A 72,089-nucleotide genomic window follows, 5' to 3' on the forward strand; every position below is an offset into this window, starting at 1 on the left:
CGACCTGCTCTACCTCCTGAGCCACAGCCGCCCACTTTGCTACTACAGGCTATTATAGAAGCATACGATACGTTTTTCAGAAAACCGTTAGAGATATCAGGTCTTATGGGTTAATCAAATAATGCTTTGTTTTCTCATCTCTGTCCCTTCCAGCTCCAACCTCGTTATGTTTCTCACTGGTGATGGGGTTGGTTGATAAATAAATATGTAAATGATATTCGCTGCTCGGCTCCGACAGTCACCTCCTCACAGATAACAGCGCCGGAGAGATAAACAAACTAATAATAATGACGTCTATTAATTATTCCAAAACAAAAAGAAAGGTTGCTGACATTATGAACAATCTCTATTCGTAACAGCTGACACGTTGCCTAATGGGCTGACAATGGGTGAGTCTCTCTGACAAGAACAGCAGTGGAAAAGGAAAAACAAATAAAAGGGTGTTTTATTTTTGTTTCATTTTTTGACAGGCACGGTTCAGGCACACAGTCAGGCCATCAGTGAATGTCCTGGATCTGTCTATGCGTGGGGAGGGATGGACAGACAGACAGACAGACAGACAGACAGACAGACAGACAGACAGACAGACAGACAGACAAGACAGATCCGTGTCTAGACAGCTAGACTCCTGCAGAGCCGTGCCATATAAGATAGGTATAGACTACACACCTCGCTCCTCCTATGAGCCCCCCATCACCGCTGCAAGACAGAGAAATAACATGTAGAAACGCACACGCGCACACAACTCACACATGCCCGTACACACACACACACAACACCGAAACGTGCTTTAGCTTTTTCCCCTCTGTGAGGCTCATCTCCCCTGCACTCGCACTTCAAACAACAAGGCACAGGCGGGCTCACTTCCTTAAGAACATAAAAGACACACTCACACATACACACACACACACACACACACACACACACACACACACACACACACACACACACACACACACACACACACACACACACACACACAAAGCCGCTGTCAGAGAGAAGAGAGAGCCCCTGCGCCCATGCAGCGCCCGCCCCGCGGCCCCGTGGGACCGGCGCCAGGCACCTAGCTCCCTGCACTTTAAATATAATGGCATATCACTTTAGCCCCGCAGCAGCACAGCACAGCACAGCACAGCCACCTACCTAGCAGCCAGTCAGCCAGCGGCTCTCTCTCTCTACACACACACACATATAGGTCTCCTGGGCGCGCTACATCAACCCAGGCAGGGCCAAACACACGCCAGGTGGCTTTATAGGCCTCAATCAATTAGGGGACAGAAAGGTTGGTAAAAAAGAAGGAAGGAAGGTATAGAGGGGAAAGAGAGGGAGAGAGAGAGAGAGAGAGAGGCAAGCAGAGTGAGAGCGAGAGAGAGAGAGAGAGGGGGGTGGGGGGGGTTGGGTTGGGTTGGGTTAGAGCACAGAGTGAACGGGTGTCTTACTCCCTGGGCGGGTGTCTGCTGCAAAGCCCCCTGGGTATAAAGGAAAACCGCTCCCTACTCCAGCAGCAGCAGCAGCTGGGGAGAGGCAAATTCATCAGAATGAGAGAGAGAGAGAGAGAGAGAGAGAGAGAGAGAGAGAGAGAGAGAGGGTATAGTGACAGAGATGAAGAAAAAGATAGATCATCAACAGAGAGAGAGAGAGAGAGAGAGAGAGAGAGAGAGAGAGAGAGAGAGAGAGAGAGAAAGAAGAGAGAGAGAGAGCGAGCAAGAGCGAGAGAGCGAGAGAGAGAGAAAGGAAAATGGAAGGCAAACTTCGACACAGGGGACTTTAAACACTGCATTTCTTCTCTGTCCTTTTGTTCTCCTTGTCTATTTATGGTCTCAAACACACACACACACACACACACACTCTCTCTCTCACAAGGTCCCATGCGCGCACACTCACACAGTCTCACTCAACCGTGCACTGTTATAGTTCGCGCAGACAGACACACATTGTAAACAAGCTTGTGTGCGAGACATGCACGCATGTGAGCGCACACACACACACACACACACACACACACACACACACACACACACACACACACACACACACACACACACACACTCTCTCCACATCTTAGCCCTTCTCTCTCTCTCTCTCTCCCTGGGGTGCTCCACACAGCTATGGCATTAATCAGACCTCACACTGGTGGTGGACAGAAGGGGAATCAATTTCCCTTTCTGCCGACCACGCTCCTGTCCTCTCCTCTCCCCTCTCCTCCTCCTCCCCACACAGACACCCCCCTCCCTTTACAGTTTACACACGCACACACGCGCACACACACACGCACGCACACACGCACGCACGCACGCACGCACACACAATAACATCAGAATGTTTCAGTGATCTCCTCGGAGACCCTGCATTCAGAAATACGAATTGGCGAGGCATGGAGGGACATATAAGCGAGGGGTTGGGGGGGGGAAGGTGGTGGTGTGTGTGAAGGTGTTGGTCAACACTCGACCACTTTCAAGCTATGTTGGCGCATGTCATCGTACTTGAAAATGTAATGAAAAAATTATCTGTATATATATACAGTAGGCCTATAGCGGAAATACAGAGTCAAAATTATACACGTTTCAGACATTGCGTGACAAAGTATAAAAAGGTATTATTAATTATCACATTTCACATAACTGGACTTAGTTAAATGTAATAGCCAGCACAGTTCAGAATACAGGAGCATTTGCTCAGGAACCTCCATTAGAACTTATATATTGTACTGCATTTTCTTTGTAATTTTATATTCTTCAAATGGTGGTCGGTAGGTAGAGGTAGCCTGAGAAAACAGACGGTAATGAATGCCCTACTTCGTCATAGTACAGTGTCACACAAAAGTAGCCTGCTATTTAGCTATTTTTTTTAAGTGAAAGTGAACAAAGGTTCTTTTGAGACGGGAAACGAGTGACTCAGGCGGTGTCGCCTGGAGCAAGGAAAGGTCTGCAAAAAAAAGCTTGGTGGGAACCCCTTTTGGTGTTTTACCCCCTCAGGCCGGGAACCCATTTTGGGGTTCTGTACAGTACGTAGGTTTTTCTGAAAACTTTAGGATTTAGAGGCGTTTTAAAAATCGGCCTTAGGCCTAAATGGGTTAATAAATATCAACGCATTGAAAAGTGTCAACAAGAGCTTGTGACTAATACATTAAATAATATCTTATATTGACACACATGTCCTTTTGGAAACACTTTTGGACATACCGTATGAGGCAGTGACGATATGCTATAGCTATGGCTTTCTAAGATAAATGTTGGGTAAAGGGGGGAACTTGGATCCAGATATCAGAGAAAGGGGAAAAAACATTTTGAGAAAATCCACTGATCCACTGATCTAGGGGGGGTTAAGCTTATTGTACCTTTCAAATGGCATGCAGAAGTCTGGCAGCAAAGAATAAGGTGTCCCCTTAAGGAAAAAGATATAAATTGTATCCCTTTTAAAGTGTCTTCTCTTAACTATATCCACAAGCCACTCAGCTTGGTGCACGACACCTGTGTGATTAGTATGAATTATATATAAGGGAGTTGAGAGATGTCGAGCCTCTTGAGTCAAACGGTCTCACTCTCTCTCACGCACGCGCACACACACACACACACACACACACACACACACACACTCTGCATCAGCACTTATCTCATTACGGCGAGGTGTCACGAGGGCTCCGACTGTATCCAGCGTGACGTGACCTACAGGGACCCTTGGTTAGCTAACTACCACACAGTAATTCCGGAGAAGTGGGTCGGCCTTCAGATGAGAAATTAGAAAGTTAACGTATTAGTGCCTCGTCTCTCTCGACGGGGTCGGACGGAACGAGGGACGGCCACGCCAACGTGTGTGTCACGGGGACATGAGGCACTTAAGTTGCTCAGCCTCCTCACCAGGCGACAAGCGTTCACGACATGCAGCTAATAAGGAAGTTGTTAAAACGCTGCAGGTCTCATGGATGGCCTGGAAGGTATTGCTATTTCCACTCTGGTTGCAGGAATCTTTTCATGCAATAAAATCTGAAAAGATGGGTATGGGTATCGGTATTATTATTTTATTATTATTACTTATCTATTTGGCTATTCAAAAAGAAGATCTACAAGCTCACAGCGCGCTACTTTGTGCTGTGAGCTTGTCGACCTATTTTCTTTTTTAATTATTATTATTTTGTATAAAAAAAAACTGCATGGTGGATGATGGCTTCCCCAGTTCAAATATGATTATTTTCGGGGTTCGCGGCCTGAAGCCACAGTAAAGCCTGGTATTTAGATTAGATTATAGAGCATTTCATAGACATAGCACTCTATAGTGTATACTCATACCGTAGTTTCACTGTACAGATACTGTATTCTACTGTTACATGTTAGGTTTGGCCTGGGTCGTGGCTCAGCGGTCCAGGTAATCCAGTCTGGCAGTGTGCTAGACTCACGATCCAGACGGCCTTTACTGCATGTCACCCCCCCCCCCCATCTCTCTCCCCATTTCCTGTCAGCCTGTCCCTCCACAAAAAATAAAACATAATAAATAAATAAAAAGTAAAAAAACATATGTTAGGTTCTTAGCTTGCTTATGATGTATTTGAGGTATTACCATGTGTTTGTTCTTGCTTACTGCAAGTCGCTCTGGATTTAGAGAGTCTGCTACCTAAATTGCAATTCTGCCCTGGACCATCTACTCCAGCCAATAGGAGCTTAGAATGTGTCCAGTCTCCAAGGAGACTGGACACATACTAAACTCCTATTGGCTGTTTTGGCTTTCCAATGTGCTCGGCTGCTCTCTGCAGCTTCATGCCACAAAACCCATGCCAAGCTCCTAAGTGCCATTATGTTGTAGCTAATTCATTGTTCATCATTGCCTTTTGTTTAGGATCAAGCAATGTTTGCTTTATGTGTTGTTTCAAGGGTGCCATGTAAAGGAGTACAGTAATATAGCTATATTATTAAACAATTTGTCATGAATAATTGTTAAAAAAAAATGAACATAATAGCCAAAATGACCTTGAAGGTTGACAACTAGCAAGTGGGAGTGGCTTTGGTGCATCTGTAATAGGGATGGGGCAATAATTGTTATCGTTTATCGTGATAAAAACGCTCACAATATATATCACAGAGATTTTAATTAATTGTGGATTTGTCCTCAATTCACATTTCACATTTGCCGAGCTGCATATCCAGTACCACTTAAACCCTCTAGAATTGGTCAAACGTACCTGCAAAGACGTATTTGATACAGCAGTGTTTTCATTGTTGTACAGTAGATCTATCATCTGCTATAGTTTTGTCAAACTTTACGCCTCAGAATAGAGGGTATGCGTTTGACATCATCGTCATACCCGGAAGTTATGCGGGAACACCTACTGAGTGGCAAAAAACTACTTTCTGGCCTTGCAGGCCTAGCCTCGGTCCCAGGCTTACTCATCTGAGAAGAGAAAAGCCTGGATTTCTGACAAAATCCCACAACTTCCGCCCAAAGCAAATGATAGTGTCTACGCCCAGCGTTTTGCAGCCCATACATCCAAACAGACAAGCACTATATCAGATTGTATTAAACGTGTTGTTAGACGTTAAACTCACGTTGCCACTCGATTTGCCATGCACATTATGCATGCGCATACGTTCTATATGCAGGCCTGCACATAACCCGTACGCCAGTGCACGTATGCATCGTCAAAAGGTTTTGTGCGCGACACATCAAAGGCATGCCAAGTGCATTTGCATACCAACAGCTGAGACAGGAATCTAGAGATTCCTCCTCCTGACATAACATTCCTGCAGGAGCTCAGCTGCACACAGCCAGCTGAGCCAGGCACCCAACATGCCTAATGTCCTGTTACTCCTGTAAGTAGTAGGCTACTTACAAAAAACTAGTGTTGACCAACCATTACAAGTGGCTCTTATCTGTTTCGATTGTATAAACAAGCTGAAAGGGAAAGTTATTTTGATTCCACTAACAGACGTTAGTGGAATCTCGGAATTTCGATATGAAAACCATGCATCTGTCACTTATAACAATGGACACACTTTGGGTTTGGATTGGAATTACTTCAGCATGGAACAGCTGCAGCATTAGGTGAGTAATTCATTGTATCATTTTGCACCTGTGTTGGAAGTAGTGGTAGTGGGTGAGCTGCTAACAAACGTCCACCTGCTGCTAAACAGTTACAAATACTGTCTGTCTCTGTGTAGCTTTGCAGCTTTGCATCTGCCCGTGTGAACGCAGCATAGAAGAACCCCCCGCTGTGCACACCAAGCTACATCTACTGGTGCTCGGAAGGACTAGCCCAAGATAATAATGTGCACCCCTGTCTATATGGATTGCTCTATGAGCTCAAGTGTCACGGTACGGTTATTTTCATTTCATTATTTGTTTTAGACTGTTAGCTATCACATGGAAAAGTTTGGGGACCCCGGAGCCATGGGGGGAAAATCTTTATCCAGGATGAAGGGCAGATGAGGACGACATATCGCCTTCTCACCCTCAGCTATCACACAAACGCTGCTTGAAAGCATCGTTAAACATACCCAGCAGCCGTCATTAATTAGCAGTATGTCCAATGAATAGCAAATGCAGCTTTTTTTTTTTTTTTTGACACTAATGTGTCGGGCCCTGTGATCCACTTAGTACTGCTGCTGCTTAATTACCAAAGATGAAATAACAGCAGTATATGCGCTTGGGCTGGCACACGCCACAAACAACCGCTCATCAAGTTTTCATGCATGCTGGAGTGGTGTTGCGAAGAAGACGGAAACATAATTTCCTGTTCTTCTTCTCCCCCCTGATCTCCGCTTCTCCCCCCCCCCGGCGGCGGTCCCCTGCGACTCTCTCTCGTTTCCCCAGCAGATGTAATTGTTGTGTTTCGGCGCGCTACACTTTGCACACGCTGCGAGCATCAGAAAAAGAGGAGGACGAAGGAGGAGGAAGGATTACAGAGGGGGCTGTAATCGAAGGAAGAAGAAAAGGAACACAACGTTTGCTTTTGTCTGGGTGGAAAACCTTGCATGTCCCTGAAAAACGGTAACTTTTTTCCGCTGTGTGTGTGTGTGTGTGTGTGTGTGTGTGTGTGTGTGTGTGTGTGTGAGGGGGCTTTATTATTGATGAGGGCAGTCGGGAAATGGGGGAGAGAGAGATGTGGAGTGACAGGCATCAAAGGCCGTCTGAATTGGGACTCGAATCCGCAACGCTCTGTCAGGCTACATTAGGTTCCACTACGCCAGCATTCCAGGCCCTGTTAGTACCTTCATTATTGGTTCAATCGGCTATTTTCTTTTTAAAGCCCACAGACAAACTTGACCACTTTCCCTTTAAATAACCCATTAAGACCTGAGTTTGATTCTACAAATGCCTTTGGTAATTCAAAATGATTCAACATTCAACAAAAGTGCAACACAGCGTGGCACAAACTGTGCGCTTTCCCGGACACTCTCATCCAGAGCGACTCACATGGTAAACACATGGCCTAAATCAAAGTTAGAGAGGCAGTGTAGTGCCTCGGTATAAACTGGTACACCAACCTAGCATCAGTCCAAACAATAAACTATATCAAAATAATAATCTACACAGTGCACATTCAAACTATAGAATTATCATAAATGAATGAATTACAATTGAACCTTAAATTGAGTCTGCATGGTCATCGAGACTAGAGGTCAAGTGCTACGGCCTAAGGTGGAGTCTGAAGAGGTGAGTCTGCAAGAGTATGTGTGTGTTTGTGTGTATATTTGGAGCAACGTCATCATCGACATCGATGGACTGCCATAAGCAAGCTTGTGCTGTAGATCAGTGGTTCCCGAAGTGGGGTCCAGGGACCCCCAGGGGCCCTTGAGGGAGTTCCAGGGGGTCCCCAGCTAAATGATAGTTTGGAACCAAATGGACCCTTATGTAAATTAACATGCAATCCCATAGTTGGAACGGTGTGGCGCTGCTATAGGAACCGGACCAATGTTTAAAGGCATCAACCATTATATAGTATATGTTGGGGTACGCATATATACAGTACATACGGACTTGGATATGACGCCACCTAGCGTCGACGTACGTAAATATAAGGACTTGGATATGACGCCACCTAGCGTCGACGTACGTAAATATAAGGACTTGGATATGACGCCACCTAGCGTTGACGTACGTAAATATAAGGACTTGGATATGACGGCACCTAGCGTCGAAGTACGTAAATATACGGTCTTGGATATGACGCCACCTAGCGTCGAAGTACGTAAATATACGGACTTGGGATATGGCGCCACCTAGCGCCGAAGTACGTAAATATACGGACTTGGGATATGGCGCCACCTAGCGTCGACGTACATATATATACGGACTTGGGAAAAAAGAGTTCAATGGGGGTCTGTAGACTAATATGCATGTCAAACTGGGGGTCCTTGAAATTAAACGGGTTGAGAATCACTGCTAGAGCCGTAAAAATGTTCTCTTATGGGGGGTCCCTGGCATATATTTTCAAACGGGGGTCCCGACTCCCGCGGGCTAATTAGTGTCAATTTGGGGGTCCTTGACATAAAAAAGTTTGGGAACTATAGCTGTAGATATAGGCACGGGCATTGACTTACAAAAAAAAAAAAAAGTTGAAGATACAGAGACAACCGTGCCTGGTGACATGTTTCCGCTATAGGCGAACATGAAGCTGAGCGGCAGCGGAGAGGGTTGCGAGTGCAGATGCTATGCTTGGCTAAAGGGGCAGAGGGTCCTTGGCTAAAGGCTATACGCGTATCTAAGGGGAGCTGAGCTGCGATGTGGACACCCGGCGCCACGGCTTTGATCTCTCCATCTGCTCCGCTGCACGGCTTCCTGTCCACTCTGGGCAGCCTGCATCCTGTTGGCATGAAACGGGCCATGGCGTTTAACCCAGTACGTCCTATACTGTAGCTGAGGCCCGTTCTACACAATGCCTCATAGAGCATAACATTTAGCTGAGGCCCGTTCTACACAATGCCTCATAGAGCATAACGTTTTGCGGAAAAAAACGCATGTCGGTGGTTCTCGAAGTTTTTCATGTCAAGGACCCCCAGCGTATTTGGCCGCGGACCCCCATCTCAAAATTTGAAGTGAAGAAACAATATAGGCCTACAGTATACAAAGATTTGCACACATTGCACAATAGCAGATCTATACAAGCCCATAGCACAGCACAAACTGACGCGCTATAAACGTATACAATATGTTTAACGTGGTTACACAGATGCTTTCCCCGGTTTTAATGGGTTAAGCACATCCGTGTGTGCGTGTGTCTGTGTGTGGGTGCGTCCGTGCATGCGTGCGTGCGTGCGGCCATGCATGCTTCTGTGTCTAACTCACGGAGGTGATGCCAAGCCATCTGCCCAAGGGCAGATCAAATATGTCGGCTGGCCTTTACAAATAGATGTGTATAGAAAGCTAAATCCACTCGCAGTCCGGTAGCACTAGCCACGCACTGCAGGGCCTCAGCATGGACTGTATGCTAATGAGAGTCTATATAGAAACAGGAGCTCCGGTCAAAATGTGTGCCCTGAGGCTATAGGCTTACTATAGTTTACGTTCTTCTTATACATTATGTTGCTGTCAGCGTGGAAAAGGGTATTTTGCAGTCTTCTGCAAATAAGGTTTAAATGTAATCTAGAGTGTTGTTAATGTTAATTCTAGACAGATCCAGGTCCATGTGTTGACCTGGCAACGGAACGTTTGTATAGTTTCAATGTACATACTATATGTTCTTGGTTTATGAGCCTAGATCAATGAGGCACTAGAGTCTAGACTATCTCTATTCTGCTATGCAATTATGTTGTTCTAATGAAACTTGAAAATGTGAAACGTCTCTCTCTGCATCACGGGACCCCCTGAGGGTCACCACCCACAGGTTAAGAACAAGTTACTCCACTGTATATTTCATACAGGGCTCTAATGAGGACACACATGCCTTCTGCTGTGTGCTGCGAATTTGCATTTTCAGCCTCTTAAGTGGAACTCCTATGCAGAGCAACTTACAGTAGAGTGAGCAACAGACGGCCTCCAGTGCAGGGGACTAAATTAACGCCTGCCAGGCACAGAATGACGGTAAATCTAGTCTACTACATTTAGGAGAGTAGATGATGGCGACCAACCACTGCTCTGGCCCCATGGTAAAGACATGAATGGATTTCACGTTTGCTTTCACTTCTGTCTGCTATGATGGATATACAGCGTGCTATTGCGTCAGCTTCAAACAGTGTGATTTTTTTGATCGATGCAAAAGAATAGCAATGAAATAGCAATTGTTTTAGCAATTACATTGCAGACAGACATTGACTGAATTATAGTATGATTATTATTATTTTCACTTCACCCCTCAGTTGAAAATAGCCTGTCTGGACAAAAAATGGAGAGACAAAGAAGCAAAGCGATTTTTCCAAATCCAATGACACGGAAGTCAATGGTGAATGAGATTGTGCGATCCCGTGATCTCCCGTTTCCCTGTATGACATCAATGGTGAGTGACTCATATGTTAATGAAGTGCGCCATCCAAAACAAACAATGGCGGAGAATCCGTGTGGGGGCAGTGGAGCAGATCAAAGACTGTAATGACTGACCACCACTGACCTTTCTTGACCATGCGCGCGGCCACGGTGAACTGCGTGGAGTCGTTGGCCGCTCCCTTTCCCCTGGACTTCCAGGACTCCTCTCGGGCCACGATGAGCTGCTTCCGGTCCTGGATGGTCATCTGGGCCTCGATGTGCTGGCTCTCCTCCACGTCCTCCGCTAGTATCCTCTGCTGAGGTGAGGAGGAGCAGAGGAAGAAGGCGCTGTCGTTAGACAAAAACTCTCTGGAAGAGTCGGCACAACACTTCCAAAGTGCAGGGCCACGATCACAGGTCTCCACAGTAGCCAAGCAGGGCATTAAACACCACGTCTTTCCTGACAACAAACACAAAAGCATTCCCTTCCCAACATTCAGAGGATCCTGTGTCTGTCTGTCTGTCTGTCTGTCTGTCTGTCGCACATAATGACTGTGAAATCCCATTAGCTCAAAGCATTGAACCACTTAACCACAAAACAAATGGTATGTTTATTTAGAAAGTAGCTAACCTGCAAGCTCACATGCAAGCTCGTAGAATTGTTATTTTAACTGAATGTTCGTCTATTTCCGCCAAATGTTTGCCTATGACATGCCTAGAATAGGCATACTAGTGTCCGGTTCACGCATACAAAATGTATTATTTGTTCTATTTTATTTTTTCCTTTTCTTGCCATACAACATGGTTAAGGGGGAAAAAACTGTTCAGTGGTTTTCTGGCATGCATATAGTCTTCAGGCTTAGCTTCGTGTAGCCAGACAAATCTGCCTTTGCATTGCAAATCTCCCCGGTCACCATGCAGGCCCCCCCATGTGTCCCCACTGAGACGCGCTTATAGGCCGGGCAAAAAGTTCCCCCCAGAGCGCAAAATGACATTGCGATTTCTATCATGCGATGAATCTGGTGCGATGAAAAGATAATAATAAACTGAAGAAAAATGGAAGTGAAAAGTCTGCCTGGCTTATGCTGGATTATTTATGGGAACAGAGTTTTTTGAATATCTCAGATTCTTCTTCCAAGCTGCGTTTTTGATCAAAACAAGCCTGATTTGCGGCTCATTTCTATAGATGATATGATTGCCGATTACAAAATGTATGTTTTGGGTGAATTAAAACATTCACAGGACTTGTTACATAGCGATTTTGCACTTCCTGTTTCTCCGTTACTGAGGGAAACTGCTTTGAAAACAAGATGGTCCTCCACAGAGATGAATAGTTGGCATTCTAGGAGTATGAATTCAGCCACCAGATGGCGGTTGCACGTTACTCACTTGTATGACAAAGTAGGTAAAAAACATGGCGATACAAGGTTTCTGCCCGACAGCAATAACTAGAAATGCACTCTCTCAAGATGCCAACTTGCGCCTTGCACATAAGTAGGCCATGTATGGCCTATATAGGCCTACTTGTGCACAAGCAGAGCGTGCCATGAGGTACACTCACCTCATACATTAACACATAAACACAAAGCTGTGCATAGGAGGCCCCTCAAATAAATAAATAATAATAATAATAACAAAAATGATTCAATATTTTTCCGGAGGGCACTTGCCTGGAATGCCATTTGGGATGAGGTTACATCAATAACAGCTTACTGAGGATAGAGGGAACCTGTCACATTCATTTTTTTCCCCTTTTTTACTCTGTCCCAACTCTGTCCCCCCAGTGCCTCCCTAGTGTCCCCCCAGTGCCTCCCCAGTGTCCCCCCAGTGCCTCCCCAGTGTCCCCCTCCCAGTCCCCCCCCCTGGTCACATTTGTACTGTACTTTCCAGCTTATAGTACCACTGCTACAAGCACCTCCAAAATGGAAACTTGACATATAAATGTCAAGATAATGTCAAGATGTCCTAATAACAGAGTTATATAAAATAAGTGTACCATGGCCGCAAGAATCTGCAAACTTCACTTAGCTGCCAAAAGTTTGAAATTACTTTTGGAAGAGCCACAGGGGAGGAAAACTACCATTTGAAAATGAGCTTTAAATGAAAGGGAAAAAAAGTGTCTCCGGCCAGAGATATTGGAGAGGAGATTGGTCCATTATAAAAGTAATTTGAAGTGAAGCTGCATTTAGCTTTCAACGATGATAGGGTATCATCAAGCACAAGAAATGATTTACCCTCATCTAATGACGTCCCATAATGACCCCTGATTTCCTTCATATGTTCGAAATCCAACCTGTGGAAATGTCCTTTAACCACTATACCAGGTCTTCAACATTCCTCAGGCCAAGGACCCCTGAGAGAGATGAAGCAGGAACATAATAATAACAGAAAAATAACTAGAAAAAAGTGCCCTTCTGGGCACAGGTCTCCACCAGGAGGTGTGTGTGTGATGTTTGGAAAAATGTTTTGGAGTAATATAAACATGTTTTTTTGTTTGTTTGTTTCTTGCAACAATTTTCTTCATTTTGTTGAGGAAATGCAGAGCCAGATCACAGATCACATCTCTGAGGATAGAATTCTAGATGTGCAGCATTTTGTACAAAACGGGCTACTCCTGCAAACTTTGGAAGGCAATCTTAGCTAATCATGCAGTGTAGAATCTGAGAAATCCAACAGGCTCGTCTTGATCACATGACTACAGAGATCATGAGTACCGATTTGCGTGAGATTAGGATGAAATCTGTGCGACTAACATAAACAATGTGTTTTGCAGAAGTCTGCCTCATGGTGGCGCTATAACCGGCAGATGTGGAGGGATGCAGGGACAATGTTTTTCCATGGCCTCTAGGGAGTGCACATACATAAGTATATCTGTATACAGATCGATGCAGTTATAGGTAAAAACAGGAATTAGCCTGTTATAGCACCACCGTGAGGCTGATTTGGGAAAGAAAATAGTGGCATGTCATCCTCGGCCTAGTGGAAATGTGTGTGTATAATTTCATGGAAATTGGATAACTGTGTTTGTGATTTTGTTCGAAACGGACCAATCATGTGAGCTTTGGAAGCCAATCTTATAGCCAATCAGGATGGAAGATGGGAAATCGTGCAGAAATGTGTTTTGCCTAAATTGGCCTCCTGGTGGCGCTATAACAGGCCGTTGAGGAATATTTGGGGCAGAGGTTCGTCGTTGGTATCCAGGGAGTGTGTGTGTGCAGAGATTAGCTGATAACGGACCGAAGGACGGACGGACACACGGACGGAGTGCAAAACATACTCTCTCCCCATGCCTTCGGCCTGGTGGAGACAATAAATATATTAATATATTAGTGTGTGTAGTCTGGTTGCCCTAATAATAATAATGCAGATTAAACTCTTTCCATAATTTCATAGATAGCTTCATAGACTTTTTTTTATGTTTTATGCCACAATTTTGCAACCCATTTTTTCACCCAGTGTCAATTATCTAATGTAATCCTGGGCGCTACACTTCCTCTGCCAACCTGGGGGGGCAGCGGACTGACCTCCTGCTTCCTTCTGAGGAGTCCAAGCTGTTTCCCCAGCCGGACGTAGCGTGTGGACGGAACACGTTATTCCGACCAGTTCCTTTCCCCTCCATCAGGCTGGCCAGGGGGGAGGTAGTTTAGAGACCAGGATTACTGCATGTTTTTGTGAGGGTACCTACCCTAGGGGACACGGGGAGACCTTCATAGACTTGATTGACTGCAGCACTGTCATCAGTGTTGTGTTGGATTCACGTTAATGTGTATTTTAAGACATTAAAATACACTAAAAACTTGTACTTGGTCTGCTCTTTCCCCCTCGCCACACCGAAAATAGCCGATCTACAAGCTCACAACGCCTCGCAGGCGGTGGTTACGTGCTGCCAGCACGGCAAGGAAACGCCAAATATGTGTCACAACTCACAACCGTAACCATGTGTTCCGCTGTTGCTTCATTTGAGTCATTTTTAGATATCGGGCCAGCTCTCTTGGTGGGGACTTGCAATCTATATACCAGTGAACCTTTCTAGTATTTTTATGCTGTCCCCTATGGTGTTCTATGCTAATGACCCATGATGAGACAAGGCTTAATTATGCATGTCATTGACACCACTTCCATCTCCTGTATTAGACAGGTATTATTTGTACTCTATCCCCTATGGATATGAAATATATCTCTGCCAATGTCTCTTCACCAGACAAGGTTTAACCCATTCTGACCGGGAACCCATTTTGGTGTTAATCATCATGTTATGCTTTAGCTATTGAAAAATAGCAGACCTACAAGCTCATAGCGCGCCACCGAGTGGCGCGCTACGAGCTTGTAGGTCTGCTATTTTCTGAAAAATCGACTGACATTTTTTTAATCTGATCTCAGGTCAGAATGGGTTGATCAGACCAGTGTGTGTCCAGTGGAAAACCTCGTATGAATCTGATCTCAGGTCAGAATGGGTTAATTACCGCATGCCACTGTGTTCAAAGACACTGTCTTGCAATTATAATTGTGTGGGTGTACAGCGTCACAGTTACATTCATACGTGTATGCTAGTCATGTATATGCAAATAATTATGTTAATCTTTTTTGTCTTCATAAAAAAAGTAGCGGAAAACGCTGATCTATGTACAATGCTGTCTAGTGTGAGCATGTATGTCTTTGGAGGATACCAGATGCAGACTGGATACCCTAGTGACCTCTTCAAACTAGACATCGTCACAATGGCTTGGTCTTGTATTAACACCCTTAACGCCTGCGGGTATTTGGAAGCATTAAATCAGGGCGCCCAGCGATTTGCAGCTTCAGAGCCTTAGATGTAGCCAAAACACCCCCGAGGGGATCGAGAACAACGGGAGGTATGATTACTTCTAACGCGACAAGCGACGGGGCCGACAAAAAACATTATCTTTGGTTAGAATTGGAAGCATTGATTTAGATTCAGAGTTATTCACGTTTTAAGATTTTTCATCCCATCCATTAAAATGGAGGGGGACCACTTTGGATGACGTCCCAGCCTGAAATGACATCGAATGTTGCCCAAATCGACGCTCCCAGCCTGGTGGTGCGCTCGGTTATGAAATGATTAAAGTTCAGTCGTGTGCTTAATCTCCGTCCAGGGCATGGAGCGTATAACTAACTGATAGGACGGAGACCTCCGTTTTGGCAGATAAGAGTGTGTGAACACCAGGGCCACTCTGGCATGTACTTTGGCATGTCACTCTGCCACCATCATCGCTACAAACAGGGCTTTGCATAGGAGGGGCTAGCGCCACACAAAAAAAATGAAATAAACTAAAACTAACTCACCATTTAATAACAGCATGGCTAAAATTGTGAATCGCTGATGTCATTTTGATGACCTTGTCAGCCCAAATATGAAGGGACGGCGAGGCAGTGGACCATTCTCTGTAGTATGTCTCTGTGTCTGGCAGTGTGTCCGGCTGTCCTTCAGATACAGTATGTCTAAATAAGGAGTTTTTGCCCAAATGTAGAGATTACAGACATCATAGTACTGATGCTCATATAGATGTCTGATGTCATGGAATGTACTCTGATAATAACTCTGATAAACATCATCTCAAGTGGCTGCCACATGACGTCACTGTCACTACTTAAAGCAAACATTAAAAGTCCATAGACTTGGCTGGGGTATGTTTTTTTTGGGTGGTGTTTGTTAAGCAAAAAAACCACACTCTTGTGGAGTGAGGGGCGCTCTTATTATCATACTTCAGCACATTCCGTGCTCAGCCAATCAAATCATCACATTCCGCGGTAGAAACACACAGACACACATAGCTAAAACATTAAAAGTCCATAGATTGGTGTTTCTTTTAAGGGGCGCTAGCCCATCCAATGCCAAGCTTTGAGGGTTTGTGTGAACACATTGGCTGATGATTGGCTGATCACCCCATAGCGATGATTTGATTGTCCGAGCAAAGTACATATTGAGTATAAAAATCACACCTGTGTGAAGTGAGGGGCGCTAATATTTCATGTTGCTACGATTAGGTGATATAGTGGTGATGTAAAACAAACAGTGTTTTTCCATTGTCATTGTCAATGGCGTTTTTAAAACAAGCATTGAACTAAAAACAAACATTAAACCTGTATATAGTAGGCCAGTAGGGGCTAGCGCCCCTCAAAAAGTAAGGGCAGAATGATTGGCTGAATGACATTTGTGATGATTTGATTGGCTGAGCACAGAATGTGATGTATGATGATGATGTGTGATGATAACAGCAGCACCCTCACTTCACAAGTGTGATTTCTTTCCATAGACTTAATTCCAAAAAGCCAGATGAGGGCCTATTGCGCCTCAAAAAGAACATGTAAAGCATATAAACCATGTATCGATCAAAGCGATGTGACGTCGCAGCAGGAGCATTGCACGTGCTTACATCATCAGTCCACAGTTCTATATAGGCCGGTCACGTAATATCGCGCACAATTAACTGCCATTGTGTTCTCCTCCTCTACCTCTCACCGACGTTTCTGCCACAAGTTGTTGTTGCGGGTATGAGCGGGCGACAGAGGACCTCCTCAAGGACGGGCGTCCTGCTCCTGGCCTCCCAGGTGCTGAACGTGGGCCTGCACAACATCCCTCCCGTGACGCTGGCCGTCCTGGCGCTCAACGTCTACCTCTTCCTGCTCCCCGCCGCGCCGCTGACGCGGGCGTGCCTGAGCGTCCAGCGCGCGTACTGGATGGGCGACTGGCGGCGGCTCCTCCTCTCGCCGCTGCACCACGCCGACGACCTGCACCTCTACTTCAACATGGCGTCCTTCCTGTGGAAGGGCGCCAGGCTGGAGCGCCGCCTCGGCCGGGCCTGGTTCCTCTACCTGCTGACCGTGTTCTCCCTGCTCACGGGCCTGGTCTACCTGCTGCTGGGAGCCGCACTGACGGCGCTCACGCGGGACCGCTCGTACGGTGCGCAGTGCGCCGTGGGCTTCTCCGGCGTCCTGTTCGCCCTCAAGGTGCTCAACAACCACTACCACCCCGGGGGCGTGACCTACGTGCTGGGCGTGCCCGTGGCCAACCGCTACGCCAGCTGGGCGGAGCTCGTTCTCATTCACGCGACGACCCCCGGCACGTCTCTGATCGGTCACCTCGCCGGCATCCTGGTCGGTCTGCTGTATACCGCTGGGCCACTAGAGGCCGCCATGAGGACGTGTGTGGGGCTCTCACCGAGGTCTTCTCACACGGCGCCGAACGACGCGGAGGGTTACCGGCGTCGGCGTTACACGGCGGGGATGACGGAGGAGCAGCAGTACGCCACCGCCATCAGGAACAGTCTGAGGAACACGGGAGGAGGCTCCGGTCAGTGGGGAGCTGCGCCACCTCCTCCTCCTCCTACCGCTGGATTCAGACTCCCAGAGCAGCATGCAGAGGAGGAGGAGGAGGAGGTCAGGAGATCGCGGCTGAGGAGGTTTGATCGCTGAACCCTCCAGCGGATCAGGAAGACTTCTCACACACAACCTATAGCCAAACATGGAACTATTACCTTTCGACTTTTTTGCCTTTTGTGTGTGTATAGTCCTTGACAAGTGCTCAAGACGTCTCGACACGTCTTTATAATTATACCTGTAGAGGAGGCCAGGACGTGTGGAGACATCTAATAGTGTATTTTTTAATGGTATAAAACAGGATCGTTAAAATCATTTTTTTGACAGGGCCGCTGCTTGTGCAGCAACGCCTTGTTACGGCCCGACAAAACTGTCTATTCCATAGAATAATCAAACCCCAGTTTATCAGAACATCTCACAACATGTTATGTAGAGTCCTGATGTAGAGGCAGGTATCAAAGTGGTGGTCTGAAATGTCTGAAATGTATTAATTTAAAGGATCCTTTTTTTAAGGTTTCAAGGTTCCATTTGTAAATAGGCCTACTATCAGTAGCATCAGTACAATATAATTGTAACAGCTCACACCACACCACACAGACGACAGGCATTGTATCTATCTCTGTAAGACAGTTAGAACTAGTCAAGATACTCAAGGTTGGGATCGGTGCCCATGTACCTGTATACAGTAGCTACTTCAAAAGAGTGAGAAATGCCCATGGGCTCAACACCAGAGGGAGCTCCACTGATCTCATTCCCCCCCAAATTCAACACACACAAACACGGTGATAATTAATTATATTGTGCCACCAAAATGTGGAATGCCCTGCCACCATCTATCAAAGAGTGCATTCAAAATGAATGAACCAATACCTGTTGAAAAGTATTCTAGCTTGCCAAAATAATGTATAATGTAGGCCTATGTATAATATAGAATGCATACAAAAACAAACTAAAATAAGAACAGGTTCCTCCTCACACATTAAGGACAATATAGTCACCAGAACCAAGGATGTGTGTTTTCAATTAATCTCAAATTGAGTGTGAACAATGGGTTCATATAGGAAGTGTCTGATAAAAGCAATAACATGTCTAAATACTGAATGAATTTACTTAAAACTGCCTGGGGAGCACAAAAAAGCCTGAGCAGATGTTAAAACAACCCCACACACTTGAAAGTGAAAGATGCCTTAAATTATATTTTTGCCAGCTACGTCGCATACTCCCCTATGGGACGTTATCTGCCAGCAAACAGCTACAGTACGTATATATATTCGTACCCACCCCTGTACATTAAATGCCATTGATAATTAATGGAGAATTTACCTTATGTAGACGAGCAAATCGATATTTTTGTTTAATTCCCATTGATAATCACACCCGTGTGAAGTTTAGTGTAGATCTTGTCCTAACACAAACATTAAGTGCCATTGACAATGAATGGCGAAGTTACGTCATATGTGTCTGAGCAAATCGGTATTTTTGTCCTAACACAAACATAAAATGCCATTGATAATGAATGGAGAATTGAATTCACGTCATACAGTATGTACTTCATCTGCGCAAATCTGCCTTGACATGTCCAGACCATTATGGTCATATCATAAGCCGATTTGCCCTGACCTCAGGCATGTCCACGCCATACATGGTCATGGCTGCCATATGCCTATTTGCTATGACGTCAGACATGGTCACTCTATAAAGAGTGTAGCGGACCTGGGATTGTGGATTGGCAGTTTGTGGCGTGAGATATTGTTGTGTTGTGGAGGGCCTTAACCCACGGGGCCTAATATTAGCAGGTTGTGATCTTGAACGTTCAGAGTGACGACACCCTCGTGCAGCGTTGTGATAGGTTGGGTGCTCCGTCAGTCTCGGCGAGAGGAAATACATAACAAAACACAAAGGGGGCGTGATCTGATTCAATCACTGTGGGATTCATGAGAGGAGCAATGAATGTCCCAATGGGTGGCTATAAGCAATTTGCAGTTCTTGTGTTACTGCTTTCATGCTTACCTCAGACATTGTGGCACGTTGCAGGTTCCAAGCCTCATGGCCAGATGCTTGAAGGTTCATCAGAGACTAGTCACTTTGGGCCGAACCAGTTCTGCTACATCAACTCAGTTGCGCCTGACTGGAGGCAAACATGGATGAGAATGCAGGTGGGAGTGCAGAGTTCAAAGGATCTCAAGGTGATCGTCGCCGAAGACGAGGAGAAACTTCAGCAAGTGGAAGGATACAGCGTTTGGAACGTGTTCCAGTGGTTCCTGCATGAGCGCTCCAACGAAACCACCATCAACATCAGCCCATACAGCAAGAAGACATGCTTTAAGATTGAACCTAAAGACGGCAGTACTCAGTACACGGTGAAGACCACCCACGAGTTTGACAGATTTCGGTTCGCGGTGTCCCTTATCGGGGCATTGCTGTTTGTGTTTGCAGAGTCACTGAGCAGGAGTCAGGTATTTTACTACTCAGCTGGCATGAGCACTGGATTGGTTGGCTCCCTCCTCATTCTCATCTTTGTCCTGTCGCGCTTCTTGCCATTAAAGAAAGGCCCTTTCTATGCATTTGTGCTCGGTGGGTGGTCATTGTCCGCATACGTCATCCAGATCGTCTACCGGAACCTAAATGGGATTCTGCAAGAACACTGGCAGCTGGTCCTCGGATACACAGCAGTGGTAGGGTACTTCAGCTTTGCCTGGTGTTACCGCTACGGTCCCCTAGTGGAGGAGAGGAGCATTAAGATCCTCTCCTGGACTCTTCAGCTGTTTGGCCTCGTGTTGATCTACGCAGGGATTCAGGTCCGGCCTGTGGCGATCGCAATCGTCCTGGCAGCTTTATGCTCCAAGGACTTGGAATACCCGGCGTCATTGGTGCTGCCCGCGTGGCAGAAAATCCAACCGCTGCTGACTCTCTCCAGCTTGACAGGGGTTTCGGAGGCAGGGCGAGGAGGAAGACACGCATCGAGCACAGGAGGAGGAGTTGTGCTGTGTGAGGAGCTGTGCCGCCCCAGAGTTAATCCCCTGGATGGCCGTGTCCGGGCTGCAGTCCCAAAAAAGGTTAGCAGATTTTGTGCACGTGAGGCCAGTTGAAGTGTCTGTACAACGCACAGGGAGAGGATCTTTGGAGGATGTGCTTTTTACAACTGATGACGACAAGATGTCCTAAAATGTACTGATTTTTAACAGTTACTTCCTTTTTTGTGCCCCCCAAAAAACATTGTTTTACAGGCCTTGGCGGGGTAACCGGAACACTTACTCCCTAACCACACAATTGAATTGCCCCCCAGTGGTTCTTGTATTGTATTATTTTACTGAGTTTTAAGTGAGGAATACGTTTAGGGTTAGGCATGGCTTTACTGAGGCTGTGTTTAGGAATAAGGTTACCTTTAGGCATACTTTTTACTGAGGTTGGGTTTAGGAAAAATGTTAGGGTTAGTTTTACTGAGGTTGCATTTAGGAATACCTAGTGTTGTCTGTTCCGAGGTCACCATGCTTGACCCAGGGCGAGTGTGTTTTGGGACGTTCTTGAAGCCTATTCCATGATGGCCATAGACCATAGACCGGCATGCCTACTCCAATGCACCCGATTTGATTCAGGCATGCTAGGAGACCGATGATGACCGATGGCAATTAATTCATTAATTTTATTTGAACACTTTGATAATAATTACACAAAAGCCAAACAAAAGCAAAAACAGGGAATAACTCCATTCCATTGTTTTTGTGGGTGCTTATTTTATTTGTTTGTAGATGGTATATCGTTGTACATTAAGACTTCAGCTGTAGCTTGAAACAATCATTGTATATGTATTTTTTTATGAGCTAACAATCACCCTTCGGTTGCTTGTGTTGTTGGAGAAAAGTGTTAGCCGTTCATCCGTAATTAATATGTAATCTTAATCTTAAACATTTCAATTTGTCAGTGATCTGCATCCAATTCCCAGGTGAATAGCATGTGGATACTCCGTTACAGCATTTCCACAAGGGACTTTTAATGTTATGTTGCCATATACTGTACATAGCAACAATAACCCAAAAATGGGTTCCTAACTTGAAGGGTAAAAAACCCCAAAAAGGGTTCCCGTCCTATATGGGTTAAAAACATCTATATTAAAACTATATTTTCAATGAAAAAGGGAGATATTTTTTTTACTTCAGTAAATAACATAAAACATTAAATGCACCTATACAGAATATACAAGCAATTGCAATTTGCAATATAATTATTAGTTTTGTTACAGTCTTATTTTTAATAAACAGCTTTTGTCGCCACACGTCTCAAGATTTGCCATTGACAATGAACGGTGAAATGAGAATCCCACTAAATATGACGTAAATTAAAAATCAAAAAATTAAACGCCATTAACATTGAAGGGAAAATGTACGTCATATGTAAACGAGCAAATCAGCTAACCAATCACAGGCAACAGGCATTCTGATTGGTCAGTATGAGATTACGCATGATGATATATGATGATAAGAGCTGATCATTCCGCTAAATGACGTAAATTAAACATCAAAACATTAAACGTGATTGACATTGAACTTACGTCATATGTAAACGAGCAAATCTGCTAACCAATCACATGTGTTGGTGGGAGCGCTTGGCCAATAAGGGTCCACCTTATGTAGGCGATGTCAAATGTCCGCTAACATAAATTGAGCGCCCCTCATTTCACACGGGTGTTTTTTTAAATAAATACTTACACACTCATCTGTTCCAATGCAATTTAATGACAACGTTTCGAGCCAAGGCTCTTCTTCGGGTCAAACTGTTTTTTCTGAACCCCCTCAAGGAACCATGAGGGTACCTGGACCCCAATTTGACACCCACTGGTGTAGCAGAGTGTTTCCAGTGAGCCAACATGCTCACAACATCAGCACCCTGACTCTGACAAGAATGGAGCAGAGCCTTCATATAGTCATTGGTAACACCTATTTGAAGGAAGTAAGGAAGGCCCAATTTCACAATTCCAATCTATGCCGTGTTCAGCACGCATAAATCATGCAGGCTGCCTCACCCAGGACCACAAACTCTGAAAACTGAAGCTTTCAGGTTTCAGCAGGACAACACAGCAGGACCTGGTGGGTGGTTAATATCTCACAGTAAATGGTTTCCCTATGAAATTACGTATTTGTTTTATACTCAACTTTGTATATTCCCAGTACTACTCCTACAGATTTATATTGCCTGTCACCCGAAAGCCACCACAGCTTCTGCTCCCATTTTAGCCGAGAAACAAGGCGAGCTTTCTTTTTTTCCAACGGGTGCATAACAGTTCATAGCAGTTTATACTTAAGTGTCAGGGTTTGTTCTACTTTTGGTGCTTCCATGTTCTGTTGATTCAGCCACACACGCAGTCTGGAATTTATACACAATTTATACAACTCTGTGTGTGTGATCTGGGTGATCTTAACCACTTAAAAACTCGGACCCCGAGTTGCAACCGTACTCGACACCAAATATCTTCTCCAAAGAAATAGCCAGTCTATCTCAATGCTTTTTAGTAACAAACTAACCAGACTCAATAGACCTCACACAGGACTCGCTTAACCCGATGCTCATTATGCTATAGGCCGTATATGATGGCTCAGGGTAGAGGACAGATTAACTTGCAATGGGCCTGATTTTCAAGATGCTCAAGGGACCAGTACCCATGTACAGTACCTGCAAACAATTCCAAAAGAGTGGGAACCATGCAGGCACAATTAACCCCTTCTATTCTTAGTGGAACAGACCTGAGTTTCAACCATACGCACTCTTTTCACAAATCTCCAAAAATAGCCAATCTATACAAGCTCACAGTGCTGTTGGTATAGAGGGAAAATGTGCAGTCCTAGTATAAAGCCCTGAGAGACTGTTAACCAATACAGGGTTTAACTACTACTTAAACCCTCTAGAATTCCAACCTCAGTTGGAATTGTTAAATGAGGTCAAAAATGCATAAGGCCCATTTACTCTGTCAGATTTTGTCACAAATCATCTTGAAAAAAAAGGGTTTAAAGTGGATATTAAGGTTCATTGTTGGAAAGGCTGTCTCCTTATCCTAGAGTGCCACAACTGCAGCCTGTCATGTTTAGCATCACTCTTTTACAGTTGCCCTTTGTTCTGAGGATCAATGGCAACTCGGATTCAAGTGTATTTTGACATATCAAAAGAATCACACCTGTTTGAAGTGATGCCCCGGACAAAACCTGGTAAAATAAATCATGCCTATGTTTTCATAATAAAAAGTCCAGTTCAATGGTTGTAGCACCAAATCATTTTCACATTCAGCCCGCATTTAGAAGGGCACTGGGACGACCCATTTTTCAATAGACTAAAATGCATCTCATCTCAAACTGGGCCTGAGAAAAATCTATGGCCTGAGACAATGCAAATTACTTTATAGATCTCTGCACAATCAATAGCAAGCTAGTGAAGCTACCCAGGAAAAAAGTCTCCCCCCCCACACACACACCACACCACACCATTACACTCATCTAGTTTAATTACAGGGTTTGTTCTGATCTAATGGGGGGAAAAACAGAAAGTGAACACAGGAAAACTAAATGAAACTTTGCTCATTAACGGAACTGTTCTCAGTTTAGACGTGCTAGACTACAGTATCATGTCATGGCAATTAAATTAATACACTTTTGTATTGAGTATGTGCAGACAGCGGCGTGTGTGTGTGTGTGTGTGTGTGTGTGTGTGTGTGTGTGTGTGTATGTGCGTGCGTGCGTGCCCACCAAGGATACGTGTCTACTCCAAAGCACCTGTCACAAAGATGTTATACAGGCAACGCAGGAGACTTATGATGACTGATGGCAATTAAATAAAGCACATCCGGGGAGCAGTATACATATTGACGCCATCGGGCAGAGAGCTTGCACTCCAAACGTAGCATTTTATGTTGAAAGTGCTTTTATTGTACCAATAAAAAGTATTAAAAAGAGCTTGTGACTAAATTACTATACTGTACATATTCTACAGATGTCATTGACTATGCATCCACCTCATGGTACTATAGCAACTCAAAAGGCACTAAAAACTATACGGACCTCTCAAAACAAAGCCATTATGCTAGGATGGGATGGCTGAGGGTATAGAGGACAGAGTACAGCAACTTGCAATGCGCAGGGTTTTCAAGATCAGCAGGGACGGATTAACCCCCACGAGGGCCCATGGGCCGGCACGTTTTGCAGGGCCCCCATAGCACACGTGTGCGTGACATTTTCGCGAGTTCCCGTGTTTTTATCATCTTTTTGACCTAAATTTAACTAAATCAATGGCCAATGAATTAGGGCCCCAAGGAGCCCTTTTCAGGGTGTCAAATCTATTACCGCGCAGTCCAGTCTCTCTGAAGGGCCACTGAGAGCCAAGGGCCCCTGGGCCACCACGGCCCCACGGCTAATTTGTCCCTGGGGACCAGTGCCCATGTACTGTACCCGTCTAACTACTTCAAAACAGTGATATGAGAAATGCCTACGGACACAACACCAGAGGGAGATCTCCGGATTCTGCACAAACATGGGGATGAATGATTTCATTCTACTGTTATGCCACCAAAATGTGGAATACCCTATCACCAGCCATCAAAAACTCCCTACGTCCTTCAAAACCCCATTTTGAAATGTTATTGCTGTATGTCTTGATTAATCGAATATATAGGACCACAATTGAAACAAGCCCTCAGGGTTTTTGTGTTAAGGCTCATACATAGTCTGGATTTTCGGTGGTGGGGTGACCACTGAACTACAACATGACGTCACTGAACCGCGGTGAAGAGCAAACCACCGCCACCGCTCCAGCCCTTCTCTCTGTTTTTACTCACCACCGCTCAATGTTATTTCAGCTCCGGTGGTCAGCTCACCACCGGAGCGGTGGTCACCTCATCACCGAAAATCGAGACTATGAATAGGCCTTTATCCTTTTAGCATTATCGTATAACTGTACCTCTGTACTTTGTTTTGCAAACTTAATAAAATATCCAATCATTGAATCCTTTGGAACACCGATATTATTTTTCTGTCCATGTCTTGATATTGTGACAGTTTTGATTACCGGTATGCAAGTTTTTCATGAGATAGTGGCAATTATGCTCTGGGAACAAATGTCCAAAAATGTCATGATTTCAGAAGTAGAAATAGTAAGTCGCGGGTGTAAGTCAGTATTGTTGACAGCTATGAATTCTTATACCTACTACGTGAGGACTATTAATTTGCTCTGATACACAGCTAATCCTGTCAGCCGAAATTAGCTGCCTCCGTTGACAACATTTTCATCGCAGCTTCATGGAACACAGGGAACTTTACTCATCTTCAGCACATTCCGACACTTTCACAGGACTTCATTTGCTCCTTTATAGGACATAATTGAAGTGGAATAGGTCCAAGGAACCGGATAGCGCTCCATTCTTCTCCTCCAAAGTGCACGCTGCTACAATATGTTGGTCCTCGCAGATGTTAAATAAACTGTTTATGACAACTGGTATGGCAAAGAAAATACTGTCAAATGTTGAATACGTGTCGTTTATAATAAGGCTCCTTTGAATGAGGCTTTTTAAACGTTATTAAAAAGAGGGGGGGAAACATTACGGTCATTATGAGATTTTTTATTTTTCTTTAGTGGATTCCTCATCCGTTTATACAATTATAATTTCAACATGAGGGTGCTGCAATTAATGAGATTTACTTAACCTTTTTGAAATGCAGCAACCACCATTATCAATCTCTCTGTGACAGAGTGAACGTTGCCTTCATTAAGTACCAAGGGACTTGTGAACTTTTATCGCTGTGTAATTGAAAGTGTCTGAACTGGCTGTGTCACAGTGTGGTACGGTATAACATGGCTGCTCAGGACTGCAACAGGTTGCAGAGGACCGTTAAAACAGCAGCTAAAACCATCGGCACAGCATCACCTATAGCCTCCATATAACATCTACACCACTCGCTGTACGAAAGAAGCCCACAGCATCATTAAAGACACCAGCCATCGCGCAAATACCCCGTTACAACTACTCCCTTCCATAAAAAACGCTACCAGAGCATCAAATCTCGTACCACCCGTCTGAGTAACCGTTTCTTCCCCCAGGCAGTCGACCTTGAACTGTATTGCACTTTGTCACTTTACTCTGCGCTTTCTTTTGTTTTCTTTCTTATCTCGTTTACACTGGTGTATAAGAAGTGCTCGAAGCTAAATAATTCATACTCTGTATTTACAAAATAAACCAGAACCTAAACCTGAAGCCTTTTTGTGTGCTTAAAGTATATACACATTAAATAGAGCTCACGATTCATTTGGAAAACTTAATGAGTTGGATCAACAATTGTTGATGGTATAGCCTATACTAAACATGCCCTTGAAAGTTTTTTTTCCCCGTTTGACGTATAATTTGCACCTCCGGGGGTGTTGGCGTGACTTGTAATGAACTCGTGTGTTTACCCTCAAAGCTTGCAGGCTCAGATAAGAAAATAAAGCGAAATACAGAAATGCGTGGGCTTTTTTCTCCCCCCCTCAACTTATCAGACGTGGTGTTGATCCCCTGGCCGCGTGGCACAGACAAGAAGGCTTCATCGGTTCATCACAGAGATAATTCGGAGCCATTTCCTGGGTTCTCTCCCCTCGCCATGTGGTTGTCAGTCAAAGTCTCATTTACACCCCGGTAATTGGCCTGTGTGAGGGGCTTACTGCATGGCTGGCGCTCTCCTAATGAGAAATCCCATGCACTGCTGCCCCTCTTTCAGCCTCCCTTGGGGGTGAACTATGCCACGGTGCGTTAGTACGTGTCCATGTACTGGAGGTGGCGTACACCTGCGAAATGTTCCTGTGTGAATGAGAGTATATACGAGTACTATAGCACGCACACATGCACGCACGCACGCATGCACGCACTCACACACACAACACGTATGTGTGCGCCCATATGCTAAGATGAAGTGAGGGTATGGCGAGGGAGGCTTTATCACCTGTCAACCTTGTGGTTAATTGCCCTGTAAAAAAAAGAGCATCCCCCTCACATGACAATGGGGTATAATATGTACTGCATTGCACCAAGTTCACAATCCACCCTGAACACGTTTCTGTGATAAATTTGAACCGGCAGACATCCTCTTCACCACTCCAATGCAGGTGAAACCGAACTTCTAGTACTTCTGTGAACATGTATTGTAGCATATATTGAGCCAATCACTTATAGTTAAAAGCACTAACACTTAGAAAATGTCAGCCATGGGATGCCTGTGAAAGCACCGCTTACCCCACTATCTTTGACTGTGTGAGAGAGAGAACTCAGAGAGAACAGTGTGCCACTTAAAAGGTTCACATGTGAATGTCGCGTCTGGTAATGCATTTTCAACGAGAGATGAGTGGGCAGGTAGGAAGTAGGAACGGAGGAAGTGATGCGTGGGCAATCTGACGGGCGTATAACAATAAGCCTGGTAAGTCGTGAATCTGTCGCACAGTATGTGGTCGACTCGCCTCACATGCACAGACGCGTCGCCAGAGTTGAAATGTCATCGTCGCGCGAAAGGCCAATTATAGTCTGTGATGTCACATTAAACCCTTGTTCAACACTATACAGCATAAGAACAAGGAAGACATGGCAGGAACGTGGAGGTCTGTGAGGTCAGTTTTTATTTGTTGACATGTTGATCAACAATTTTTTGCATATTTAGTCTTAGTTTTAGTCATCATAGCTTAGTTTTCATTTCGTTCATGATGGTTAATTTTTTTTTCACAACAACTAGTACTACGTTGGTGTTGAAAGTTGCTGTTGAACCTAAGGCAACTAAAAACAATTGTAAAGGTGTTTGCTGTAGTGAATAAGGCAGTGTGTATGAATCTGCATACAGGGCTCTCGCCTTCCCACCCCTCACTGGTGCGAAATCGCTTCTGAAAGCTATAACAAGCCATAACAATCTTTAGAGGAGGAAGCACACAGGTCTTCAAGATGGTATCCGGGCTGCTCTCCGCTCTGCCAATGAAAACAAAAAAAAAATCTAATCTCTGCTTTTGCTTCCCCCCTCCAAAACAATCGTAAAGGAAGAAGGCCTTCTCCCTTGCAGTTATATGCCTATCCTTCAAGCATGACTCTACATCCTTGATCCAATCATGAACAATGATACTGTACTGTGTATAGATCAGATTTGGATCTCAAGAAATGGGGACATTTCCTCTCTCTTTGAATGTATACTTCTGGAGCAAGCAAGTTTAGTGAAGCCAAAGTCCAACAACAAAATAGTCCTGGTAAGCAGTGACAAAATAGATAAACGCCTGCCTCTTTATTTCCCCCCGCAAAGTATATGCCAAAAGGGTACTGCAGTACCTAGGTAAATGTCTTCCATAATACTAAATAAATACTGTAGGGTTCAAAATGTTGATCTGAATCCATTCACATCGGAGACTAACAGAAGGCAATCTCATCTTATCTCTGTGCCTTGGAGTTCTCGGCCCACTGGCTGCCACTGGAGATTGGCTGGTGCATTATCTAAGTGCACTAATGACCCACAGAGAGCCATGATAAACTGACTGTAAGCACTCAGGCTGCAGTGTGAATGTAGATATCATTGACACGGTCTCTCCGTCCAATAGCTCCCTTTCTCCTTCTCTTTCGCTCGGTTTCTGTGTGCGTGCTCTTTCGTCTTCTTCTTACTTTTTTTTCCCCCCGAGAACGTCAGCAGCTTATGAATATTTTTTATTGCTTTTCCTGTCCTGACAAAAATGGATTGCTGCAGTCGCCATTGTTTGAACAGACCATTGATCTTCAAAAAAGGGGGATAAGCGGGATACATAAAAGTTAAACAAGGCCAAACTTGTGGGGGCGATGCATACCCAGTGCAGCTTATATATACAGTATAAACGTTCAGTACAGTTTATTATTATACACTGACTGCAGTGAGTTTATCTCATCAGTACAATACACAGGGACACAGTGACTCTCCCTTAAGTTGTTAAACTGAAAAAAAAATGGTAATTTAAATGGACTGCCTGGCACGATCAATGGACTGTCTTGACTTGTGTGGAGGCTAAGCCCACCCATGGAGGACAATAAAAAGCTTCAATGTGTTGGCAGATGCTCTGTGGCCAGGGTGTGTATTGGCTGATCTCCCCCCCCCACACACACTTGAGCACTGAAAATGTTAATGTTAACTTTTGCCACAATTCTGATGTGCACCAACCAACAGACCACAGTACAGTACAGTACAGTACAGTACAGTACAGTACAGTACAGTACAGTACAGTACAGTACAGTACAGTACAGTACAGTACAGCACAACTAGTCAACATACATCCGGACTCACAATAGGACTCACCTATTTTTTGGCAAATGTCCCCGCGGAAATATGGATTCTGGGGTTCAAGTGGTAGCTAGATCAGGGGTGTGCAATAACATATTTTTGATCGGCAAATTCAGATGGGGCTGCTACTGGTGATCAAATGAGCTTAATGCATGAACAACCATTATTAACCATTTGACGTGACTTGTTTTAGTTGTTTCCCCAGATACTCAGGAGGATTTATCTTTGAATAAATTATTGACTGATTCTTTGTCAGGTGATATTATTTAATGATAAAAATGAAGGAAAAAAATGTAAAAGTCTGGTATGAGTACAAAAGTGAAAAATACTCATTATGAAAAATGTCCCACTTCACACATTTTCAATTGTATAAAAATCTTGTATAGCCTATCTACATACGCAGTGTGTCGCATCGCGACGTGTATTGTGAGTTTGTAGATCTTCTATTTTCAAATAGTCAAAGTTAAAATAAGACTGGAGTGGTTAATGTGTTTTAATGTTTCTAATAATAATCACAACCTAAAAAGAAACTTAAGTTGTAGCAAAAGTTTTCAAATAGTTCTAGTGGAGTAAAATTACAATATTTGCCTCTGAGATGTGGTGGAGTAGAAGTAGTATTGAAAATTGGAAATAGGCTGCACCAGTCAAGTAAAACGACCTCAAAACTACTACAAGAACGCACAAGGCAGAGAGAGATTCCTGTTCGTTCTGGCAGGTTTATAGCTGGGAGCCTGGAGGAGAGGGGCAGTGACTTGGCCAATCACCGCTGACCCGCCAACTGGAGAGTGGAGTGGTTGAGGCCAGGGTTGAAACACTCTAAGAAGGTTGGAGATCACCTCTCTTCCAGGCCAAGGCTTCATCCATTATAGGAATGGATTACATTCGCATCTTCGATGTATTTACAAACATAGTACTACAGTACAGTACATAAATGTACTTGATCTCGCCAGCGTTGGAAAACTGCTACAGTACAGTAAGTGATCGTGTTACCAAAAAGGTTGCCCGCCCCTGAGCTAGATAATGTTTCCAAGCCCACCCCTGTCAATGCTGCCCATCTTTGGCCTTTTAAAGATCAATTTGCTGTGGATGAAGGATTATAACTATTTTGACAAAGCACTTTATACTGCGCCTTCCAAACTGCCTGCTGCCCCATGTTTCTCATTACACCCAGTGTTGCTGACAGGGACAGAAATTTGCCTCCTGTGGATCAAATATCATTAGCACCCTTTTACCGGACAGCACAAACTGGACGCTTGTTGTGAGAAATGCTGACAAACTAAATATAGCCAAGTCAACATCACCACCGTGAACCTGACTGAAAGTTTCGCAGCTGACAGGGCAGATTCATTTACAATAAGTGATTTCTTCACAATAAGTGGACGAAGGCACCCATGTGAGTCGCCAACACTTTGGCGAGTCGGTCACCATTCCGTGGCAGTCAAGCTGTCAAAACTGGTCGAGTTGGTGCTTCAAAGCAAACAAGCCAAATAAAGATTTCAAATAAATGTCGCTGTTGTATTAAATAAAGGCTGTTCCCTCTTCTAACCTTGGGGGCATGGTGCTGCAGTCAGTAGTGCTTACGAAAGAAAGAAAGAAAGAAAGAAAGAAAGAAAGAAAGAAAGAAATATCCATTCAAGGGACCAAACAGAATGACATGCATTTACTGTAGAATGATAGGGCTGCCTGAGAGAAATGAAATATGTAGGCTATAATATACACTGGGGTTTATCAATGTTTGCTAAACATGCATGGTTCCCTGACAGCTCTAATCCCCGTGGTTGTCAGTGAGCTGTGGCCACTATAGCATAGTCCACTGTGTCTCAGTGCGCAAGACCGTAGCAGCAAGAACTTAAGAAGCGACAAGACGCCGCTTAGAGCAGGCATCTCTCCCAGTTGGTGGATGGAAATTATGCTTGCACGCGGCTGCAACTTGTAGCGTCGCCAAAAACAACAGAGATGCTTTGCTGACGCTGCAAGTTTAATCCGCGCACAAGAGACATTTCCATCCACCAGCTGTTTAAAAAACGAGGCATCTTGCCGCTTTGTGGGTTGTGTAACTTGAGTTGTTTCTGGGGGACTGTTTCTAAAGTGTAATTCTTGCTTATTTGGTATTGCGTCCTAATGTTATGATTTTTAAAGATGTGCATGTCAAGCACATTAAAATGTGACAGCCACATCTTAAAACATTTTGTGCCAGGGACCACCTTACCAGATTTTGTGCTCATTTATGCAGCCTATGCGGTAATTACGGTATATAGACCTGCTGCTAATTTCTCTCACACAATCTGGCAACTCTGCTTGTCCAGCGTCTCAGTTGGTGCGTGGGTACACCCAGATATACGCGACAAGGGGCGGGAAGATGCCGCCTATAGAGCAGGCGTCTCTTCGGGGGTTTTAAAACAGCCGGTGGATGGAAATGCCGCTTGTTGTGCGCGGCTGCAACATCACGCGTCGGCCAGAAAACCGGAAACACTTTGCCCGCGCTATACAAGTTGCAGCCGCGCACTAGCGGCATTTCCATCCACCAGCCATTTCCATCTAACCTGACTCCGCCAGATTGAGGCAGTATTGAGTTCACAAGTTGATATCTCCATAATAATTTCGAGTTGTAGTTCTTGTTAGGTTGTGTTTACATTTGCGCCGTGGCACAGGTTCAATACGTCACCAGTCTCGCGTTGATCCCGCCTTGAGCGGCCGCATATCGCTCCGGTCTGATTTGGATCGGAGTACATCGTCTCTGTCTGAGAGAGACCAGAGACTTAATTAAATTTAAAGAAAGAATTAAAGAATGAAAATGTTGTCCAGCAGGGGGAGTGGTTTCACCAGGCTAATTTCCATCCACCAGATGTTTAATCATACATCATCATCTAGAATGGTGGTCCCTTATTGGCTAAGGGTTTCCCACCGATATACATTATGCCGATTTGCTCAGACAAATATGAAGTAAATTCTCGATCCATTGTCAATGGCATTACATGTTTGTGTTCAGACAGAATCTATAACGCCCCTCAAAAACCCAGAAGAGACCGCCTCTTGTCACGTATATCGGGGTACAGTGTGTGTGTGTGCGTGCATGCGTGTGCATGTGTGTGTGCGCGCGCGTGTGCGTGTGTGTGTGTGTGTGTGTGTGTGTGTGTGTGTGTGTGTGTGCACTCGCGTGTGTGCGTGCGTGCGTGTGTCCACTGACTCGGAGGACAGAGGCAATTAAAACTGTAATGTAATGTGTTACACTCAAATAAACAATCATTAATAGGCAGACCTTCAAAGTCAACGGATGCAAACAGAAAAGTACCGGGTCCAGCAAACAATATCCAAGCGTTTTTTTTGTTTCGTTTTTTGTGGGGGTGAAGGATAAGTCTACAGGACTTATCCTTCACCCCCACAAAAAACGAAATCACCTTAAACCACCTTATTTAAAAAAAGAATCACATCCGTGTGAAGTGAGGGGTGCTAATATATTAAAGTCTAACTCATGTTGATTAGGTTATGTAATGGTGATGTGAAACAAACGGTGCCAACCAGCCAAAATTCTCACATGTCTCCCCCCTGCTCCGCTCCCTCCACTGGCTCCCGGTCGCTGCCCACACAGAATACAAAACTCTGATGCTGGCATTCAAAGCAACCAAAGGTATGGCTCCCCCATATCTTGCAAGTATGATTGAACCCAGTACAAACCCTCCCGCGCACTCAGATCAGCCAACGCAGGGAAGCTGGAAGTACCCTCACTAAAAACGCCGGGACAACGCTCCACACATCCCAAACTCTTCTCCCTTCTATAGAGACATAGAGATATTAGAGATATACTGGCTCCAACTATGGAATGCACTTCCCATTGCAGTCAGAACTGCAGCATCACTCCCAATCTTCCACCGTAGTCTGAAAACCCATCTTTTCAGACTCCATCATGGCCCATAGCACTTACCCTACCCCCTTAGATAGCATTTCTGTAGACTTAGATAGCATTTGATACAGACTTATAGCATGTTATGTAGACAGCACTAAAATTGCGTTGTAGTCATAGCACGTCATAGTACATAATTATGTATAGCATAGTATAGTATATGTATAGTTTATATAGTTTCATTATATAGATATTCCACTGTTACTTTCTTAGCTTACGCATGTTTCATGATAAATGCTTTTTATGTGATGTATTCCCATGCTTTTTTGTCCTTTCTTAATGTAAATCGCTCTGGATTAAGAGCGTCTGCTAAATGCCTAAATTGTAAATTGTAATTAAACGCCATTAAGAATAACGACGTAATAACGAATTATGACGTACAGTACATGTGCCCTTCATTGTCAATGGCGTTTACAAAACAAACATTGAACAAGTGGCCTGGGGTTGGGTGGAGGCCTGGGGGTGGCACCTGTCAGCAGAGAGTGTTGGGTGGGAGGAGTACGACAGACAGGGGCTCTATGTGTGTTCTCCTGGTGGGCGATCCTCACTGGCAGGTGAGCCAGTGAGGATCCAACAGCAGTGACAACAACAGAACACACAAATGTATGTGGGGAGGAATTAAGTGGCACAAAAAGCACATCGACATACAGTATAGAAAGATGAAAGGACAGAGAGAGAGAGAGAGAGAGAGAATAATAAGGAAAATAACAGCATAGGTAAAAAGAGAAAAGTGCTAAATTGTCGGTTCATCAGCGTGGTGAGGGGTGCTCCTGACGCTTTTAGGTTCCAATTGAGTGGTTACCAGAGAGATAAGCAATCCATCTTTAGCTGATCTTAAACCACCAAACCTAAAGACATGAGGTACAGTAGGTAGAAGCTCATTTAAATATACAGGGGTGGAGGATTGGAACAAAATCCCAAGGGAAATTACATTTGGCCAGTTTTTGAACATCTTTTTTTAAATATGTTGAACTAGATAAAGTGCCCTTCAGGGCACAGGTCTCCACCAGGTCAGGTTATTGTGGCCGTCTGGTGGCGCTATAATAGGCCAATGTGAAAAGGGTGCCATTTCTTCTTACTCCTTGGATGGCAATTGGATGATTTGAGGCATTTTGTTGAAATGTGTTTTGCAAAAAATCCACCTGTTGGTGGCGCTATAACAGGCCAATGTGAAAAGGGTGGGATATATTCCTCAGCCTAGTAGCAAAGTCCGGGAAATGTTTCACGTGAATTGCACGCCGTGTTCATGATTTGAGGCTTTTTGTTCGAAACGGGCCAATCCTGCAAACATTCTGCGTTTGGTACTTTCAGTCACCTTAGTCATGCTGTGTTGTGGAATTAACTCTAGTCAGCGAACACCAAGGTACAACATTATCCCATGAATAGATTGCAGAGAGAGTACTTAATTGACCACAAGCACAGTTTTATCAGGACATCAAAGATACTAAATGTAACTGTTGAAGTACAATACATCTGGTCTACATTGTAGAACATGGTTTATTGTGTACTGTATCATTACCAACTCCTTTCTTTATCTCTCATGCAGTGATCACAGAACTATACTGCACATTATTTTAAATGTGTAAAAGTAAAAGTATCAAGAGGCTACCATAATGTAGAACTAAGTAGGCTACTCTTTTACAAGTAAACGTCTGATAGTTTGAGTGAAACTACAAGAGTATTGGCATTTGCAATCAAATTATACTCGCCTGAACGCCAGCATCAATATTCTGAGGGTGCAAATAGCACACAAATAGCAGATCTACAATTGCGGTATTGCCTATAGGCGGTGGTTTTCAACCAGTGGTCCTTGAGGAGGTTCCAGGCGGTCCCCTTATTAAATCTTTAACTCTTGAGAGTGTAACGTGAAACCAAATGGACCCCAGACCCCATTTGGCTTCATGTTGAGCTCTCAAGAGTTACATTATTGTTAAACAACCTGCATTACTTAATTTACTAGAAGTCTACACGATTAGAGAATGTAGACGGATTGTTATTTCAATCAACGTTTGCCTGTCATCTCTCCTAATGGTACCAACATCAATACAGCATGGAATTGTGGACAAAATCTTATCCGACGACAAAATATTCTTTCGTTTTTGGGTCTGAGAGACTAAGGGCTGTATTTTGCGTGTCTTAAGAACCAGGTCTTATTACCTAACTTGAGTAAACTAAAGACCTGGAGGCGTGATCAATGCCATTTGGCTATTCTGAGTGGCCAAAGAGCATTGATCACGCCTCCAGGTCTTTAGTTTACTCAAGTTAGGTAATAAGACCTAGTACTTAAGACACGCAAAATACAGCCCTAAATCTCATCAAATGGTGGTTGTTGGCTCAAATGCTGAATAAATAATGGGCCTTTATCTGAAAAGGGTTGAAAACCACTGGCCTACTTGACCCTTTAAGACCTGCTGGTTTTCATATTGAGGACTCCCAAAATTATATGTATTTGGCTGCGGACCCCCATCTCAAAATATCCTGTCCCAGGGACGGCCAGAAGCAAAGTATATGTTCTAAGATGTGCACAAATTTCCACGATATTATCAGATCTATACAATTGTGGCATTGTGACTTCAGTAACCAATCAGAGCAGCTGTTCTCCTACTGCCCGTTATCCTTGGACATGCAGTGTCCTGATAAACTATGGTGTCACAGTTAAGGTCTGTTCATGCAGCAGTTTTAGGTGATAAGGTGACCACCGAAAAATACAACATGACGTCAAGCCGTCTGAAGTGAGTCAGCGCTCAGCCCAACACATGGTTTGACTAACTGGTCACCTTATCACCTAAAACTGGAGCATGAATAGGACATACGGCATCACGGTGAGCCTTTATAAGTCCAGCTCCTCACTCTGACTGACATTCAGCCCAGAAGCAACAAGCTGCAACGGTAAGTCCATTTCCATGTTCATTTCAGCTGACTTTAGTTTAGCACCATGAAAAGCAGAATACAGGCCAACACTAAAACTTTGTCAAACAAACATGATCATATATTTATGTATTACTTATAGGACTGTCGTGTGTCGTTACATAATGGACTTGTGTGTTCTCCATTGTCGCCGTTCGTAGATGAAGATGTGTTTGTTGCTCACTGTGTCCATCCTGGTTCTCCTGGTCCAGCCGGTCCAGCCTGGTCGAGGCGGTCCAGCCGGTCCACTCGCCGGTTCTCCCGTAAAGGCTAAGCCAAGTAAGTGTCTCTCCTCAACCAATTCTGTATCCTCGCTTCGACTTCACACACAGGTTAATATCGGAATACTGATATATTATAGATTTCTAGCTGTTACAATTCCAATCATGCGAACATGACCCACTTTAATTACTTCAGTCTATATTAGTAGCTGAATGACTAGTATTGGAATGTTACTGTACTCTATTGTATGTTATGTCCAATGTATTTGCATTTTAAATACGTAAAGTTCACATGAGTTTAACTAAATGGATTTGAAAACAAATACAATAAACTTTTCAGGATTCCAATGAAAAAATAGCAAATAAATATATATAATTCAGGATTTCAATACAAATATAGCAAAATAAAATAAAAAATAGCTGATCTACAAGCTCAAAACGCGTCGCAATGTGACACGTTTTGAGCTTGTAAATCGGCTATTTTTTTATTTCATTGGTCTAGTCAGTGATTCTCAAACGGTGTGCTGACTGACTAGTTTAGATGTGACTGAGACACACTAGTGTGCTGTGAGTTCAGATGTGCCTTGAGATCGTGTGTGTTTGACCCATTGTGTGCTTGTCGATAAGCTATTTTTTACTACTTTCGTAATTGTGTGAAAGCATGAATCTGCCTTAATTGGTTAAAATTAGTTTTGGGCATTTTGCAAATAAAATGTACAAGTTTACAGAGTAAACCAATTTCACCCAATCTCTTTCTTGCTGTGGGCTTTTGACCATTGACACTACAATTATTCTTTGATTCTTTGAAGGTGCGAAGAATTGGCCGCCGTCGCCGACGATGGATCTACCTTTAGACCCCTTCGAAGATGACGAGCAAGACGATTTGTATGACGAAGATCGTTTCATATCTTTATGATAATTGGTCATTGATGAAGATGACTAATGAAGATGACTCTAACGAAGATGACTAATGAAGATGACTCTAACGAAGATGACTAATAAAGATGACTAACGAAGATGACTAATGAAGATGACTCGAACGAGGATGACTAATAAAGATGACTCTAACGAAGATGACTAATGAAGATGACTCTAACGAAGATGACTAATGAAGATGACTCTAACGAAGATGACTAACGAAGATGACTCTAACGAAGATGACTAACGAAGATGACTAATGAAGATGACTCTAACGAAGATGACTAATGAAGATGACTAATGAAGATGACTCTAACGAAGATGACTAATGAAGATGACTCTAACGAAGATGACTAACAAAGATGACTCTAATGAAGATGACTCTAATGAAGATGACTAATGAAGATGACTCTAACGAAGATGACTAACAAAGATGACTCTAATGAAGATGACTCTAATGAAGATGACTAATGAAGATGACTCTAACGAAGATGACTAATGAAGATGACTCTAACGAAGATGACTAATGAAGATGACTCTAACGAAGATGACTAATGAAGATGACTCTAACGAAGATGACTAATGAAGATGACTAATGAAGATGACTCTAATGAAGATGACTAATGAAGATGACTCTAACGAAGATGACTAATGAAGATGACTCTAACGAAGATGACTAATGAAGATGACTCTAACGAAGATGACTAATGAAGATGACTAATGAAGATGACTAATGAAGATGACTAATGAAGATGACTCTAACAAAGATGACTAACGAAGATGACTCTAACGAAGATGACTCTAACAAAGATGACTAATGAAGATGACTCTAACGAAGATGACTAATGAAGATGACTAATGAAGATGACTCTAATGAAGATGACTCTAATGAAGATGACTCTAATGAAGATGACTAATGAAGATGACTCTAACGAAGATGACTAACGAAGATGACTCTAACGAAGATGACTAATGAAGATGACTCTAACGAAGATGACTAATGAAGATGACTAATGAAGATGACTAACGAAGATGACTAACGAAGATGACTCTAACGAAGATGACTAACGAAGATGACTAATGAAGATGACTCTAACGAAGATGACTAACGAAGATGACTCTAACGAAGATGACTAACGAAGATGACTAACGAAGATGACTAACGAAGATGACTAATGAAGATGACTCTAACGAAGATGACTCTAACCTCAAAGGAAGTCATCTTCCTTTGAGGTTAGAGTCATCTTCGTTAGAGTCATGACTCAAAGGAAGATTATGCTGAGGAAGATGAATATAATAATTGATCTAAATGTAATGTTAAGAAAAAAATGTTTTAATAATCAGTGTGCCACACGCACGCACACACAAACCCAATGTTCATGTATTTGGTCCTCGCTAATCGCTCATTATAATATGGTACCATTTCTGTCTACAATGTTGTGTGTATAACTGTGTAATAAATTGATCCTGTTTGTGAACATTATACTGTAAACATATTTGTGTTGTGTCTGAGCCTTGTTTCTTCATGCAAGAAGTGCATTGAAGCCGTCATTACAAATAGCAGGGGGCGCACTTGTAAAGATTTGGCTTTTGGTGACTAGTTTCAGAATGTTGGTGTGGGTATTATGATTTTAAAAAGATGTGCAAACGTATTGGGAGCACCCCCTAGTGGTTTGTTTACACAGACTAAAATACTTTGAGTCACTTATATGTATTGTTGAAAACCAAAATAATTGATAAGAGGTTTTACAATGGATTCCGTTACTATTGGGTGTGCTAAATCATCGGTTCCCAACCTTTTTATACTACCACATCAGAAAATATTTGGCTCTCCAAAAATGTACTAAACACTTTCGTAATTTTTCCAGGAAAACCAAACAATTCTGTCTTCATCGGGCAAACATTTAAATCTACATGATCTTGGCATCCAAACAGAAACAAAACCAAGGTTACAAAGTGTCCCAAAAGTTGAGACGCTTGGTGAGCTCGTGGATTTCACTATTTAAAAAAGTAATAATAGAAAAGGAACGCTTTTGCACATGCAACATAAACTTTGTATTACGCCGAAATTCCTCTTTTAACTGGTCTCCAAGCAAGCAGACAAATTATGCATTCACGCCATATGCCACTTGAGCGAGCATTCGCAGTGGCAGAGAGAGAGAGGCAGGACTTTCATCCTATGAAGTCACGTTGCCTTCACACTTCAGGATGGCATTCTCTCTGAGTCTTTCCTCGGCTCCACACTACACACCATCAAAGCCCCTCCATTTAAACCATGTCAGGAGACAACCGGTACGGGCTCTCGCTTGGGCTTCGAGATGCAAAGCAGCTTCCAATTAACTTGCTGCTCCGCCATCTTTTCTCTCCTCCCACTCTCTTCAGCAGCACCCCCCCCCCCCCCTCACACACACACACACACACACACCCCTTTAGAATTCACAACCACAACGTTCCACTCCACTAATCTGTCAAATGCGAGAAATGAGACACTAAAGCAGGTAATGGAAATCAATGGGCAGTTGGAGCATACTGGAGGGTGTGTGTGGGGGGGGGGGAAACAAACGGCCTGCGAGGCACATTATCATCAGTCATTTGCCTAACCAATGCCCCTCATCCAGAGCACACAATGATTTTTTTTTTTTAAACTAGATACATTTTGAGAAAAAGGGGGCTCGTGTTGGCCTTTGTCATCGTATTTCACCGACATGCAGCCCAGACCAGCTCCAAGGACTACTTTGAAGGACACGATTAGTGTCTGGGATGGAAAACGGACGAACACGCCATGCTTTTATAGGTGTTATTTGGACAAGTAGGTTACAGTGTTATTCTTAGACACACACACAAAAAAGAGAAGAAAAGAAAGAAAGCAAGAAAAGTGTCTGAATCAAAAATTGAGTAACATTTTATAGCTGTCGCTGTAGAGAACTTGTATCTCGATATTTCAACTTGTGTTTTTTGGTGAATTAATGCCCTACTTTCTCAATATACGAGTGTCATGCAATGAAAGTAGCTGATCTATACAATCTCAAAAGGTGTCGCATTGTGATGTATTGTGAGCTTGTAGATCTGCCGTTTTCTCTATTTCTGGGAAACAATTCCAAAGTGAAAGTGGTTAAGTCAGTCTGTATTATAAATATTGAACCAATTGTATAAGGTATTAACTTTAACAGGAGCTTTGGACTAAAATAATAACTATATTCAATCCATTGCAACACTTCCCATTCATTCCATTCCATTGCAACTTTTTTTGGACAAAGTCAAAGTCAAAGTTTCCACCAGCCGTTGACGACATACAGAGCACAGCCTGGTGACCATGTGACTTGTGGATTATTGCTCAAATAATAGACACAAAGAAGGTCTGCACAGACACCGTAGCTCCATTAACCACTTAAACAATGGCGTCTTCAGTCTACACAGGAAGAGTCTCCATTATCTTGGGATCCCCATCGATGAAGTCATCGGAAGGCAGGTTACATTTTTTTACTGTCCATATCCCTCCAATGAGACATCTCCAGTCGCCACCGTTTTCTCCAGTGAGATGTAAACGGTGCCGTCCCATGAGCATTAGTGCGGACCAATTACATGAAGATAAGGTTGGGACATGGGGGAGTGCCCCTATTAAAGTGGTTAACTGGCATGTTTCAGTGCATACAGAACCCTTGTAAATGTCACTTATAAATGGAGCTATACAGTGTGCAGGCCTTCTTTGTGCCGTTTTAAAAGACATCTTTGTATCTCTTTTAGTACAGCACCTGCCTTTTAAAGGAGTTTGTGGATGTGTGCCGCGTGACTATCGAATGTGGAACCGTCTTTCTCAGCTCACTTTACTTGATGTAGGTCAGTGACTCTCAACCTTTTCTGGATGTTTGCGGTTATCTCTGAAAGTATCTCCGCTTACGGAAAGGGAAGTTCCTCAATTGCAGCAAGTAAGCAACCATGTATGTGCAGAGTACAGACAGTGCCTTACAGGCTTAAAAAAAGGCTATAGTGGAGAGAGGGGAGAAAAAACATCCAGTACATGGTAAGAAGTTTGGTACTACTATAGTTGTTGCCATGCTTGAGGACCATGCAGTCTGCCTGAACAGTGACTGACTGCTCAAACTGCCAAGAACCTAGAAGTGGGACCTGGATCATCCAGCATCCTTCGAGGAGTATCCCCAGGTCCTTGTGCAATCCTCAGTTATCTCCAGGCTTAAGGAACTCCTCAAACCATAAACCTCCACTCGCAACTTATCCCTCTTGGCTCCCAAGCTGTGAAATGACACCCCCCCCCCCCCCCCTCCCCCATCCGGGGTAACAGCAGACTCGAGTCACGTTTTCTCACCACTTCAGACTCCACCTCGCCTCCTTAGCACTACTTATTTCCTTGTATCACTGCTTATCGCCTCTTTCCATATCTGCTAATTGTGCTGTGCATATTGTGTTGTTTGTGCTATGTCTGTATATTTTACAGATGCCAAGTACAGCATTTAGATAACATGCAGGGCTGCCGCTTGACATTAAGACTTGGCCTTTTTTTTTTAAACCAATACATCTTTCCGGAAAAGTGCATTAATTAAAATGTGACTCTTTGTGTCATGTTTTCTGAGCCAAGTAGCCAACCATATTGACATTATTATGGATAGGACTGATCTATGCCTGACATTGCCTGTGTATTTGGAATACATGAAATGTATGTAAGATCACAGACATTATAGGGCTATTAACTTGTAAACTGAGAATATTCATCTATTTCATTCAATTCATTCAAACATGTATTCACAAAAAACAACTTGCAGTTAGTTGATTTAAATGAATTTGTGTGCAAGTGAGATTTGTCTCCGGACAAGTGAATGGGAAATGTACTGTACAAAAAATGTAATGTCAAACCCTGACATGTTGTTTAATTAAACGTTTGATGTTTACCTGGTATCCTATCTACTTTGCACCACTTTGTTGATTGAATTGCACTATATCTACTTGCATTGTCGTGTGTTGACAAGGGTTCATGCCATTTGCTCAGTATAAAAGGGTCTGCTAAAGGTAAACATGCATGGTATTTATACATTGACAACGCAAGCGCTTAATCAATATATGCATTGGCCTGAAGAAAATAGGACCTTAAGTGCAAAACGGTTTCTGAAAATGTTGCACACTGATTATTTGGGGATTGTATTGTGTCTGTCGGGTGGAAAAAACTGTTACTTTTCAGGATTCAAATTAAAGAATAGCTTAAGTAGCAGCTCAAGCTTTACATGCGTGGGGCCCGGGGGGGGACAAGAAAAGGACATCACATTTATTTGGAAAAACACTATAAGAACAGGCTTAACACTATGAAATAAAATAAAACAGTGGAATAGTGAGACGGAGTTAGCCATATTTAAGAGGTGGGATTTGAGAGTGGTTTTGAAGGCTTGGAGGGCGGGGGATTTCTGTGATGGTATTGGGGGAGTGCATTCGCCCCCCCGGGTACAATACTTGGTAATATTGTTATTCTATATATTGAGATTTATAATAGTTGTTGACAAAGGAAAAGAGGCCCACTATTAGTGGTGTCCGCAAATTAATTCCGTCGTCATTACAAATATTTCCGTTTATATTAAATGTTTTAGGAAGTCTACCAGTTATGCCTCGGCTCATGCACAATCTCCAGTCTTTTCATATATTTACCTGCAGGCTATTTGCTATAAATTCAAACTCAAGTTAACCTCCCCGAGGGTGAATCACAGCCAGGCGCTTCCTGTTATCCTCCAGCCCAGCGTTGTGTGTTTGCTCTAACCCAGTAAGACCCGAGGCCGATTCTACAAATGTTATAAATCCCAACAATGTTCAGAAAAAGACGTTTCTATATATGTGGTTCTCAAACAATATCACGAACAATATCACAAAATTATGAAAGTGTTACTAAAGATGGATTAGGAGCCCCACTTTGTATATTTGGCCACCGACCCCCATCAGATTTTTTGGGACCCACCCAGGAGGAAAGATTTGATCGAAAGGTCTGTCACAAATGTTCACGATTCCACAAAAATAGCAGATATACAAGTTCATGGCACGGCACAAAGTGACGCGCTATATGAGCTTGTATATCTGCTATTTTTGAATATCCAACCAATGTGCTATATATAGTTCAAACACAGATACTTTCCCGGTTTTAATGGGCTAATGAAGGCCACACTGACTGGTGACTGTGGAACACATTTCATTAGCCTGAAGGACAAATAGGTGTGAGCAATTTAACAATGTTTCCGACCATAGTTAATATTGATGGCAAGAGCAACGTGACAAATGGCCCCAGCCTTAGCGAACAGCTGGGACAAGGAATTGATGAAAAGCCTAGTGCCTTGTTTCGGCTTTTAAACATTATTTAAACCGGCACAAATGGCACCTCTTTTTTTCTGCCTTTACTTTTTTTTCTTCTTTTTATTCGCGTACCACGGTAAAAGCATAGTGAATCAATTCTGAGCACGGGGATTTGAATATGATACGGACAAATGGCTGTTTTCGGTCTCGTTTGACCGGTTTGACTCAGTGGCTGAGTGCCACCATGATAACACATTTCATTTACAAAGTGCTTCTTGCTTTTTTGTGAGTAAATCTCAGAGCTTTTTATGGCGATCTAGGCTTTCGGATGGCGGTGTCTCGTTCTGACTTTTAAATGTTAGGACATTGGCACTACCCAAAGAAACTATATACAGTTCAGATTTGACAGCAATATAGGACAATGTACAATTGTACTATAACAGCCGGGGAGCCACAGGCCCAAAGACTCAACGGTTAAGGATTAACCTGTGATGTCACACACACACACAAACACACACGCACATATTAACTGTATATATGATGATTTCTGGTGTGCCAGTACAGTACAGTGACAGTATAGTACAGTACAGTAGACGAGGGTACAGTAGAGGGACCCCCACACGGTAACTCTGTCATTTCTCAACCGTTTCGGACGTAGGGCGGCTCGCCGGATTCGGCCCGGCCCCCTGGGCGCGTTCCTGGGGGTCTAGATTTTCCGGGGACCCCCCTGAGGACTCCCCGGGAACCCCCACATGGTAACTCTCATTTCTCTACCGTTTTGGACGTGGGGCGGCTTGCCGGAACCGGGCCGGCACCCTGGTCGTGGTCCTGTGGGTCTGGAACTTCCGGGGACCCATTGGGGACCCCCACACGGAGTTGCACGACTCACTTCACACGGGTGTGATTTTTCTATTAATTTGGAGAAAGTAATGGCTATTTTTGTATACCACACCATAGAAAACCAATATGAGGAAAAAAAATCAAAATGTCATCATGCTTTAAGTAGCATGTGAGTCATGTGACATGTCAAACTAGGGGGTCTTCATGATTCTGAATCCATTCCCAACATTAGTTTTGCACGAAAAACACTAAATTCAGCCATAGCCACTTGCGCAAATGTGCCCAATAAAAATAAATATGTATATATATACACACATATACATATGTATATACACAAACACACACACACACACACACACACACACCGGTATGTCTAAATATGTAGATAAACTGATGTTTTTAATTGATCTTGACCAAAACGGAATTGGATTTTAGTAAAAACACTGACTAAAACTGGATCTAAATTTGCAGTCAAAATCAACACTGCTTGAGCAAGACATTGAACCCCTAATTGCTTCTGATGAGCAGGTCGGTGCCTTTCTTTGGTTTCCTCTGTCGTCGGTGTGTGTGAATGGGTATTAATGTAACTAACGCACATTGTGAAGAGCTCTGGGGGATAAAGGAGCTATACGAAAAACAAACGCACCATTCATTTACTTCTCCCACCACGGTCTCTGTGCTATATCGCTTTCACGGTGTCTCCGAGGTTCCCGCCTTGATGAATAGCGGAGCTCAATTTCCGCTTACCGCAGCCTTGTCGCTCGACGCGGCAATTCCCGGAAAAATGGAAGCTCAGCAGATCTTGTGTTTCCCCTCAACAACCTTGACCTGACGTCTATGGTGTTCGTTGGATGCCATCTTGTATCCATCACAGCTCTCATCATGTGGAAGGCTCTGGAGTCGCCCGCCCGTGGGTCTGTGGCACCCCTCCACTCTGCTTTGATAGCTCACTGCCTTTCAGAGACGCGTGCACTTCCCCTTCTTTTTGGTCTCGTTTCCCTTGAGATCAATTCCACGTGAGGATCTGATCTAATACGAGATCACATTAGTGTTTGTACTCTCCCGCCTGACATTGCCCTCCACGTGAGTGTCCCACGGCAGCGCTCCACGTAAACGGTATTGGCTGCTGAAGCAGCAGAGTTGTTAGCCATGAGGGTCAGTGTCGAAATGTGGGCCATAAGTGGTTCATTTGTAATTCCTGAGGATCCCTTCCTAGAAGTGTAAGGGGGGTCAAAAGTACAATACTGTATGTGTCCGTTTTGCATGGGCAAATCTGTCGTTCACTGTGACATGGATGGCATAATAAGTATGGAGGTGACAAGTATAAGTATAAGTGCATTGCAATAGTATACTGTAGGCTTAGGCTCTATTATTATTATTATATATGCAACAGCGGCCAGGTCTCAATTAAAAGACAGTGGCAAGGTCTCAATTAAAAGTAATTGGGAACCCCCTGGAGTTACCGAGGGTCTCTGGACCGCACACTATTGAGACCCACTGCAGCACAGTGTTTCTATTGAGGCCCACTGCAGCACAGTCAACAAACAAAAACTAGACTAAAAAAGGGACTAGTGGACAAGAGATCCAGTATAAGTCATTGTACACTTGGTTTGCATGCTGAAAATAGAAGATATACAAGCACTTGTGAGCTTGTAGATGTAAGTGTAAGATATGTCATTACAACGGCATCAAGGCCCGCCGAAATACATTTTAGTCACTGACACTACTACATGACACTAAAACATTCAAGGTGACTTAAATATGAGTAAAACTAAGACAAAGACTATATGACTGAACTAAAATACAAACACATGCACTTCTGCATGTGGCACTTCTGCAAGCATCACACTCACGTACAAACGAGGAGCCCCGGGCCGCCACCACACACACACACACACACACACACACACACACACGCAATGTGTCGTGCGCCAACGAAGACGGGGATCAGAATTAATTACCGCCTCCTCCTGCATTTTAATTGTCTCTGTGATATCCGAGGGAGGCCGCATAGTGCGCTTTAATCCATTAAGATCTGAGAGGCCAATTCTACAAATGCCTTCTAAATAGATCCAAACATAATGTCGCTCAGTGGTTCTCAAACCTCTTCATGTCAAGGAATCCCAAAGAATCATATGTACTGGATTTGGCCACCAACCCCATCTGAACATATTTTCTTCCAGGGACCCCCAGAAGCAAAGATTTGAGTGAAAGATGTTTGCTTTAAAGAATATACAATAGTAAAATGTTTTTGTATTAACAGATCTATAAGCTCACTATAGATATATACAAGGTATGCACTTGTATATCTGCTATTTCTTAATGCCTGAAGAAGGGTCGAGGCGGTTTTAGCGCTGTTCCATCGCCACAGTGTGATTATGTCCTGACTCCTGACCCACGTCGTGCCAAGTGATTCAACGCATGGAATTCAATGGAACAAACCACACCAAAGGGTCACCATGCAACTGGACCCAAGGAGTTGCATGGCGACCCTATGGTGTGGTTTGGGCTTAAGACCGAAACATTGCTGAAAGTGTTCATAAGTGCAGACGGCGTGCGGGTCATTGTGTACTTTTTGTGTGCATTTTTTAAAATACGTTGATCCCTGCCTACACACCCGTCTTTGGGCCGATCAGGTGTGCATATAAGACTCTGTTCAATATGAATATCCAAAGTCTAAAACAAATGCTTTATTTTTTTCTTTAGATACAAATCTAAAATGACACATGCTTTCCCGGTTTTAACGGGTTAAATAAAGTGTGCCCTTATGTTCTGACAAGTGTGCACTTCCTTCCTCCTCGTTCCTGCTGGGCTCCTCGGAGGCTTTTAATTATGAGGCTGAGCTGCCTGGCGCCCCCGGTCTCTCTCTCTCTCCCCCCCCTCTCCCTCTATCTCTCTCTCTCTCTCTCTCTCTCCTATGGTATAAGGAATCATAATCTGCTGTGGATCATAAAGCCCAGCCCTAATGATCGTACTTATCATCAGCTGAACCGAGGGAACCCCATGGAGATAACAGAGGCGTGCGGAAGCTCCATTGTCTTGCACGCTCCTCCTCCTCCTCCTCCTCCTCCTCCTCCTCGCTATAGCAGCGCCCGGCGAAACAAGCCGGTAAATATCGGTCGCGGTCGCCCCGGTGGGTTCGCAGCGCTATAGTAAAACGCCCAGCCGCCGTTCTCTGTGTGTGCGTTAGGGGCCATTAGGGCGAAGCGAGGAGGAACGGTCACGATGAATCCGTGTCGTCGAGAGGGGGTGGCTGCCGGCGCGTTTAATTTGGGTCTATAAGGCTTGTTGGCTTTTATTCGTCCCCTCTGTCACGGGTTGTTTTGCCATGAATCGTCGGCCCTTAGCTCTATGGATTGTTCTAGTTCACGTTGTGTGTATATACACCACATTAACCCATTCTGACCTGAGATCAGATTCATACGAGGTTTCCACCGGACACACACTGGTCTGATGAACCCATTCTGACCTGAGATCAGATTCTAAAAATGTCAGTCGTTCTTCGAATTTTTCAAAAAATAGCAGACCTACAAGCTCGTATCGCGCCACTCGGTGGCGCGATATGAGCTTGTAGATCTGCTATTTTTCAATAGGTAAAGCATAACATGATGCTAACACCAAAATGGGTGCCCGGTCAGAATGGGTTAACGCCGCGTTTCCGCCACTCCTCCTGGACATGACGATGCAATAAAAGTTGAATAGTAAAACACCTGGAGATAATTAGAAGTGGTGGTGAGACACAGATGGGAAACGCTGCTTTATATTCCGCTGATTTGTGACCCTATGAGAATTCTAATCACTCACTAAAGGTGTTTATTATCCACAGCGTGAAGACAATGCATGGGCTTTTAACCGCTTAAACCCTATGATATATATCGTGCTGTCGGGGTGGAAACCTTAAGTCCTAAACCTTTTTTATTACTATATTTAAAACTATTTAAAATAGCGTAACTACGGAAAGAATGCCTCACATCCCGAGCCATTGTGAGCCTGTAGATCAAAAAATTTAAATATCATTACTTTTGTTCAACACTCTTGTATGATGAAGTATAGCAGAGCATGAATTGATTAAAGAAAATACACAAAATGTTGAAATGTTTGAAGCTACAAGGTTTCTGCTCGACAGCATGCAACGATTGGCTGACCGGGGTTCCTCACGGGGTCTATACTTGTTCCCCTCCGTTTTCCATGACATAGGGATGTGAGTTATAGAGTTAATTTGGTGAAACTATACAGCAGTGGCCTAATGTAACCCAACTTTTTGTCCTTGGAGGACCCCCCCCCCTTATTATATCTGACAGAAGCTGAGCCCCCTAGATGGGCCTGTATACTGTATATGCGTACACAGACTATTATATATTTATACATTTTTTTGTGTTTGTTATTTTACTTTTTAAAGATCTTAAAAAGGAGTTAGCTATATGTCAAAGTTAAGATTTTTGACTGTACCTCCAAATGCCAAAAAGGCTTCGTCACGCCCGCGCCTGGCGGGCCCTGTATCTGTGATAAGAAATATTGAGGACCTGAACCAAACTGAACCTATACGATGCTTCAATTTTACAGAGTCAAGATAAAGTGAACTCTTGAAGGGTGAACATTTCCCACAGTACAGAGTGAAACTTGTTTAGGCATCAGGGGGGGGAAAAAAAGTTTAGCTGAGAGAGAGATGAAGCAGGGAACCCCACATACAGTTCAGCATTCTATCAAATTATTTTTGTCAAAGCCGTTCTTGAAGCTGGTGGTAGAGCTAGAGAGAAATTATGTCAAATATGACCTAAATCTTATCCCCACAGTCTCATAATTGCCAATGACAATGAAAGGAGAAATCTCCGCCAAATGACGTCAATTTAACCAACCAATTGTTCATAAGATGATGTATGATGATGTATAATGATAAGAGCGCCCCTCACTTCAAACGGGTGTGATTTTTGTATTCATGACAAAAACAGTACAATTAAGTATGCTGGCATTATACTTATTATATAAGAACATAAAAACCAACAAAACCATCCTCCCACCCACCACTCCCTCCCTCCCAGGACCAAAAGCATGTTTGTGCCGAATTCCTTACCACTGTGTAATAGAAGAAGAAAAAAATCATATCCTTAATTTTATCTGCAATGTTAGACCAAATATTAACATTTTCCTCGTTTGCTCTTGTCTTCAATGTTTGTGTTAAAAATGGTCCCGAATTAACCGAAATGAACCTGTACTGTGAAATTTGATCCGATTCTGACCCGTTCAGAGATTTCTTTCAAAAAATTCGGCCCAAGCCTGAGTGGACCTGTGACAATTTGATCAGATTCCGAGATTTTAAAGACCAGACAAGGAATGATTGTTACGCTGGTGTTTTACATTAAAATCAGCCTGGCACACAGTGGCAGCTGGCTTGATTGCATGCAGTATGGTACACTATATGCATGCACTGCATATCTCAACTTATTTTCTTGTTGCTCTGATTCTAAACCAGCCTCAAACATCGCTCAAGTTAAACAGCACTTCGGTTAAATATATACGACCAATTCCGACCCGGCTCAGAGTGATAACGGTATATGATAAAACACGGTTTCTGACTCGTACGGGTCTCGGGTACTGTCAGTAGTTTTCCAGAATCGTGGGCCTGTGAAGAGTGACCTTGTGATGCTGCACTTGATACTGTGGTACTGCCCGGCCGCAGTATACTTTATAGACATTTAAACAGTTTGTTTCGCCGGGTTGGTGCTTGTCCTGTTTTTATCAGTGCAAAAAGTATCATAGTTTTAGTCGACGGAATTGCCACTGCTCGGACCTCCTGTTGAAGACCTCATGGGTCAAACAGTGTTTGCTGGGAGGCCAAAACAACTTCCAACAAAAACTCTGCAAACTGGAATACTCCAGTCTGCACCTCCAGTCTGAGCAGAAAAGGGCACACACATTCTGGACGGTAGCAGCCATGAGCCTGAATTTCCGCATGTATTTTTAGCAAGGGCACAGGAGGCTCTGGGCTCGTCCAAACTGGGCCTCTTTTCACAGGAGGATTAGTGATACTCTGTTCAGGGCAAAATATGGATAAGGCAGAGAGGGGGTGTATATAATTGAGACTTCGAAAATACCAAATCCCACGTGGTTTCAGCAGGGGGGAGGTGAGCTTTTCTCTTTTTCCTGCTCAGGTTGCTATTTCTGCTGCACTGGAACTCAATGGCAGGGCCAGGGGGTGTGATTTCCCACTCTCTCTCTCTGTGTGTGTGTGTGTGTGTGTGTGTGTGTGTGTGTGTGTGTGTGTGTGTGTGTGTGTGTGTGTGTGTGTGTGTGTGTGTGTGTGTGTGTGGACAGGTGTGCAAAGAGGGAGAGAGAGAGAGAGAAAAGAATGATATAAGCTGTGGGAAATGAAAGTGGACTTGCTCCTCGGTTACCATCACTAATGAAGTTCTCCGGCACTGAAAGTCATTGTCTCAAATCCCCAGGATGTTCTACCGAGGGGACCCACACTGCACTAGCTTCTCTCTTTGTCGGAGGTGATCTGTGCTTCGCTCCCTCTCCTCCTCAGCTCACCTCCTCTCGCTACCTTCTTTCTGCAGGGAGTGTGTGTGTGTGTGCGAGTGTGCGCGTGTGTGTGTGTGTGTGTGTGTGTGTGTGTGTGTGGGAGGGGGGGGGTTAGGCTATGGGAGCGCCAAACTAGTCCCAAGTTCATTTGACAGGCTCCACCAATCACGGGAGAGTCGAGCTTCCGCCGGTGACCCAGCGCCTTTGGTCAGCCCTCTCCCATCAGTCTTTTTTAATGAACCCTCGCCTTGCAACACTGCCCCCCCCCCACCCCCGCACACCCCCCCCCCCTCCCCCACAATGCCTCCGCTTCCTTTCCAAGGGACTTAGGAGATAGCATAAACCTGATTCCCCCCCCCCCTCAACCCCTCCCGTTTCATTCCCTCACAATGAAATATTCATACGGTTCGGCTAAAACGCTTTGATTATTTATTCAGGAGGGTCTTTTGTTTACCCATAAAGTTTGCCCACCAACCTTCCACGATGCCGCTGACTCAGGGGCGGTCCCTTCTGAGCACTGTGGGGATGGTTTTTTTTTTCTACTCGTATATACGGTATATAGTTAATGTGTGTAGAGATCTGATAAAGTCCACAGACTCTCGTAAAGTGACCCGAGGCCGATTCTACAAGATCTAAATCAGTAGTTCTCACACTTTCAAGATTTTTCAATTATTTTCAGCAGATGTACAACTACAAACTCCAAATTCAGTGCTATGTGTTCTTCGTAAAACAGACCTGAGTAGCAACTGTACTTTGACCGTCTTTTCCGTCTGCATCAAAAACTTGAAAAACAGCAAGCTCACAAGAAGACGTGCTGTGAGCTTGTAGATCTGCCATTTTTGCCGAATGCCGAATGCCCCCCCCCCCCCCCCCCACACCCCCCACACATTCCCAGAATACGGATGCTGGGGGTTCAAGTGATTAACCCTCTCTGTGCTGAATTGCATTTTGTTTTTTCAGGGCTCACTCGGGTGTGATCAATCAAGTCACTATAGCTGAGTTATGATCAAGCCAGATTTCTATAATCAGTCATAATCACGAATGAATTCTATAATTACAATGTATTAACTATTAATCTGCTGTGCGTTCTCATGCATTGGTTACACATTAATTTCTCCTGCACCAATCGGTTTACATTCCTTTTGGGGGTGGACTGCTGGCTGTGAGATTAATGGGATTAACGACGCAATTCACTGTCACTCTATTCGTGGATTTTACATCTTCATTTTAGTGTTTGATATGTGTGTGTGTGTGTGTGTGTGTGTGTGTGTGTGTGTGTGTGTGTGTGTGTGTGTGTCAATTGCCGCAATTTTTCTCAAATAGGTGGGCACCTAACGAATGAACATGCATGCGCACACACAAACACACAAACACACACACACACACACACACACACACACACACACACACACACACACACACACACACACACACACACACACACACACACACACACACACACACACACAGAGAGAGAGCAATGGGACAAATGCTGCCTCAGGCTACAGTCACGTGATGCTCTGAGCAGTAATCATTTTCAGTTTGTCCGTTGTTCCCCAGTTGAAAACAAAGATTGAATTTACTTGGGGGAAAAAATAGATTTCCGTCCCCTTCTCTTCCCTGACCATCTGAGCATGATGGGATGGGGTCAAGGGGTTCTGCTATATTCACTGTCCATTAGCTCATCATGCAAGGGACATTTTAGCTTTGTAGGTCAGTGATTATCAACCTTTTTCATTTCACCGACCCCAAGTTTGATAGTGGGTGGAGAGTGACCGCCTGGGACTCGGAATGTCACAGGTTCAACCCCCCCCCTCCGCCCTGCTTTGTCCAGGCTGGTTGTCTGGGCAAGGCACTCAACCCCTAACTGCTCCCTGGGAGGGTGCCGCATTAATGGCACTGCTGCTAATAGTTAAAGGATTAAATGCAGAGGATAAAATCCATGTATGTAGGGGGGTGCAACAATTAATCAAAGCGAAGAGCATCACTTAAAATGTAATTTATTTCCTTTCCTCTCTCCTACACATTCTGCGGTGACCTAGTAGGACACTTTTAATTCCTTTAGTTTAACCAGAGTCATGCATGGGTCCACATCTACTCCAAGGCACACCCTTTGGATTCGCTCATCTTGCCAGCGGCAGACACGGGGAAATAGACCATGAATCTTTGTCCCGAACGCCGTTAACCCATTTAGACCTGACTTCGAAATAAATAAAAAAGTCTTCTAAATAAAATGACAGTTTTATGAAATACTTTGTGTTTCTGTATCAGTGGTTCTCAATATTTCATGTCAAGGACCCCAAAAATAATATGTAATATGCCACCGACCCGCATCTGAAAAAATGTTATTCCAGGGACCCCCCCAGAAGCAAAGATTTGAGTTTAAAACATTCGCTCTGAAAGAATATATATTCAAAGATTTGTGCCACATTTTCACGATTTTTCAAAAATAGCTAAATTATAACATAATGTTTAAAACACCAAAAGGGGTTCCCACCCAGAATGGGTTAATGAAACTATCCATTATCATTCCTATGGCGGCTGCATTTCTCTCACAACTGGACACGGGTGTACATCGTCAAGCTCTGCAGGGACGCCACCTGTGACCTCGACGTTAGCATCAGCTGCGAGGCAAAGCCAGGTCCGACCGACAGACGCCCATCATCACAGCTCACTTTTTACTGTCCAACTCAAAGTGGTGGAAAGTAAATAAGTACTCACGTACTGTACTTGAGTAGTATTTATTTTTCTTCTTACGCCATTTTCTCCCCAATTTAGTTGTTATGCCAATTAATTGCTCCCCACACACATTTTCTGTGTGTTGTCACTGCTTTTATTGCTACTTGATTGCCGGTATATTCGTTTTTTGGATACATCATACTTCTACTATGCTGCATCTCAGAGGCAAATATTGTATACTTTTTATTCTAATTATTTGAAACGATATTATTATTACAAAGCATACATTTACAATTTAACCTCCATTTTATTCTTTGGCAATTCATATAGGCCTATAGCTGGCCCTACAAGCTGAGGTGGTAGATCCGCTATTAAAATAAAAAGAAAAAAAGAAAAAAAGAAAAGAAAATGTGAACAAATAAAGTGCATTATTGGTACTATTTACTCAAGTAAATACACGTAGCAGGACATTTTTTCATTGTGGTATTGTTGTTTTTACTTGCATAAAAAAACAAAATCAGAGCACTTCTTCCATCAACGCTATAACGGTTAAAAGCGCGTGGAGGATCTTCACAGATCGTCCTATAGTGAACACAGATGGGTCGATTTAAAAGCGGGGAAGCGTGCAAGCAGGACCCCTCTGCCACATGGCCGCCGTGCGGGAGGGGACATCTGGCTTTGTTGCGCCGGCATCGTCCATTTAAGATGCCATCACCCGAGTGGACACAGCTGGGGGAGGCCTTGTATCATGCATCACGGAGCGCGAGAGGGGCCGGACCAAAGGGCACATCATCTGTATTCTATATATAACCCTGACCTGTCTGGAGGATGACCAATCTCCCCCCGTGTCCCGTCGTGGTACCTGCCCGTCGAGGGAGCGCTCATTTATCACAGTGGAGGCAGAGAGGCAGAGAGGGGTGCTTTTCTGTTGGACTCATCCGTCTAACGTTTCCCTCTCGGGAGGGATAAGTAGACGGCTGGAAAGTATTGGGAGAGCCCCGTCTCTCTCTCTGTCTATTATTTATATATATATATATATATATATAATTGTTTTATTATTTCACCAAATATCTATGCTGATCTATACAGTACAAGCTAAATTGGCCATTTGTGGCTATAATGCACAATCCTTTTTTGTACTAAATATTAATATAGATTGTATTGTTGTATATTATTATATTCTATACTCCTACCTTTTAATCATTATAGTGGGGTTACATGGAGTTAAAAGGTTTCTGCCAGACAGCAACAATATAAGCTTCATTTGTACAGTTATTTGTTTTCCATTAAAGGTATCTTCACTGATTTCACTTAATTAAAATATAACTTTTTTTTTTTTTTTCTTCTACATTTTTATCCCACGATTTTGTAACCCAGTTTTCTTTTCACCCAGTGCCAATTATCTAATGTAATCCTGGGCGCTACACTTCCTCTGCCAACCTGGGGGGGCAGCGGACTGACCTCATGCCTCCTTCTATGCATGAGGAGTCCAAGCTGCTTCTTTTCACCTGACAGAGGGGAATTTCCCCGGCCGGACGTAGCGCGTGGAAGGGACACGTTATTCCGACCAGTTCCTTTCCCCTCCATCAGGCGCCCCGGCTGGCCAGGGGGAGGTAGTTTTAGAGACCAGGATTACTGCATGTTTTTGTGAGGGTATCTACCCTAGGGGACACGGGGAGAACATGCAAACTCCACACAGAAAGGCCCTTTCGCCAACCCCCGCCTCGGGTATGGGCACTGATGACGCGGAGGAGGGAACACGCCGCCAGTGCCCACAGCGTCCCCAGCGGGAATCGAACCCAGGACCTTCTAGCTGTGAGGCGACAGCACTACCAACTGTGCCACCGTGCCCCCTTAATATATATAATATATAATATAACTTTTTTTGATAGTCATCCCTACATATCTTATATGGTCTGCTATAGAGTTCCTCGCTGTCGCCAGTTAACCCCTCGGGTAAAAAAAACTAAACGTAGGTTTCGTTTTTGGCTAGAGGGCCCAGCTTTCATCCAATTAGGATAATGAGGGGCCTTCCTCCAGTCATGATCGAGCAGGGGCAGGCTGTTGGTCTGTTGCGTGTCCTTCCACTGTAGAGTGTGCATGTGCACATCTTGTTACCGGGGCGGACAGGGTCTTTTTTCATTTATTTTTTTCAAATCACCCAAATCACTGAATGCTCCATTAAATTGTGTTAATTTACTTTGGTTTTTCTTGCAGCAAAAAATACAAAAATACTGGTACAGGTGAAGTACAGCCAAACTGCAGAAGTATGTGAAGTTGGGAGAAGGACGGTTTGACTTTCTGCAGTTCCGTGAAACAGGTGACATTAAGCAGATCATGGCATATAAACATAAGAGCCTATCATAATGTTAACATACCGCTAAGTGGGGATGGGTTTTATAAGGGAAAATGTAAGAATGATACAATGATACCGAAATGATACAGTGGTATGGGATGAATGCACTTAATGTGAAGTAATTTGCTATGAGACAAGAAAAAGCTTGTGCCTTGAAAAGCACATTCAGTTTATCTCACCTGCAAAGATTACATGACATAAGGATGCAACAAGGACAAAAGTTGATGCTGATATATTCAGTGACCTCGTTGGACTTCAGGGCAATGTGGTGTTGACAGTTTTCTCAAATGATGAGGTATACGTTTTGGAAAAAAAGCAGGTGTACGCAAGAACTCTACACACCGTACATAACAGAATAATTTACGCTACTTTGATTGTATAATGTTCCGATTGTTCCACCTCTGCTTCTGAGATTCCCGACTGAAGCTTCAGCTCAAGTGCATTAATTGTAATCCTATAGAGGTGGTCCCATAAGACCAAGAATCACCTGGTGCAGTGTCTGCTAAACACATGTATCAATTTGCTTCTCATAAGGTGCATGCTTCACATGTTTTCACACATTTTGTTTCCTTTTTTGTCAGGTGAAACCACCTGACAGCCTGATTGGCTGCCTCGTCTGCCTCCTCTGGCCAATAGGACACGGCATCCATGCACACACACACACACACACACACACACACACACACCTCTGGGCAATGGGATAGCAAGCAATGGCATGCCGGCATCCATGCACACACCGTCGGGTCCGCACCGTGGAAGGGCTGATTTCCGCACCACACCGCAGCCAGCCAGCCACAACAAAAACACAGTCGTTGAACCACGAACAGAACGTCGCAAACGAACGCAAATAACGGCCGCGAGGTTGTGACACAGAAACATACACGTTACTAAAACAATAATAATACTAATGGGTGGGGGGGGGGGCACAACGGAGACAAAAATTACTAATACTATGTAATAATTTCTTGTTTTTAATCAGTTGATTGAAGCTGTGCTACAAGGCAAGTCCTAAACCTTAAATAGCACGCAAGACATGGTTAACATATTGGTGGCTCACATGATGGATAATCATGAGTATGTTTTCATTATTATCTGTGAAAAATTATTATTTGTGACGGTATTCCCTTCAAGGATCCACATTCCAAGAAAGGCCGTGTAATAGTTATTGTTTGAATAACACGTTCATGTAATACGTTAAATTATGAAAACGTTTAAACTGTAACAGAATTAAGAAATATTGGGTCCCTGCTTCATCGCCCCCTCTCATGCTAAGGGGGCTAAACATTGAAGACCCCTGTCCTAGCTTCCTTATTTTGGGCATGTCATCATACAGGAATAAGTGATAAAACTATAGGCAAACATGTCTTTTGGCAAGAAATAGCCAATCTAAAAGCTCATAGAATGATTGTGTAGGTTGGCTTATAGCTGAACAGATTTGTGTAGATGGGGACCTCCCTCGACAAAAGGAGGGGGCCAAGTAAACCATACAATCAAATAAAACAGAGAAATAGCTCTGGGCCGTGGGTATCATGCCATGTCTCTGAGATGATTTATCGACAACTGTAGTATCTGCCGCACTACAGAAAAAGTCCAAGTGGAATTATGGATCATCGTGCTACAACACGGTGTGTGTGAAAGGTGGGTTAAGAACAGAAGAGTACTGCTTCAAAGGAGGATGGGTGGGAGTGGAGGTAAGGGGGGCGGGGGGGGGCTGTCAAACGCAGGGTGTGGAGTGATGTCTCTGGCAGGTGTATTTATATCGTGGGTAAACGAGATCACGCCGGAGAGAGAGAGGAAACAAAAGGGATGCTTCGCTTGTTCCGCCGCCAAGATGCAGTTGGCAGTTGATACCTGTTTTTTGACGTCGGGCTGGGGCACACAAGTCCATTGAAAGCAGAAATTAAAACAGGTGCCAAGTGACTGTGGCTCCCTCGATATGAGAGAGAGAGAGAGAGACAGAGAGAAAGAGAGAGAGAGAGAGACATAAGGAAGTTTAAGTCAGCACACACTACTCACTGAGGTGCCCTGCGCGCAGCCATTGCCAGCAAAGTTATTTCCTGCAGGTGGCGCCAACAGAGCTGCTGTGTAAAAAGTCCTCTCTACAGCTAGAGTGAATGGGAAAGTGACTGATTTTCGTCTGCTCACATTACTCTTTTACCTGCTTTTTACTATAACTTTACAAAGATGCCCAGAACACCGGGACTTAATTACGTGTGTAGTTATATGGCTGCTCCAACAGTAGTGGCAAAATTCTACTACCGGTACGTACTTCTAAACGGAATGTCAAATGCATAAACCTCTACCGAATTTCGTTGCGCATTAAGTAGGCCTAGTGCAATTACAGCAAAGGCTGCCCAGCAGCCCCGCAGTGGCTCAGACGAAGCAGTGAAGGTCCTGAAAGACGCATAACGTCGGTCCATAACGTCGGTCCTACCCAGTCTTTCTGTTGTATGAACACAACACAAGGCTGCTGTACGTTATCTCATACTTTAAACGCTCGTACAGAGCGATAAGACGTCATACATGGATACTAAGACAGTTTTTCTCGACCCTTACAGTACGTTTTAACAGCGGGCGACAGCCAGACGGATTTTCCTGAAGTGCATTATTTGTCAATGGGACCCGGCGACTACTGGCGATAGAGGCGAACAGGCGATGGTCGAAATGTGGGCGGAGGAACGTCGGCCGAAAAGATACAAATAATTCATCTTTTGGGCGACGTCGCCCGGCGATAGTGTGGGTGATTGGGCGATAGCCAATGAAATTCAAGCGACACTCGCCGTAGGTCTCCCGCTGCTAAAACTTAAAACTGTGTTAGAATTTCAAGTACCCCAGTTTGATAAGCATTAGGAGACAGACCCCCATTTTAAATGAATGTGTATATTATCTACATGGGATCACAATTTACACTGTACAATCCTAAACGGTAATCTATATTTTGGTTCCATATGTACTCTCAGAGTTATAGACCCTGGGGGGGGGCAATTTTTTTGGATCCCCAAACACGTCTCCCCACTATTGAGAGACATGTTTGTTTAAGATGGATACTGTTAGTGCTCTACTATACTTTAAAGATGGGGTGCCGGGCACAGTGGTTGGTAATCCAGCATTACAGTGTGCTGCGGATTATAGTCCCGATCCCGGTGAATTTTGCTGTGTCACCCCCCCCCCCCCCCCCCCCCATCTCTCTCCCCGTTTCCTGTCGACTTACTATCTATCTATCACTAAAGCCCAAAAAGTAAATTAAAGATGGAGTGCCGTGGTTTTTGTACGTTTTCTGTTTTGTATGCATCTATGGAGTTAACATTACTCCGTCTCACCCTCCCGTGTGTATTTTTGGTTTCTTCCTGAAAGCTGAAAGCCTTTGAGTCAAAAGGCCCAATGGAAATACGCCACTTTAGAGACATCATAACCCTAACCACTGCCAAAAAATTATGTATCATCTCAAATGGAACGCAAAACCGGACGCGCCTCATACTAAAACAGCTGCGGATCCAGGTGTTAAGTCCAGGTGGGCGTTGCTAAGGTGAAAACCAGGTATTGGTGAAACCAGGTCATTGTGGTATAGGCTGTGGCCTGTGGGGTACATTTGCTTGGTTTTGTGTCATTTTCCTTGACACGCCAATCGCCATCTCCGCAGTTATACTGCTGCTCGCATTAGTTTTATTGTCCGTAGCCATGAAAACATGCTTAGTACGTTTGTTTGTTAGTTTGTTGTGTTGTGCGCGACCACTGACGTGACAGTCACAGGCAGCAATTGTAACAGATACGGTCACAAAAAAGGAGGCCGGTTCTTATAAACTTAATTCAACGCCACTCCCGGTGATTAATAGGGGGCCGGTAATTAATAGGACTTTATTGGAGGAAATATGGTATACTATTTATATGCCAATATACAGAGTGGAACAATCCATTCCATGCACTAGGCTATAATGCCGGATTTAACGTGCCCTCCGAACCACCGTCAGGAAAATGTATTTCTTTTTATCATCACCACCTTACATATGCTATAAAATTGGCGTGTATAGTCTACATTTTATATCTATTGAGCTATGTGCTTGGTGGAAAGAATAGCTCCAGGCAGTCAACACAACATATTTCACCATCATTTTAACACTTTCTGTACACTTCTTTGAAAAACGAATCTTCCTCATAGCTAAATTGAGTTTATTGTTTGTGAATGGTGTTATGTTCTGAAAGTTCTCGTTCTGTCAGACTAAGTTCTGAAAATTGCTTTATTTTTCTTCTGTTTCTTCTGTTTATTTTCAAGGTTCTTTATTATTTGTCTCCCGAGGAATAAATTTGTCTTAGACAAAGGGCCCGCATGAGAGCGTAGCTCTTATGCCCATGTCGCCGCAGTGCAGCGCCAAAATACAGCTTTCTTTTCAAGAGGCAAGCAAGAAGAATAATTCCTATTCACAGACATTTTAGATATCTGAATGGTGTTTACCACCCTAGCGGACTCTTTCCCAGACCTTATTATGGTGCCTTCGACAATCTGTCCTCGGTCTGTTCTCTCAGTAACAACAACAATATGTGATAGATAGTAAACATTACACTAGGTCGAGGATCAAACCTACAGTTTAGACAATTTGCTTTGACCCGATGTGTCGAACTCTGATTTTGTATAGAAGAATGTTTTCTATACTTTCCCTATGTGCTTCCCAATGTCACAGCCAGGTGTATAAATGAAGGATGTTTACTAAGGTCATGACAACAACGTTTTCTAGAGAATTATAGATATTCAATTTACCCCATTCTTCTCATCACCTTCAAGCATTAATGCACATTAATTACTGTTTTTCTTTAGTATCCGTATCATCTGCTAACCGTAATTATTTTGTATAACTACAATGTTGAACCAAAGCCAAATTAAGTTCACCCTCGGCATTGTGCTCTCGTGCATAAGATGTAAAAGAAATATTGAAATTTGAGTCTTATCTAATGAGCTACAGAAGCATTGTTTATGTAGTTGCGTTTTTTTCCCCTGTAAGTTAAAGCCCTGAACTACAGTACACGATTGCAAAAAGTAGTTTGTTAGCTTGTAGATCTGTTTTAAAAAGGTATATTTTCAAAGTGAAAGTGGTTAAGTGTGTCTTTGGGTTTCAGAAATATTTGAAACAGAGATAGCTGTAGAGATAATCGTCAATTTTAACCGAAACCCCTAACCCTAATCTCACAAAAAACAATGCGTAAACCTAACCTTAAACCCCAATCTTAACCCATACAGTAACCATTACCTAATGTACCTAAAATGTAACTTATTTGCGGTCGAGAAACATTGTCATTAAACATTTCTGGAGAAACGTACAGTGACTCTGGCGTGTGGGTTTAAATGATAACTACAGTACATTGGATCCATTGGAACACAGAGTTCCACCCTTAGGCGACAATATCAAACATGAACTCTGGGAGGACCACAGGATCCATTTCACATTAAGGCTTTATGTAGCACACTGTTACACAAGCGCACATGTTAAAGTCAGTCGGCGCCACCCAATCGTACCTTCATTATAACACAAATAAGATCCAATTTCCATATCAGGCCCAAGACCATATGAAACCTCATCATGCTTCAAGTTCAATCAGTAATTCAACAAGGAAATTCTATTTTAGCCTCCCACACAATGAGAGGCAGCCGGGGACAAACACTGTGACAAACGGCCTCGGTTGAATGTCAAGCATTTTATTTGTTAGCTCAGCCCCGTCTCCTTGCAGGCAAAGCAAATTGCATTTCCAATAATATTCCTTCCTTAACAATGCGACCTGAAACTAATGTGGTGCCGACGCAAAGTGAGAGGGCTCCCTTGAGGCCTGCCCTGTGGGTAAATTATTTTTGTGCGTGATACAGATACGTCCGGTTCACTCTAGTTATACGGAATAGCTAAGAACTATCAACATGAGGATGAAAAGAAATTCATATTATTTTTTGAAGTTGAGCTACAATTAAATGGAAGGGCCCTAATCTGGAGGGCCTTCAACGGGTAACAGGCGCTTTTTATTCTATCTTTTATTTTTGCTTTCAATCCGATTGCAGATAATCTGGTCCAATGAGTTTATTCAGCAAGAACACTCAATGTTCAAGTGATTTGTTTTGTGACATTTTTGCAGGGAAATAACAACTCACTTACAGTAGGAATATAAGATTATACAGTATGTCGGTTCATAGGCCATTCTAGGGATGACATGAAACTGATAAAACTCTAAATCAAATATATGTGCAGTACATGTGACATCATCATCGGGAAGTTATGGGAACGAGGGGTAAACAAGTACTTTCTGTATGGGGGACCGTTTCGAATTACAGCCGTCTGTAGGTGCCCTTTGAGAGAGGTTTTGAAGGAGTCAAGGGATTCACATGTCTTAATGACTGTTGGTAAGGCGTTCCACATTTTGGTGGCATAGGAGCGAAATGAATTTAGTCCCTTGTTTGTGCCGAATCTGGGTTGCTTGACAGGCCATACATCCAAACTGAAAAGTCCTATCTTATTGCATAAAACATTAAACTCACTTTGCCACTCACTGTGCACTGCATGCGCATATACTCTCTATTCTACTGCCCTGGCGACGATAGGTTTTTTTTACTATTCGATTTTGACATTTAAAAAGGAAACTGCCACTATTATATTTGAAAGATATTTTATCAGACATCCGACAGCATCCCCAATCCATTCATTGAAAGATGTACAGTGTGTCTGGTGATAGGTTGTGCATTAGCATTATACTATAATTTATATGTATTAATAGTAATACTTAATTCATGATGCCAATTCAGTCAGTCCAAGTGCAGATGGCCAGATCAGCATTCAAGTCTACCCATTTTAAATTCTCCTTCCACTTAAATCTTCTTTATTATCTGTATTTTTATCTTCATGAATTAATTATAGTCGCCGTATCTGTACCCATCCTGCCTTAACCCATTTAGACCTGACATCGAAATTTAAAAAAATGCCACATTTTCACGATTTTTCAAAAATAGCAGACCTACAAGCTCATAGCACGGCATGAAAAAAGTATAACATAATGCTATAAACACCAAATGGGGTTCCCGCCTGGATTAATGCAGGCTGTGTGACGACACCTGTCACAACCTGCACCTGTCTGACTCAGAATGTCTGTCTGTCTGTCTGTCTGTCATCAATCATGAAGCAGAGTCAACACGACCACTTTCAAAAGACCAGCAGAATGCACACTGTAGTGTAGACCATGTTCTTTCTAATCCGGCGTGTGTGCACAATACATTTGAGTTATTTTAACTCTGAAGAATGTATACAAAATGGAAACACATGGGTCATGGGTTAATAGTGGGGGAGTAGCTTTTAAAAAATAGTTGCAGCTAATAGCTGGCAATATGCACCCAGCAGGCGTGCTAATCATATGGAATAAAGTGCATTGAGCACCTGAAATCTGTTGGCTAAATAATTAAAAATGATAATATATTGAGTTCCATTAAAGGAAAAGGAATTATCAAGAGAAATCTGCCTGTTCTGGACTTTAATAAACCATTCACTCACAAAAACAAAAAACTTAACATTTGAGTCTACAGCTGCTGCAGCTAATTGCAATTCATTACATGCAAACAATGTAATAATTGTAAGCTCATCATCATTATGTATCATCATGGATAAGTACTAATAACACAAATCACCAAGTACAATTAGTCTACTGGAATCAGTCCGTAGAAATAAAGGTAACACACCAATACTTTGTATTTTTGCATAATGGAATAAACGGTAAATGGTGCATTTATATAGCGCCTTTATCCAAGGCACTTTAAATAGATTGTGCAATGTGCATTACATTCACCCATTCACACACACATTCATACACCGATGGCGGCGGAAACCATGCAAGGCACCAACCAGCACATCAGGAGCAATTAGGAGTTCAGTGTCTTAATTGCTCAAAGACACTGCGACACTAACTCTGGGGGAGCCCGGGTTCGAACTGGCAACCTTGCGGTTTCCATCCAGCCACTACACCGCCGGCGGCGCCACCCGGAATAACAGACGTTTCGGCTATCCACCCCACCCTTCATCAGACACTGATGCGCAGTGGTCATAAGAAAAGAGAGACAGGGGCGCCCGCTGGCCAAGTGGTCCAGGCGCATGCCACATATACAGTAGGCTTTGGCCTGACAGCGCGTCGCATGTTCGACCTTTGCTGCGTGTCTCTCCCCTTCTCCTGTCTATCTTCACTTGATACTATCAATAAAGGCAGAAAAGCCAAAAACTAATCTTAAAAGAAAGAGAAAGAGAGAGAGAGAGAGAGAGAGAGAGATAGAGACGAAAATAGGCCTACAGTACATAGGAGGTTGTCGCCACCAAGCCAGTCATGAACATGAATCAATATCTGCAACCCCAACTTAAAAATGGCGACCTCACACGTTGCCATTTCTTTTTAAGTTCAAGCTAGAGCTTTTGTACTTCCACAGTATGTCTGCCGTGTTGTGGCTGATGTTGAACATTGTGATCTGTGACAGGGTTAGTTCCGACATCGACAACCTATCTCAAACCCTAACCTAAACATAACGCGGGAGTTTTCACCCCTCAATGTCACCAGGGCAGTCCGAGCGGTACTCTGACCATTGTTTCCGCATGTCGGACTGTCGTGTGTGTGTCTAATCTTAGTGTGCATCGCATTCAATTCAAGAGCCAGAAACAGCCACTGAACATGTTGGGCCATTGGGTCCCAAAATGACAGCAATAGTACAACAGCTTGAGTCACACAAACAGCAGGAGCAAGAAAAAAGGTTCCTACCTTGAGCCGTCTTCTAGTTGACTTCATGGAACCCATGGGTACAGATGATGGAGCCGTCCTCTCTCCCGAGCCCTCCAGCGTGTCTCCAGTGCCGTTGATCCTCCATACATCTGGCTAGCTCACCGGTAAGAAAGAAAGAAAGAAAGAAAGAAAGAAAGAGTCACTTCACATAGATATGTAATGTACAACTCACGGTAGCTAACACAACATACAGCCTAGTATAGGTATAGCCTACTGTATCATGTCACAACATACACATCCTGTCACAAAACAACGTATATGCGTTCAATCAATCATTAAATCAAAGCAAACGACATAAACAATATTAGTCTCTTGTACAAAAATAAAACAATGCCATTCTCTTGCACTTATTATTTCCTACCATGGACCTGACCTAGCGTCTCGGAGGACAGTCTGGTGAGACCATCGGGGCGAGACGGGCAGTTCTCGGTAGGCCAATCAGAGGCAGGCAGGGCGTTACAATGTCTATGCTCAGACGTAGAAAAGCTGTGAAGACCTGTAATGTGAGAACACCCTTGAGACGTATCATAGAATAGTCAATAGTGTAATAATTGCTGCAATAATGGCAGAATTAAATGATAATGCCTAGATTGAGCAGAGTACTTGCTATGCTAGGCATCTGTAGATGGATACACAGACTTGTCCTTCAATTGTCAAGTGACAATTAAGGGTTGTAAAATCATGCTTCTTCCAGCTCAGAAAATAAATGTTTCTCTTCCCCATCATTGATTTAATTTGTCCTCACTATCTGGATGGGTTTTAAAACATGCACTCATTATAAAAGAGCTACATCTGGCTACACCTAAAAATATGACTGGGTTTGCCTCGAAATAAATGTATTTTGGTTGGCGCTCTATATGTTGTGTTGTGTGAGTAACACTCCAATATCACTTTCAAACAACTTGAAAGTTTGAAACAAGGTTTCATACAAGCCCCACGGTGGGGCTTGTATGAAACCTTGTTTCAAGTTGATAAGATAGACAATGTTTTGTTTGGGGCCCGGCCGGCCCCCACCTAAACAAAACATTGTCTATCTTATTTATTCGTTTATTTAGGCAATAAAAAAGTATAGGACCAATGCACACATGCAGCACCTTAATGGTCTGTTAATTGCGGTTTAAAATATAAAATGCATGCACAGATATGTTATTGAGATGTAACTCACCTCGAGAACAACTAATAAACAGTGTGTCAAGCATGTTGCTGTCCTGTCACAACACACGTCTTTCAACTGTCACTATAACTCAGCAGGTATCTGACAACAACTCTACTGAACATCCCCGACGCGGGCCGTTGCACTATAAGTTGTTTATTTCACTGAATTCACTCTTCAAACAAAACGCAGCTGTAATGGAGACGCTCTTTTTTCGTTTGTTTACAGCTGAGCTAGGTTTCCGAGACTATAGTTTACAGCAGGTGGGGGAGAAGGGGGCGGAGCCTCGGGGCAACAAGATGATTATAAAGAGCCCGCGCGCAGCCTGCGTAGGGAGTGTCTACCAATAACCTGCATTCACAAGAGTGTCTACTGGGGAGTATATCTGCCAAGAATATTACATAAAGTGTGTGTGTGACTGTGTGTGTGTGTGTGTGTGTGTGTGTGTGTGTGTGTGTGTGCGTGTGTGTGTGCGTGCGTGTGCGTGTGCGTGTGCGTGCGTGCGTGCGCGCGCGCGTGTGTGTGTGTGTGTGTGTAGTAGCCTATACTATAGTACAGTAGTACAGGAAAACATCAAACAGTGAAAATAACAGATAGAATCAGAATAAGAAGTCTTTATTGCCATGACACGTTAGGAATTTGGTTTGGTGGCAGCACAGTACAGTTACAACATCAGGACACGTGCAAAACAGGACAGGATAGTGCAAAAACAACAATGAATAGTGAATAAATAATAACTATAAAGTGCAGAGAGTTCAAGTGACCAGGTTTGTTCAGCACACAAGTCAGTCCATCCACTCTGAGTGGGGGTGGAGGGAAGATAGAGGAGCAGCATCGAGGAGCCATGTGAAAAAAGCTATTTGAGAGCGCAAACCTCCTGCCTGCAGGGGAGCGGGGCAAACAGACTGTGGCCTGGGTGTGTGTGCGGGGTCAGCCATGATCTTCCTGGCCCTCCTCAAAGCCCTATACTTCTAAACGGGGCCTCAAGGGGGGGGCAAAGGGCAGCCAATCTCTGCCGATCGTATCACCTGCTGCAGCTTGGCCTTGTCCTTGGCCGAGCTGCAGTGGGGAACCAATTGGGTGATGGCGAGGGTGATGATGGTCTCTATGATGGCTGTATAGTTATAAGTTAACCAGCGTCGTCCTTGGGAGGTGGAATTTCCTCAGCTGTCTCAGGCTGAGGAAATTCGCTGACAACAAGTCACATCATCTCTCATGTGAGCTCCTAGATCCTATTTTCACAATATTTCAAATAGGGATTTGTTCATAATCCCTTCCATGAAAGGTATTGGAGTCAAAAGTTGTATGTGTCTTTAGAATATGATGGAGCGAAAGTCACGATTATCGATAAGAAAATACAATACTCAAGTAAAGTAAAGATTTTCCCAAAAAATCTTTGACCTCATGTCCAAAACTGTTACTTTTCATGATTCAAATAAAAAAACTGCTACTTTACTTTTGTGTGACACTGTAGCATGATCATTTACAAAAAAATAATAACACAAAAAGTTAGAATAATGGAGATAAGAGGTTTCTGCTCTTGGTTTACTGATCCACCACTGTGTATTAGTTGTGGATTGCTGAAGCGTTTGCCTAAAAGTGACATCCTTCCCCCAGCCATATGGCTCCAAGGCTGGGCCGGGGCTGCGTTGGCACCGGGTCCCCTGCCAGGACACGGCGGCACACACCGGAGCGACAGCAGTGACAAGCGGACACCGCCCTGTGCGTGGCACTGTGGCACGGACATCTGCGCCCGCCTTCTGTTCTACACACAGTACACACACCCAGCCTTTCCTTCCACACAGTAGCCTGCATGTACACACCTCTCTGACATTTAGACATGACACTGGTGCAGCGAAGAAATGGAACAGCCACCATGGTTGGATTAATTCTCCTTCAAACACACAGCTTCGCACGCACAAAATATTGAACTGGGGACTTCCCCGATAAGCAGTTGGAATGTAGTAGTTGAGGCATTCAATTTTGTTTGACTCTGTGATAAATATTGTGAAAATAGCAGATCTACAGACTAGTTTGGGTCCCGGGCAAACGTCTAATTTCTCTTTTGGGCGTTGAGCTAAAACAAATTGGGAACCACACACTGCACTATAGATCAATTAGTTAGTTTGCACGGAGGCATGTGTTGGCGACTTAGTTGGCGCAGAGTAGATAATCTGTGCATCTACATTCTGTGCAAGATCAGTATTGTATTAGTTTTTACAGCCGCCCCTTGCTACACATTAAGCCGAGTTTTGAACAGTGTTTGGCAGAGGGGTAAGGGTCGCCAAATTTCATATACTGTAGGTGCCTGGGGTCATTAAACTGCCGGGTTGTTGAAGAGTGCTATACAAATAAAGTTGCCTTGCCTTGTTTGCCTTATTTACTAGTTTATTTCTCTATTTGAAAAGCCTTGGGTGTTTTTGTCGTCGTGCGTTCATGTGGTTTAGTCTATGGGTTATACTCTATTCTAGGATAATGAAGAGGGATGGGGTTTCTTTCTTTTCTTTTCTTTTTTTCGTGAGGAATTAAACCACACGTGCATGTGGACGGGGGACTTAATTGTGTCATTCCAAAAATGCGATTTTAAGGATGTGACTTTGGGTCCTCTGCGAGGCCCCGGACCGAGGCATCAAGCTGTGGAACAAAGCAGCATGGGGCTGATGAGCTCAAATAATGGCTCCGTTCAATCATTCAGACACTGCCGTGTCGTGTGTTGAAGGCCTGTACCGACTGACCACACAGGCCCCCATGTTAAGCTGGATTTATACGTTGTTGTGGGGCCAGTGTAGCCGGTGCATGTACAAGCTCACAACGTGTCACGATACCACGTGTTGTGAGCTTGTACATTGGCTATTTCCGGTGCGCCGCACCGTCATACGAGGTTATAATGCGCCATTAGCGTGTGGGGAGAAAAAACGATTTTCTCCCTGTCCCCCTGCACTCTGTTCCACGTTCTCAATCATATAATAGTCTCTAATAGTCATGTTTCTCAATTACTGGATCCGGGAGCCAGGGGTGGTTAATGAGAACTATACTGACAGGATTATGTGTCTGAGACCAGAACAATTGTGTTATTGTCTCTGCCAGGCCGAAGGCCATGGCCGGAGACTATATATGTTTTCGCCAATGTCCGTCCTTCCGCGCGTGTGTGCGTGTGTGTGTGTGTGTGTGTGTGTGTGTGTGTGTGTGTGTGTGTGTGTGTGTGTGTGTGTGTGTGTGTGTGTGTGTGTGTGTGTGTGTGTGTGTGTGTGTGTGTGTGTGTGTGTGTGTGTATGTGTGTGTGTGTGTGTGTGTGTGTGTGTGTGCGTGCGTGTGTATGCGTGCGTGCGTGCCTGTGTGTCCTGATATGGCCAGACTAATATCACTGTAGATATTAGTCTGGAACTTTGGTGTGGAAGATTTATTTCCAAGGGGCGGTCACCCACAAGGCTGGGGTCAGCGAAATGTACTAGAAATAAAATGTGGAACGTTGTGGAACGTACATGATTCCTGATGGCTGGGTGTCATGGAGTTCCATGCACAGCAGCCGTATTGGAAAGAAACTGGGCCTCTGCCATACTTCTTTCATCATTGGTGTTACCAATTATGCTAATTAAGTACATTGATCATGTTTCTTTATGATATAGGAAGGGATGGGACAAGATTGTAGCAAATGTATAATGAAGAAGTAGTGGTCTCTTTCGAACATATGCAGATATGGTCTTCCTAGTAATAATAATAATAATAATAATAAAACTTTATTTATATAGCACCTTTCAAATTTGCATTACAAAGTGCTTTACATCAACAAAAGAGGACACTGATTCAGCGCGCTTGATCTGTAAGGGCAGTGTGTTCCAAAGTTTAGGCCCTACGGTGCTGAAAGCCTGCAGGTCTACTTTGGACTTAAGCCGACAAATTTGAGGATCAAGAAGGTCTTTGGATGAGGATCTCAGGGAGCGGGTTGGGACATAGGGGGAGATTAGATCGGCGATGTAGAGTGGAGCGAGACTGGACCTGGCCTTGTATGAGAGTTTGAAATCGATTCTGAAGGAGATTGGGAGCCAGTGCAGGGACGCTAGGACGGGGGTGATATGGTCAAATTTCCTGGAGCCAGTTAGCATTCTGAGCAGCAGCATTCTGTAGGCTACTAGTTGGAGACGATGAATAGATTTTTTTGTGAGGCAGGTATACGGAGAGTTACAGTAATCTAAGCGTGAGAATATGAATGACTTTTGTCAAGTCAGAGGTGGATAGAAAGGATTTGATTTTGGCGATGTTTCTTAAATGGTAAAATGATGATTGAGTCAAGTGACTTTCTTAATGTGATGTTCGAAGTTGAGGTCAGGATCAAAAGTGACACCTAAATTCTTGACAGTGGGCCTGAGATTTATGGTTAAGGGGCCATGGTCATTTTCTATTTGGGCTCTGGTGAGAGGGGGGCCAAATACTAGGATCTCAGATTTTGATTCATTAAGCTGGAGGAAGTTTGCTAACATCCAGCTTTTGATGTCCGCAAGGCTCTTATGGAGGGTGGCTAAGTTGTCTTTATTGTTAGGATCAATGGGAAGATAGAGCTGTGTATTTTTTTTTATATCTGCAAGTGAAATGCTATAGGCTTAAAAGAACAACTCAAAACTGGAACTCTTAAAGACCTTCACCCCTCTCCTGAGGTACGGTATATGGTAAAGTCCCATCAAAGACATGGAAAAAAATCAGGAAAACATTTATTTATTTTTTAATGGCATTATGTATATGTTTTTAGTGAATCAATCTGTACCGGGGTGACCTCAATCTGTAGGAGCGGAAAGTTACCTAGTGCAGCTTGAAGTGGCATGGGATAAAGCAGGAGGTCTCTCTCTCTCTCCGTCACCCTGTGTAAGAGACGTCCGTCACGCATTCTGGACAGGAGCACCGACATCGCTCTCTGGTCCCCCAGCCCATCAATCACATCCGCATGCACGCACGCACGCACGCACGCACACACACACACAGACACACACACACACACACACACGCCTGTATTAATAATGGAACTTAAGTTCCATTATTAACTTTGGAGTTTAAAGATGGAGTCTTTTTCCACCCTAAAACATGAGGAGGAAGATTTTGTAAGTGTACAGTATTTGTTAAAATGACATTTTTATTATGTGGACACGCCCACCAGTTCATTAAGTTTGCCTGGTTTGCCTGGTGGGTGGTGATGGGTGGCGATCCACCTGAACTGAAGCTGCACCCACAGCTGCTGTATGATAAAGGGAGAGAAAAATTACAGATCCAGCGTGGGGGAGCAGCCTAATAACTCTATGGGATTCTGGGCCCACTTCGGAATCTCCGTCCGACAATGACAACCTAACTCAAACCCTAACCTAACCATAACCGTCAAGCACGGAGCAGCGCATGTGTTCACCAACCTTAACGCATGTTTCGCCAACCTTAATCTGGTCGTTTTCCCCATAAACTATGAAATTGTTTTTACTGTACATTAAGTTATATCATGATGATATTTTATTAGTCTCCAAAGGAAAATTGAGGCGTTACG

The 72,089-nt window shown here is 43.7% G+C and overlaps 2 protein-coding genes across 2 annotated transcripts; both read left to right on the forward strand.

Moving 5' to 3' along the window:
* Positions 1-16,902: 16,902 nt before the first annotated feature.
* On the forward strand, positions 16,903-17,823 carry LOC308314417 (rhomboid-related protein 4-like; the record flags this gene model as incomplete). Its single annotated transcript, XM_080762049.1, has 1 exon — positions 16,903-17,823. The coding sequence occupies one exon, from the start codon at positions 16,903-16,905 to the stop codon at positions 17,821-17,823; it is 921 nt and encodes a 306-aa protein (XP_080618175.1).
* Positions 17,824-19,781: 1,958 nt separating this feature from the next.
* Positions 19,782-40,707, forward strand: LOC308314418 (nuclear envelope integral membrane protein 1-like; the record flags this gene model as incomplete). Its single annotated transcript, XM_080762050.1, has 3 exons — positions 19,782-20,783; positions 36,978-37,095; positions 40,667-40,707. The coding sequence occupies 3 exons, from the start codon at positions 19,782-19,784 to the stop codon at positions 40,705-40,707; spliced, it is 1,161 nt and encodes a 386-aa protein (XP_080618176.1).
* Positions 40,708-72,089: the final 31,382 nt, after the last annotated feature.

Source organism: Protomyctophum bolini, assembly GCF_963924005.1.
Source record: "Protomyctophum bolini genome assembly, chromosome: 4".
Taxonomy (NCBI): Eukaryota; Metazoa; Chordata; class Actinopteri; order Myctophiformes; family Myctophidae; genus Protomyctophum; species Protomyctophum bolini.